The sequence below is a fragment of the Polypterus senegalus genome, unplaced genomic scaffold, assembly GCF_016835505.1.
Source record: "Polypterus senegalus isolate Bchr_013 unplaced genomic scaffold, ASM1683550v1 scaffold_2789, whole genome shotgun sequence".
Taxonomy (NCBI): Eukaryota; Metazoa; Chordata; class Cladistia; order Polypteriformes; family Polypteridae; genus Polypterus; species Polypterus senegalus.
In genome coordinates this window covers 3,272-75,360 of record NW_024384274.1, presented here as the reverse complement: position 1 = coordinate 75,360, position 72,089 = coordinate 3,272, and the positions used below count along the sequence as shown (strand labels likewise).

The 72,089-nt window shown below is 41.6% G+C and overlaps 2 protein-coding genes across 2 annotated transcripts; both read right to left on the bottom strand.

Annotated features, from left to right (window-relative positions):
• Nucleotides 1–22,034: 22,034 nt before the first annotated feature.
• On the bottom strand, nt 22,035–68,107 carry LOC120521919 (stonustoxin subunit beta-like). The gene is made up of 4 exons (XM_039743189.1): nt 67,807–68,107; nt 57,819–58,132; nt 38,024–38,049; nt 22,035–22,209 (listed from the first exon to the last, which is right to left on the bottom strand). The coding sequence occupies exons 1-4, from the start codon at nt 68,105–68,107 to the stop codon at nt 22,035–22,037; spliced, it is 816 nt and encodes a 271-aa protein (XP_039599123.1).
• Nucleotides 42,170–46,528, bottom strand: LOC120521922 (E3 ubiquitin/ISG15 ligase TRIM25-like). Its single transcript, XM_039743192.1, has 2 exons — nt 45,920–46,528; nt 42,170–42,191 (listed from the first exon to the last, which is right to left on the bottom strand). The coding sequence occupies exons 1-2, from the start codon at nt 46,498–46,500 to the stop codon at nt 42,170–42,172; spliced, it is 603 nt and encodes a 200-aa protein (XP_039599126.1). The 5' UTR covers nt 46,501–46,528.
• Nucleotides 68,108–72,089: the final 3,982 nt, after the last annotated feature.

Sequence of the window (72,089 nt, the reverse complement as noted above, 5' to 3'; positions counted from 1 at the left end):
GCCAGTCAGGTGTATTTTACAATCACGTGTTGCGAAACTCCCGTTGAATTTTATAATAAATAGGCCTCATCTCAGAAGAAGAAGAAGAAGAGGACAGAGTGACGTCAGCAGAGGACACCAGCCACGTGCCACCATTTTGATGTGATTGTCAGCCAAGCATCTCATGAACAACTTCGAGTGCTCGATCAACGCTGCCCTGGACATTCATCGTGACATCTTTAACTTTCGTAATCTTTTCCTTAAGACTTTATATATCCAGACTTTGCTCTCCATGTTGTGTTTGATGCTTTTTTCTACTGGTATTATTGCTCTTTAATAATCACCACGCTGCTTTTAACTTTCTATACTTTGTCTTCATATCCAGAGTGATTGAGGTAATAAAGTAATTTGTGAAGAGCGCCTGGCGCAGTGTGAAGTGCCATATGATCCAAACTGCCAGGTTTATCGAGCTGCGGATGAAGAGCTCAGTCCAGTAATGAAGAGTGCGTAAAGATCAAACTCGAGATTGTGTGGTTCAAGGGCTGTGTGTCAGAACTGGTGGTGTGTAATACTGGAGCACCTTTGGGAAATGTTCTGCCTCTTCTTGTTCACTCTCTACACAACAGACTTCAACTACAATCCCAGCACTTGGTACCTGCAAAATTGTCAGAAGACTCTCCATCATTGGCTGCCTTAATAATGGAGACGAGTTGAAGTACAGGAGTCTTGTGAAGGAATTTGGCTAGTGGTGCAGGAAGATTTGATTTTGAATAAAACTACAAATTAGTCAAAGATTATGGGGTTGGCTTTGTGGCTCCTTATGTTGAATGGATGGTGTTGTTGTGTCAGCCACTAATATCCAGAGATGATCTGCTGGATGGCAGAGTGAATAATGTCCACCTTCTTTTGAGTTTCAGCTACAACTGTCATCTGGCAAGAGGAAATGTGGCTAATCAGATGTTTGCACATCGAGAAACTGCAGCAGGTCTCAATAGTTAAAGAATCAGAACAGACATTGACAAAACCAAAGTGCTTAATGGAGTCATAATGAAAATCACCAGCAGTCACCGACTAGAAGATATGCCTTAAATCTTGATGTTAAAACTGCAAACAAACTAAAATGGTATTTCTCTGAACTCATCATCAATCCTATGAGTACCATAGTGAAGTTCGTGGAGGGTTGAATCCTTAGCCTCAGGCCATTGACTCAAAACCGCATACAACAATTAAAAGGAGCAACACCACAAAATCTACACTCAAAACGTTTAACGTAGACAATGCAAGATTTGTAACGAGCTGATAATCAGATGATGTACCATCTCCAAAATCTAGACGCTGAGCCATTAACACAGTCAAAGTGAGAATAACTGTGAATTTATACTCACACACTGAAGCTGATTAACAGTTAGATCAGCAATCTTGGATTCTGCCTCACATGTGATGAAGGGTGTGAGGCCGAGCGTCGTGACGTGACACTTAATTCTAGGGAGGCAACAGTGCAACACGTCCTAACAACACAGTCAGGAAGGATAAAGATACAAAATGACAACAGACCAAACTTACAATTTAGCAATAAAAACAGTTTATTGTCAATTTATTATTAACACCAAATGTATTAATAATCTCCAATGTACATGGCCTCCAAGAACTCAAATGAAAGAAGCAGAACAAATATTAAAATCAAAACCAAAATGTCAAGAATGTTCACATTGTAACAGGCCTGGCTCATCTTTGATTAACTGTGCTGGTTATCAGATGAAACGCAGAAAGTAAGCTGATGAAATGTTGCCTAACAGGAGCGCCACAGAACAATCCCACCACTCAGGTGAGTCCTTCTGAATAAAGACAGACCAGGAGGGCAACTGGCTTTGTTCACGCCTTACAAGTCTGTCCTTCTCAGAGTGCCATCCACTTTGTGCTCCAGTCCCAAACTCCAAATGTGCAGTGGGGTTGCCGATCTGGAAGTGGCACTCTATACAGGGCTGATGAATGGTGCCATAAAAATCAACAAAAGTGATTGATCACAAATGCCACCACTAATCTGTACTGCTGCACTAGGAGAGAACAAATAAACCCCGGGTTGTCAGACAATAAGAAAACTGCTGGAACAAAGCAGTTTGATATCGAAAATCTTTCGGGTCAACGTGACCAACTCTGGCCCTTTTATTTGACCCCTCACCACACGCCCCAGCTCATCATTCAACTATAAGCAATACCACAAATTAATGAAGATGGAAAAATATACACATATATATTTTACATATAGACAAAAACAAACAAACTAGTACATAACATAGCATCAAAACCACCTTTCCCAACTTAGGGGCAAGATGTTTTTGTTTAAGAGAAGCCGGTTTTCCAAATAGGTTTACTGTCTTTACTGTTCTTGGGCTAAGTGAAAGCCTCCAGGAATACGCTGGCCGCCGAGCCGATAACAAAAAGTTCAGTCCTACCGGTCCAAAGAATTGCCAGCGAAACCAAAAAGTCCGTCTTCAGAGACACATCTTCCTTGTGTTGCTGCGTGAGCATAAAAACATTTTTCCAGCAGGTGTATTTCTTGGCGCTATCTCATCACTTCCCTTTGCTCCACCACACGATGTTTCTCCCTCTCCTTCTTTTCCGGTTTTAAAGTCTTAAGAACCTCCCCTATTTACAGTATGCACTTTTCTTGCAATGCACCCTAAGGAGCTGCAAACTGCCAACGGGACAATAGCACATGTGCCACCCACTACAACATGTCTGTGTGATCTTTGTGATGACATTACAGTTTCTGAACATGCTAACTGATAAATAACACACTTATTCAGTGTATGGTCACAGATTTGAAATCTAAACACATGAACTCAGAAGTCTGCATGCCACGGCTGTCCTCAACAGTCCACTCAGGAGTGACTGATAGTTCTTTCCACCAATCAGCTTTCTTCTTTGTTTTCAGTCTGTACCTTCCTTTTCTGTGCTGTCCTTTCTGATTTTATCCTCGTCACCTCGTCACCTCTGCCACTGAGCGTATTTCATTGATGTCACCTCTTCATTTTGTGGTTTTCACTTTTGATATTTTTCTGCCTTCTTGCATTTCATAGCCAATGTACCCGTTTAGATAAGTCCTTGTAAGAGTCAAGCTATACTCACACATTTGAGAACATCAATGAAATGAAATGTATAAAGAGTATGGCCAAAAATGAAAGATAAACTTACAAAATACAGAAAGTCCAAGCAGAGTGAACCAGCAATGAGTAGTGAGGGGTGAAACGTGACCTTCAGTGGTGGGGGTACAGAAGGGGCCACTTCTGCTTTTGGAGTCTTCTGTCCAGTAAATGAAGCCAAAACTTTGTGTAGCTGACACTCTCTCAAAGCAGAGCTTTCTAATCGTCTATCCTGCTGTTGGAGTTTATTGAGCTCCTGTGGCCTCCAACTTGTAGTCTCGACGTCAAGAAACGTCTTGGGTATTGATATGAAGAAGGTGCTGAACTCAAACTGAAACGCCAACCAACACATTTGAGTATAGAGCGTCCTTCACACACCACCCAGGATATACTGACATGGAGCAAAGGAACATCTGTTATATTTTTAGGTTAATTTATCAAATTATCAGCTGGGCAGCAGAGATCACTGTGTGTTTGTATCCTTTTCTTCCCTTTTTCTCTATTATGTCAGATAATACAATTAGTTAATTTCATTTTCATTGTGTTCTGCATTCAATGTCCCATTTCTCATAAAATTATTATTTTAAATAATATTCCTTCTACACATTAATTGATATTCTTCACAACTGTGGTCCCCCGTGCTAACCCTAGCATGCTGTTGTGACTCCTCTTCAGGTCTTAAACATTTCTCGTTGAACTCTGAATGTTTCATTTTATTTGTATTTAGATCTTCTTAAAATCCCACTTTTGGACTCACCCTTGACAGACAGCTGATAAATGCGTTTGGTTTGTAAAGACTCATCATTTATAAATAATAACCTAAATTAGTGTAAAAGTCTTATAAAGCCCCTCTACATTGGTCTGTCATGTGACGGCTCTCTTTTAGTCTCCTGTCCTCCTCAACTGTCCCTCCCAGTATCTGATTGGACAGCATTGGCTGTCATCTGACGTCACTAAATGACTTCTTTATTATCAGGGTTAAGAACGGCTGTCTGCACTCAGCCCAGGCATCAGCCATCAGATGACATCCCATAGACGGTACAAGTTCATTGCTACTCAGGTAAGGCCCCATCTTCAAAGCTCTGAAACAAAAATATTCCCTTGATGTCAGTGGCACCTCCTGGTAGTTGGCACTGCACTGTGGATTTGATTTGACTTCTCCATTTTTATTATTACATTGAACTTTTTCAATTGTGTTTGGTGGTAGAAGTTGTTATCACCACACAGAACTGTTGCTACCTCATTCTGTTGTCTGGTGTTTGTATTGTTCACCATCTTATGTCACAGCACTGGTGCAGAGATGATCAGTCCCTGTATGGCTGATGTACTGGCAGTACAGTTTCTGAGCCCTTCATGAAATCTTATGTGTCACTGATGACGGCTGATACAGGAGGATCACTTTCCACATTCAGAACAGATAAGAGGCTTACCACCAGTAGGCCAGTCATTTATGATGATGAAGGCCACTGCTGGCTGAAAAGCGTTAACCACATTTAGGACAACAATGAGGTTTTTCTTCCACCTTTAAGTTGTTATAGAAGATTCTTGCTTTTTGTGAAATATGTGTTGTATTCAAATGTGTTAATTCCAGTGTGAGTTCATATGTGGCTCTGAGGTTACCTTACATCCAGAATCTGTTTGGCACTTTCATTGTTTTCTCCACTATTTTTATGTACCTATTGACTACCTTAAAATTGAGTCCTTTACCTCATTCAGAAGATTTTTCTACTTTTTTGCCTGAGGATCCAATGGAAAGATAATTTGTCATTTCTGGGACAGGCTTTACTCCAATATGACTTTGTGTGTGTCTCCGAAAACTTTTTCTGGAAGAGTAACCTTTACCACATTCAGAGCAGGTGTACTGTTTCTCCAATGTGGATTCTTCTGTGGCACCTAAGTGCGCTTTGACGTGAGAATCATTTGCCACACTCGGGACAGTAATAAGGTTTTACTCCAGAGTGAATTCTCATATGATCTTTAGGAGTTGTGCTGTCTGAGAAAAGCTTGCAACAGTCAGGACAGCCTGTTTCTTACCAGAATTAATTATTTTATGATTTTGAAGAGAACTGTTATATGAGAATCACATTCCACATTCAGTACAACTGTAAGGCTTCTCTCCAGTACGACTTCTCCTGTGATTGTAAAGTGAACTGAGGTGTGAGAATTGTTTGCCACCTTCCAAGCAATGGTGAGGTTTCTCTCGTGTGACATTTGATGTGATTCTGTAGGGTGCTTTGTTGTGAGAACTGCTTATCACATTCAGAACAGCAATGAGATTTTTTCAGTATGGATTTTGGCACGTGGATAAAGACCTTCCTGACTTGTATAACATTTGCCACATTCAGAACATACATAGTGCATTTTAGCTTTAGTGGGAGTTTGTGTGTTTACTTGAACACAGCTAATGTTTAAAACCTTTTCTACATAGAGAACAGCAATATGGCTTCTCTACAGTTTTAATTTCTGTGTGCCTTTGAAAACTTCATTTGTCAGAATATTTTTTGCCACATTCTGGACAACAATGATGGTTTTACTCCTGTGTGGCTTCTTCTGTGCTTTAGAAGATTATGGGCTTCGCCCCTGCTCGCTTCTCTCACCAACCCCTGTGTTTGGTTTTCCTTATATACAGTTTTATGATATATTTTTTTATTGGAATTGTTTCTGTTTAATTAGTTTCTGTTTTATTTTAGAACTTCGGTAAAAACAATATTTGGAATTATTTTTCTTCAAGATCACATTGAAATTTGATTCCGTTTTGGACTTACATTGTGACAATGCAACATATAACTGTCCATTAGTGACTATCGTTTCTTTTTTTCTTATAAATAAACCAACTTTTTTGAATGTTTGTCCCTGTTATTTGTTAATTCTCATAGCAAATGCTATTCTAACAGGTAAATTTTAAATGTTTTAATATGAATGGCATACCAAGGTCTCCTTTGGTGTGTAATGTTATTCTTGGAATACTACATGACCTTATTTGTCACTTGTTGTCAATTTTACATGAGAGAATCATTTGAGCAATTTTCATACAACTAATCTTATTCCATTGCATATAGTCCATCACTCATACATAAATTACGCAATAACATTACGATACATCCTTCTTTTAACAGTAATTCAGCCATGGTGGGAGACCGGATGGTGTTAATGCTTGTAGATATTCTACGGGATATTGTAGTTTGAAGTTTTCATCTTCTGTACCATCACCACCAACTGTTTCAGCAGAGTCTATTGATATGCATGTAATCAATTTTCCTTGTAACCGATCAACGATTTTTGCGTTGATTCATTTGGCTTCATTGTTTCTTGCTGCTAGGATTGCACGTGTACTCATTTCTTCTGTTGATAATCCTAAGGGATAAAATTCATCATTAAGATTTGTACATAATAAGTCTTGTGAGAAGCGCAGTCAAACTGAAGAGCTGAATTAAAGAGTAATATCTATGCTACGTAAAGAAACAATATGTAAAAACAGAAAACAACATTCACAGAAAATTCTAAGAAATGGGACCAATTTAGTGACACTACAGCAACATGGCTAAACGATACAAAGAGCCTTTTAGCACACTCATCTGACGAGCAGTTAGTTAATCAACTCAGAGAGATGCAATTTCAAAAACGAGATTGAACAGAAACTAGAGTCCTGCAAGCTTCTCAGTTAAAGTGCGCTCTCGATAAGAAATTGTGGCTTGTCTTCCCAGCTAAGGGCCTCGGCAACATCACTCCCTACAACAGTTGTAATTGAACGGTCGACACTCAATACCATCCTGCAAAGGCTGAATGAACTTGAGTGCGACAGACAAGAACGATCTGTGACTAATACTGGGGCCCGTTGGCAGACTTACAGACACAATCTCATTGTCATGCTCATACAAAATCAAGTTGAATTTCAGAAGGCAGTCACTGAAATGGCCCAAAAAAAGGAAGCTCCAGTTCCTGTTCCTCCTGCACCACATGGTAAAGTACCACATAAACAAGTCCTTTTATTCGCAGGGGACTCATTGGCTTACACAGACTTTATCAGAGCCTTTGATCATGCTGTAGGTGAAGTGCTAGAAGATTCTCAAGATAAATTAGATTACTTGATTCAATACACAAGAGGTCCTGCATGGGAAACGATTAAGTGTTGTGCACGATTGTCACCAAGTCAAGGCTATGAAAAGGCCAGAAAGCAACTTGAGAGTTACTATGGCAACTAAATATTTATAGTCAGGGCCGTTTGAAGGAATTTGGGGGCCCCAAGCAAAATGGACATGGAGGCCCCCGACGCACGCTGCATTACGCATACGCAAAGGAACCACAGCATAGTCATACAGTTTAAATTCACTCACACTTTATATAAATAAAAAAGGTTTAGAGTGCAAATACTGCTGTTGCATATAAAGTGCATAAAATTTGAACATTTTCAACAACTGAACATTTGCAAAAAACACCACTGTACAAATAAACAATCATTAATAGAAGGTAAATTGACAGTTAATTAATCTTTTAGTCTTTAGCTATGCATTTACTGAATGAGCACTGTGCAGCTGTTCGTCCGACTGTACTGTATTTTTATTTTATTTTTCTAAACTGTTTTAATTATTCTTATTTCTTTTCATTATTTTAATTTCTTCTATGTAAAGCACTTTGAATTGCCATTGTGTATGAAATGTGCTATATAAATACATTTTTACTGTTAACAAACAATGAACTTATAATTAAATGTTTACTAATTATTAGTAGTGCTGTGAGTCGACTACCAATGCTTAAAAACACCCCAAGCTAATGTTTGATGCACAGAATTTATTGTGTAGTTTTCCTAAATAGATTATCACAGTGGAATAGTTAGTATAGCATGCTATGCCACTTTCATCAAAACCTATTACAAAGCTATAGCAATGTCATGTCATTTATGTATGATACATAAACATATTTCTGCTAGCCTACCTGCTGCAAAATTGCACCATTTGTACAAGACAAGTAGAGCTATTTTATGTGTGTAATTTATCACTTACTACTGTGTTGTTTTTCGATCCTCCTCTTCCTTTCTCTTCTTTCTTTTTGGCTTCCTGAAGCATAATTCCGCCTAATGACTGCCTAGGAAGTTTTGTATTTTGCCGGCAGCAGAGATCGCGTGGTTGGCTGGCTGCTGTCAGCGAGGGGCCCCTTGAGGGGATCCGATAACAGTGTCATTGCACTTTACTGCATTCACTATCAATGGGGCTCACACAGTTTGTCGCTGCATTTTATTCTTAACCAGTCGTTGTCTTGGGGCTCCAGGCCAGCTCGGGGCCCAAGCAATTGCTGGTTTGCCTGCCTTGTCGCGACGGGCCTGTTTATAGTTGATGGATACACGGATAAAGCATTGAAGTGACCTCAAATAAAACAAAATGATGGAGAGACCTTGAGAGACTGCAACCTTTCTTGATAACTATATGGATGGAAGGGGTGGGATGTATTTAACAGCAATCAACATATCTGTACTATCGTCACAGAGCTCCCACACTCCTTACAAGATAAGTGGCGACAAACAGCCTTTCAAGTTGAAGGAAGAGAGACAAAGAGGCAGATATTTACGATCTAACTATCTTTATACATTCACAGGCTAGGATGTTAATACATTCTGTTTATGGAAAGGCCCACAAGGTAGCACAGAGAAAAAAAAGAAAGGACCAACAAGGCGAAGTTTCCTGTGAAGAGCGGCCAGAGAGCAGGAAGTGACTTCACTACAAGTATTACTGATGCTACTGGAAAGGGGACTCAAGAAACCTCGGTCAAAAGACTGTTACTGATGTCTGTGCATTTAAAAGCCTTGTCTATTTTGCAATGGCCAGCATACTCTTTCTGAATGTAATAAAATCAAAGATCTGCCACATAAAGAAAGAATTGACTTTTAAAATCTGAAGGTTTATGTTTTCACCGTCTCAAACAGGGGCATCTTGGTAAGAACTGCAAAGAAAGGATGAAATGTCAGACATGTTCTTTGCAGCACCCAGATATCCTGCACATCAAAAAGAGGTTGGAGTGACATCTTCAGCTACAGTCAGTGTGGCAACATCTACTGAAGGAGAAACTGAGACTGGAACTTGTGCCTTTACTGGGGCCGTGAAGAGTGCACACTATACAGTATGTGGTTCATATTAAGGTAAAAATCTAAGAAGAGCGAGAGGTATGTAAAAACATAGGCCTTTATAGACCCCAGTAGTACAGTAACAATTTGTACTCAAAAGCTCCAGAGACAGTTACACCTTCAGGGAGAAGAACACAAGTATTCCTCTAAACTCTGAGTAAGTATGATGATGATTCAAACGTGATAACCCAATGCTCTGTCTTATCAGATTTGTAAGTCTGTGGTCTCAATGATGATGAATATACTGATTGGCCAAAGGTCTATAAACAGGCCTTCATTCCAGTGAACAGAGAAAGCACTCCACTACAAGAGGATATCGAGAAGTGGGCAGATCTTATCTCGTATTGGCTCAGAAGTTGATATTTTAATAGAAATCAACAACCCAGAAATCTTCAAGCAGTCGCGAATCATACCTACCAAGGAGGTGGACCTCATGCTGTGATGACTGCACTTGGATGGGTGGTCTGTGGGCCATAAAGAGATAGGTGACCTCACAAAAAAGTGGTAAGCTCCCCAAACATTCAATCAATCAAATGTTAATAACAGAAAAATTCAGAGTGCAGCTCTGAAATGTCTGGGAGGACATCAAGTTCATGCACATAGCCTCAGAATCTGAGAGACTGGTAGGTGGCCACTATTGCTTGAATTTGACTTTGAAGGATGAAACACTTAAAATGCCAAACAATAGCTGAGCAACATGCTATTGGGCTCAAGAAAACTGAGCAAAAATTCAGACATCCATGAAGACTATAAAGCCTTCATGAAAGACATTATTGACAAGGGTTAAAGTACACAAAGAAAGCCTGTATTGAAATGAAGGCAGGGTGTGGTACATCGCACATCATGGTGTGTATCATCCAAAGAAAATAAGTTTCGAGTGGTCTTTGATTGCACAGCCGTCTACCAGGGGACTTTACTAGTGATGAGCGAGCACCAAAGTGTTGGGTGTTCAGGTGTTCAGTCCGAACACATTGCGATGTTCGTGTGCTCTACCGAGCACCCGACTATAATGTAAGTCAATGGGAGACAACCAGGCACCCCTGCTCTGAAGAAGGGAGGGTGCCTGATCCATGGAAAAGGTCAGACAGTGACAGAAACACTACCTAAATGGACCAGGAACAGCATGGGGATGATGTCTGGATGCATCTTGGACTCCCAAGTCGCTGCTGGAAACCAGTTTGTCCGAGTTATGCGCCACTTTCACAGAGTGACAAAAACATGCCCAAAACCCCCTTTAAAATCAATTTTACAGGAAAAATGATGCTCTAAAACATTATATGACAGTGCCTGCAGGTGAGCTGACACTCTAAAACATATATGAGTGCCTGCAGGTGAGCTGACGCTCTAAAATATTATATATGCCAGTGCCTGCAGGTGAGCTGCAGCTCTAAAACATTATGACAGTGCCTACAGGTGAGCTGACGCTCTATAACATTATATGACAGTGACTGCAGGTGAGCTGATGCTCTAAAACATTATATGACAGTGCCTGCAGGTGAGCTGGCGCTCTAAAACATTACCTACGAGTGCCTGCAGTTGAGCTGTCGCCTAAAATATTATATGCGAGTGCCTACAGGTGAGCTGCCGCTCTAAAACATGATATGACAGTGCCTGCAGTTGAGCTGATGCTTTAAAACATTATATGCGAGTGCATGCTGTTCAGCTGACGCTCTAAAACATTATATGACAGTGCCTGCAGGTGAACTGCCGCTCTAAAACATTACCTGTGAGTGCCTGCAGGTGAGCTGGCGCTCTAAAACATTACCTGCGAGTGCCTGCAGGTGAGCTGCCGCTCGAAAACATTATATCACGAGTGCCTACAGGTGGGCTGCGCTCTAAAACATTATATCGAGTGCCTACAGGTGTGCTGCCGCTCTAAAACATGATATGACAGTGCCTGCAGGTGAGCTGACGCTCTAAAACATTATATGACAGTGCCTGCAGGTGAGCTGACGCTCTAAAACATTACCTGCCAGTGCCTGCAGGTGAGCTGGCGCTCTAAAACATTACATGCGAGTGCCTGCAGTTGAGCTGATGCTTTAAAACATTATATGCGAGTGCATGCTGGGTGTGCTGACGCTCTAAAACATTATATATGCCAGTGCCTGCAGGTGAGCTGCCGCTCTAAAACATTATGACAGTGCCTGCAGGTGAGCTGCTCTAAAACATTATATGCCAGTGCCTGCAGGTGAGCTGACGCCCTAAAACATTATATGACAGTGCCTGCAGGTGAGCTGACGCTCTAAAACATTACCTGCGAGTGCCTGCAGTTGAACTGACGCTCTAAAACATGATATGCCATTGCCTGCAGGTGAGCTGCGCTCTAAAACATTATATGCGAGTGCATGCTGTTCAGCTGACGCTCTAAAACATTATATGACAGTGCCTGCAGGTGAGCTGACGCTCTACAACCTTACCTGCCAGGGCCTGCAGGTGAGCTGCCGCTCTAAAACATTATGCCAGTGCCTGCAGGTGAGCTGACGCTCTAAAACATTATATGCGAGTGCATGCTGTTCAGCTGACGCTCTAAAACATTATATGATAGTGCCTGCAGGTGAGCTGACGCTCTAAAACATTACCTGTGAGTGCCTGCAGGTGAGCTGACACTCTAAAACATTATATGACAGTGCCTGCAGGTGAGCTGACGCTCTAAAACATTATATGACAGTGCCTGCAGGTGAGCTGACGCTCTAAAACATTATATGACAGTGTGTGCAGTTGAGCTGCCGCTCTAAAACATTATATGACAGTGCCTGCAGGTGAGCTGGCGCTGTAAAATATTACATGCGAGTGCACGCTGTGCAGCGCACCTATAAAAAATTTGAGTTGAGGGCCTGCACTTGAGCTGACCCTATTAAAAAATGCAGGGAATATATATACTCTGATGATGAGGAGGAGGAGGAGAAGGAGGAGAAAACAAGAGTCAACCACATACCTTGTTTGGTGCATTTTAAAGTCCATTAAAAAAGATATTTTGAAATTGCCTTTATCAGCTCAGCTCTAATGTGGTGGAGTTGAGAAATCAGAACAATCCAGGCCTTGTTCATTTTATTTGAGTCAACCTGTCAGCTTTGCCAGTGGACAAGCGGATACACTTATCTGTTATAATGCCACCAGCAGCACTAAATAGGCGCTCAGATAAAGCGCTGGCGGCAGGGCAGGCCAGCACCTCCAAGGCGTGGCGCAGTTCGTCCACGTGTCCAGCTTGGACACCCAGTAGTTGTATGGCACTGAGGGATCATTTAAGACGCTGACACGGTCTGCTATGTATTCCTTCACCATCTTCCAAAACTTTTCCCCCCTTGTACCACTAGGCGCGCTTCAGGGTGAGGTTGATGGTGGGGTGTCATGAAAGTGTCCCATGCCTTGGATAGTGTTGCCCTGCCTTTGTTGGAACTGCTGTGTGTTCCCATTGTCTCCCTTCCTCGGTTGCCTAAGGAAGTACGGACTGTGCCGGCTGCATTGTCAGATGGAAAACTTTGGAGCAATCTCTCCACAAGTACCTTCTGGTATTGCACCATTTTACTCATCCTCTCCGCCACAGGAATGAGAGATGAGAAGTTCTCTTTGTAGCGGGGTCGAGAAGGGTGAACACCCAGTAATCCGTGTTATCTAAAATACGATAACCACGAGGGTCACGGGAAAGGCAGCCTAACATGAAGTCAGCCATGTGTGCCAGAGTACCAACAGGCAAGGCGTCGATGTCGACATCTGGATGACTTTCCATCTCCTCCTCCTCTTCCCATCCACGCTGAACAGATGTAATTAAAGTTACATGGGTATTACTACCCTCTGTAGCAGAGGCAACAGTCTTCCAGCAGCTCCTTCTCCTCCTCCTCTTCCTCCTCTTCATGGTCCAAGTCGTGTTGTGAAGCCAAACTGTGGGTGGTCTCGCTATCACCCTGTGTCATCATCTCCCCATTACCTTGTCTGCCACATTCAGAGCGTCCTCCTTAATTGTGAGCAGTGATCGTTTAAGTAGACACAGCAGTGGGATGGTTACACTGATGATAGCGTTATCACCACTAACCATCTTTGTGGATTCATCAAAGTTTTTTAAATTTCACATAGGTCTGACTTCAATGCCCACTTCTCGCTTGTGAATAGTGGCAGTTGACTGGAAAGGCGATGACCATGTTGCAGCTGGTATTCCACAATTGCCCTCTGCTGCTCACAAAGCCTGGCCAACATGTAGAACGTAGTGGTCCAGCGCATGCTCAGGTCGCACAACAGTCGGTGAGCTGGAAGCCGCAAGCACTGCTGCAGGGTTGACAGACCAGCTGAAGCTGTGGACGACTTTCTGAAATGGGCACACAAGCGGCGCATCTTCACTAGTAGCTCTTGCAAATTGGGGTAGGTTTTGATAAACCGCTGAACAACTAAGTTTAAAACATGTGCTAGGCATGGAATGTGTGTCAGGTTGCCGAGCTCCAAAGCCGCCACCAAGTTACGGCCATTGTCAGACACAACCATGCCTGGTTGTAGGTTGAGTGGCGAGAGCCACAGCTTGGTCTGGTACCTTATACCCTGCCACAGCTCTGCGGCGGTGTGCTGTTTGTCCCCCAAGCAGATCAGCTTCAGCACGGCCTGTTGGCGCTTCCCCACAGCAGTGCTACACTGCATCCAGCTGGTGACTGATGGCTGACTGCTGTTTGAGGTGGAAGTGGAGGAGGAGGTGGCGGAGGAGAAGTGGAGGTTGGAGCCAGTAGCATAGCTGCTGGCGGAGACCCTGATGGACGTAGGGCCCGCAATCCTGGGTGTGGGTAGCACCTGTGCCATCCCAGGGTACGACTCACTCCCGGCCTCCACAACATTCACCCAGTGTGCGGTCAGGGAAATGTAGCGTCCCTGGCCACCAGCACTTGTCCATGTGTCCATGGTGAGGTGGACCTTCACAGTTACTGCGTTGGTCAGGGCACGGGTGATGTTCTGGGACACATGCTGGTGTAAAGTGGGCATGGCACACCGTGAAAAATAGTGGCGACTGGGGACTGCGTACCGAGGGACGCCGCCGACATCAGGCTGCAGAAGGCCTCAGTGTCCACAAGCCTAAATGGCAACATTTCAAGGGCCAGTAATTTTGAAAGTTGCACATTTAGGGCTATGGCCTGTGGGTGGGTTGGTGGGTATTTGCACTTATGTTCAAATGCCTGTTTTATCGACATTTGGACGCTGCGCTGGGACAGGGAAGTGGATGTAGATCCTGCTGGTTGATGTGAAGGTCCAGGTGCAGGGAGCGGGGTATCCGGGCCAGCGCCTTTGACAGGGTATTGGCCAGCAGTGCATAACACAAAGGAGGAGGAGGCAGTGGTGTTACCCGCAGATACAGATTGTGGACCCAGGCGTTGGCCCACTTATTAGGGTGCTTGGATGCCATGTGGCGGATCATGCTGGTGGTGGTGAGGTTGCTAGTGTTCACACCCCGGCTCATTTTGGTACTGCACAGGTTGCAAACTACCACTCTTTTGTCGTCTGCACATTCCTTAAAAAAACGCCATACTACGGAACACCTACCCCTTGGCAAGGTAGATTTCCGCATGGGGGTGCTCGGTGTCACGGGTTGCAGGCCTATTTGGTGGCCCGACTTCTCCCTTTTGCAACACCACTGCCTCTTCTAGCCTGTTGTGGTGCTGCTGATCCCTCCCCCTCTGTACTGCTGTCCTCGCTCGGCTTTTCACCTTCCCATGTTGGGTCAGTGACCTCATCGTACACCACCTCCTCTTCCACTTCCTCACTCTGCTCATCCTCCTGACTTGACCTAAACATAACCTGAGTGTTTGGCAACTGTGTCTCATCATCATCCACTTCGTGAACGAATGATTGCCGATCACCACCGTCATCTTCTTGTGACTGTGAAGGCTCAAGACGTTGGGAATCAGGGCACAATATCTCAGGTCCCTCCTCCAGCGTGCTGTCGAGAGGGCCAAATCTAATTGTGGCGCTGTAAAGAGCTCCTCGGAATATCCGAGTGTGGGATCACTCATTTGGCAAGCCTCTACATGGTGGGAGGAAGGATGAGACTCTTGGCTACAGAGACTGGACCTGGTGGAAGAGAGATGGTGCTTAAATGACTGGAACCATTATCTTCAGCAATCCAACCGACCAACTGTTCGCACTGGCCCGACTTGGACAGTGTTGTCCTGCGCCGCCCAGCTAACTTGGACATGAAGCTGGGTACAGTGTTTTTTTTCTGGTGCACTGACAGCAGGCACAGTTTCTTTGCACCCAGAGCCACGGTCTCTGAGTGCACCATCAGCATTACGCCCACTTCCCTGTCCCTTATTGCTCACCTTTTTCATATTAATGCCGAACTGTATATGTCACAAAAAACACAGAATATGGACAGTATATTAGGCCCAGATGAATGTAATGTGAACTACAGCCACTGTTTTAGGACACTATATGTGACAAAAAAGACCAGAATATGGACAGTATATTTGCCCCAGATTAAATTGAATTTAAAGTACAGAAAAAATTTTTTCTGATGTCCGACTGTATATGTCACAAAAAAGGCCAGAACATGCACAGTATATTGTGCCCAGATGAATGTAGTCTAAAATACAGACTGTCAAACACACACTAGGGTCCTTAAAAGGACTTTTGGGTCTTTGCTGAATGTGAGAACTGTAAAGTCTGCGCACTAATCTGTCCCTGCCTATCCGCGTCTCTCCCTGTTTCTGTCTGGAGCGAACACGCGCATCAGTAGCACCTGATGACATGTTCCGGCTAGTTAATCACTGTAATGCCAGCACCTAACATGGCTACTGGCATTACAGTGAGGGCAGTACTTACCTGCCCTTGATTAGCTGTCTCCAACCCGCGAAGCGTGCGGGCGGAGAGACTCAAGCATGGCGCCGCGAGCACATGTGGTGCTCGTTCCGAGTATGCCATGCTCTGAGCATGGCGATGCTTGAGCCGAACACATGTTTGGCCGAGCATGCCCGCTCATCACTACTCAGGGTGTAAACCTTTATCAAAGCACTCTTGAAGAACAGTGAGCATGTCCGGTGTCATGGACCCCCAAAACAACCTGTGAAACTTTACAGTAAGCTCATCAGTACCGGCGCTTTACCAGTGTTTGGACTTCCATCACCAGTTAGAGTTCTTCAAGGGTCAGCCCACCCTGTAAAACTATTAACTCTTCCTCAGTCACCTGTGACAGCCTATTAATAAAACTCTGACCAGCGTCATCCTGCTCCATCAGCTCAGATGACAAAAGTTTAGAATCAAACTCACCAGCAAATGTGTTGATGTGAGAAGATCTTCGCACTTCACTTCCAGGGGATCACACACACAATGGATCTGCCTGCTGTGGTTCCTGTTTTCTTTCCAGCCTGTTAAAGTCATTGGCCAGAGCATTGCACTCAGTCTGTGCTTGACATCGAGCTCTGAGCAGAGCACCTTGAACTTTCTAATCAGTCAGCCTTTGTCATTTTCAACATGTCTAGCTCTGCTCAGGGCCCCTGGAGGAGTCAAAGTCCTGCTGGAGTGCTGCTGTCTCGTCCTCCAGGGCTGTCATTGAATCATTCAAGCTGTGTGGGACAGAACTGGCGAATCTGCATGTCACTGACATCCCACAGCTGACTCGGAGCAGAGGACTGATTCATCACTTCATGCGCTGAGTGCAGAAGTATTTAACACAATTAATACAATGGGAGTCTCCACTGCGCCTTGTCCAAGAAACCTCAGTACCTGATCGTTACTTCAATAACTGTTTAACTGAGGAAATAAATAATTTAACATGTGGAAACAAAATTCTGCACATCCACTCTTTACCTCTTTGTCAATTCTGTAGAATCCAAATCCTTCTGTGGTGTCCTGACTACTTTCTGACACCACAGAGGAGTCCGTTAAATCGCCGTCCTCCTCGGTAATCTGAAGCTGAGGACACTTCCGTGTCAGCCTCACCCTCAGCCTCTTCAACGCTCCTCTTTTTAAAAGCAACTTGTTCATCTGCCCCACCGTGTCTCTGAATGGCCTTTGTTATGTCGAGAGGACTGGCGGAGCAGATACACTTCATATCCGTATCGCCCCATATTAGGACCACCGATTCATTAACAGAGCCCTAGGACTCCAAGACCACTGACTCACTAGCAGTGTCTGCTGGCTCCGATACTGGGGGTCCTGATTGTTATTATCCTTAATCAGTTTGAGGTCGACATTAAGTGAATCGCTGATCAATTGACCAACGCAGTCTGATCACTAGTGGTGTCTTCATTCTGATCAACAGCAGCCCCTCTGCTACTCCCTGTGGTGTTTTTAACTGCAGACGCCTTCTCTGTCGTATCTGTCTGATCTTCAGTGGGGCCTGGGGTCTCATCAGGGGTTAGTTGTTTTCCTGTATCTGTAGCCTCATAAATGTCTGTGCAGTCTCTGACTACATGAGCAGCTTTGACACATTTAAAGCATTTCATCGTCCTGAGCTGACAGAGATAACATATTCGTGACCAGAACCTCAACGCCACTTTGAACTCCTCCGCTGTATTTTTAAAATCATTCAAACTTGCCTCCTTAAAGACATCACATGTTTCAACTGGGACACTTTACACCCTAAAGGTATTCGTTTAATCTGCAAGATTGACGGTCCATAGCGAGACAGCTCTCTTTAGGCGGTCTCATTAGAGAGAAAAGGAGGGACATTAGATAAGGAGATCTTTGTTGGTGGAATAATGAGACATTACAGGAGTTAAAATGTCCCTGATAACAACTCCATGTTCTACCAGGACCAGCATTTGAATTGAGGTCTTTGGAGATAAGAGGATGCAGATCCTTGTGAGGAAACTGAAACCTCCACGTGGGAGAAGTGTGGTGTGTTATGTGATAAGACCTGAGTTATGGACTCCCTGATTTGGTGGAGTTTTCCTGAATTGATTTAAAATAGAAAAACATAACAGAGACAGTCAGATGAACAGAAAGGAGAAATTGAGGGGACGAATGGCACAAATTTGTAAGAAGAGCAAAAGAAAATGAGAGATGCTACATGGAGATCTGGAGAGCAATGACATGAAAAGTGTGGCTCTGTAACTCTTAGTAACATCATGAGATGTTATTGGCTTTATTCAGGATTAAAAAATAATTTTTAATTATCCAGTTTGACTGTAAACTTACTGACAGGTCAGTGTCAGATGTAGAGACATTCTGTATGTAGAGAGTGATGAGAAGTGGAATTGAAATGCAAGAACAGAGTTTATGCACTTTAAAAAAGGACAAGTGTCTGTTTGTGTTTCTGTCCAGCTGCTCTGTCTCTGTCATTGCAACAGATGGCACAAATGGAGCATCACAATCATTTGTAATAGTAAAATGATGCACCATCTGTTGGAATGAAAAATGCAATGCATTTCATTACTAAAATGTTTGTAGATAGATCTGCAATGCCAGATGAAGCTGAACATCCTGCAATTCTACACAAATATTCACATATTGCCCCCGTTATATTCCAGCACATTCATAAAGAAATCAGCCATTGTGGGCACAACTATATACTGGCATAGCTACACCAGGAATACATGACACCTCAAGTAAAGTCAACTAACAGATAAATCATTTCAAAGTGTCCAACATGAGAAGATACAACGAGACAGCGGGGAACTAAAATGGTAGATTTGCTGAAGATCATTTGTTTCCTGAAGAGCTGCCTTTCTCCAATGTCAGAGTTGATTATTTTGGTCCTTCACAAGTTAAAAGATGATGAAGTCAGGTCAGAGGTGCGGAGTAATCTTCACAAGTCTGACCATCAGAGCTGCACACACAGACGGCACTCAGCTTAGACTCTGATTCTTATATCAATGCCACACGCGATTCACATGTAAAGGAGGAGAAGTTAGAATGACACACTTAGATAACGGACAAACATCATTGGAGCTGAAAGACAGCAACGTGAAGCAATTAAAGATCTCGAGCAATAAAACATCAGCAACGCTGTGATGAAGAAAGATCCATCCATCCATTTGCTAACCCGCTGAATCCGAATACAGGGTCACGGGATCTGCTGGAGCCAATCCCAGCCAACACAGGGCACAAGGCAGGAACCAATCCTGGGCAGGGTGCCAACCCACCGCAGGACACACACAAACACACCCACACACCTTAGGGCCAATTTAGAATCGCCAATCCACCTAACCGGCATGTCTTTGTAATGTGGGAGGAAACCCACGCGAGACACGGGAGAACAAGCAAACTCCACACAGGGAGGACCAGGGAAGCGAACCGGTCTCCTAACTGCGAGCAGCAGCGCTACCACTGCGCCACCGTGCCGCCCTGATGAAGAAAGAATTCAATTTTAATGTCTTTTGGATGAAAGTGTCTGCTTAGTGAGTAAATGTAAATGTTAAAAACTAAAATGTTACAAACAGAGGTTACTGAACATTTAAATTATAAAAATTAAAGAAGGATTAAAATACACTTACAAAAAAATAAAATAAAAGGCAGGCATAATAAAACAAAATCCTCAAGACACCAAAATCACACAAACCTAAGACCAAAAGGACCACCAAACATCAAAGCGTAAAGCAGAGCCCACCAGACAGGACAGAGCCCAGTGTTGGAGCGGCTCTTTCATCTGCAGCTTCTTCTTAAATACCCCTGGGGGCGGAGCTCAACTGCAGTGTCAAGTGGCCTCGCCCCTGGGCTCCATATGAAACACACACAAAACAAACGAGGGACAACAAAACTAGCCAAATAGATAAACATCAGACTAATAAAACAAAAATACACATCAACACACCTTACATGCAGCAATAAAATCAATACCATTTACAAAAAATTCATAAAAATAGCAAAAAGATAAAAGAAAAAGCAGAAAGGCAGAAACGAAAGCCAAAACGAAACATCACAGTTGACTTCCGTCCTCAATGCTCTTCACCTTCTTGTGGTGTCCATGAGTGTCAAATTCACCATTTAATGTCCATCTTTATTAGTAACTGAACATCTCAGTAGTGTGGGGGGGGAGTCAGGCTGGAGTGGGCATACGAGGGCACAGCGGACACACAGGGGCACACAGGACACATGACAGAGCGCAGACACTCAGATGTTGAATGGAGAGCACTGCTCAGGTCTAAATGATCGATTTCACTGCTAGACTTACAAATCAAATATTCAATCCAAATCAACATCTTATTTGTTACTCACCCCATTGTCTTGAGAATTAAAAGCATATTCTGACTTTTCCAGCTGTTAAGAAATGGATCATCAATACGGAGTGTTATATCTTCAGATCAGACAACACAGGAGATGTGACCAGAGGTGGTGACAAGTCAGAAGGTCACAGAGGAGCAGATTTGACAAATGTCAGTCATCCTTAATGTTTACTCACCAAACACCATTAGGAGTTTATTATACAAAATATAAGCAATTATTAGATTTGTATTTTGTAAATATATTATTAAAAAGCTTAATTCAAATAAAATAAGAATCTTCCATATCCTAACAAAGCTGCTCTGTCCTTAAAGGTAATGACAATATTAAGAAATCTCCACTAAATCTCCATTTGATCAAACCCAAATCTCTCCTCCCTCAGCCTTGCCATTCATTTAATACTGAGAGTGGCCACTAGAGGGGGCAGTTTGGCTACAGAAGAGTCAGCTCACCTGTCCGTTCTGAAGGTCATGTGACTGTGTGATCGTGTCATTCTTATTTTTCTCTTAATTCATTTAAATCTTAATTAGTTTTAGATATAATATTTAAAGTTCTTTATTTCAGGTGTTTTACTCTTGTGTTTTTACTTTATTCTTATTTCTTTTCCACTGCACTGTATTCTGTTCTCCCCTTCACTGCTGACCTATCCCATGTGTGTAATATGGCGGGTGTCCACTAGAGGCGCCACTGCACTTCAGTCCCACCCTCAGTCCTCCTGTTAAAGTCTCCATTCGTCTGACTCTCTGATTGTTTCTCATTTTCTCCTTTCATTTTTCACTGCTCAGGATTTCACTGAATGCTTTCTGCTTTTATCTTTTAGATTTCCTTTTTGTATAAATTGTTGTGTAATATTCAGAGTGGCCACAAGAGGCAGTAGTTTGGCGACTGACCAATCAGTGACCCCTTCTCTCCATTCGTTGTCTTTCTTATCCGCTTTTCAATTTCAGTTTGTGGACAAGGTGGGCCAACTCTGTACAAGGTGCCAGTCCACTTCAAAGCCACACATGTGCACCCATGTCAAGTGTGTGCCAACTGACCAGGAATTCATTTTTGAAGAATGTGGAGCTTTCAGGATACCAAAATGACAAATATGGGGACAAGGAGGAGGTGCAGTTTAAAGTTTAATGTGACATCAACTAAAACACCAAACTCTGTCAGTATGGCTGACATCTGACTGACCGCTGAGTCCTCGTCTTCAGACATTCACAGTGAAGGACCCTTTGAGGGACCAATGGAGTGTCACAGTATGCCTGGTGAGTGGACAACACTCCAGTCCCATCTGTCACTCTCTGCTCCTACATATAGTCACTATTCAAGAGCTCTCCATACTGAGTCTGACACTTGGGAGCCTCAGTAGTTGTTGGGTTGTCAGCCTGAAGGACATGTGGCTGTGAATCAACAGAGACCCCTGCTGGTCAGAGTGGTATTTGTAGGTCTGAGGTGTCTCTGCCCCTCATTATGACATACACCTGATTGGCTACTCGAATCCCAATAATAAATGGAGACCCCGACAGTTGTACTCGCCCGCATTCTCATCCACAAATTCAATACAGAGGTGCTGCCCCCCAACCCACCCATCCTATAAATTTAGTTTCACCCCAAACTACAAACACAAAGAGGACCTGCGCTTTTGGGGACATCACGTGACTGGTGGAGGGTACTGGTCAGTGGTCAGATGGTGTCAAATGGCTGATTGCTACACTGGAGTTATACTGAAGCCCAAACCCTGGATAGATGGGCTCAGTGAAGGAGGTGTTGATCCTGTGCAGGAGGGTAATTTTGTGTGAGACCCTATAAAATGACAGAGAGCCAGCAGGCCAATCCAGATACACACCTATTCTGGGGCTGGAGGGGCGCCGATTACAGTCCCCTTGTTTTTCTGACACACTAAGTATTGGGAATGACAACATAGCAAACTCCAGGACTTGTTGTTGTTTCCAAGGCACTCCTTGCCCTTTCCTTTCCTGCTCAGTCCTTTATATGCGACTCCAATCACCACACCACCTCCACTGCACTCCACCTCCCAGTAACAGCGAGTCCCAGTCAGAGCCTCAATACACAAAACTTGGAACCAGTAGTAAAATCTGTCAGGATGATCAGGATATTTGCGTCTGTCTCCTCATGTCTCACCTTCTTGTTCCCTTCAGACAGATGGAGTTGTCTGTGTGCGTGTTGATGTCCAGTGTAAGGGGACAAAAGTCTGAAAGGAGAAAAAAGAAAATGAGTGAGGAAATCTGTGAGTGTGTAATGGGAGTGGGGGCGGAGCACAACACACACAATTAACAAGAACCAATCAGGAGCTGCTGACGAGACTCCAATGGTGTCTTTCAGATGTGGGGTCTTCTAACATGAAGCCCCTTTCATTCAGTAAGTGATTGGCGGTGCTACTTGACGGTGTTGTACTTTGATGGTGGTGGTCACCCTAAGTCTGTCCTGATGTCTCCTTGGTTTGTTCTTCACCTCTTAAACTGTCCTTCTGTTCAATAAGGGGTCCATTTTTATTTGTTGTGACATCCAGTGAGTTTGGCTGGAGTTCCATGGATCTTAAACTTCTTGATGTTTACTGCTGTGGCCACAGGAACATGAAACTCTTTGGTGGTGGTCTTGTAGTCTTCACCTTGACCTGCTCAGCTGTGAACTTTGTCCTTTCTTCTTTTCATCTCTTGTCCTCGTTCAGTGTGAGGCACACAATGACATATCACAGCTAAGTGAGGACTTTACTGAGTGACTGAAGACCCTGAGATTCTCATTAGAAGGCTGATTCTCATCCATTGATGTCTTTTAACATCTAAGGTCTCCCAGTATTCTCTGCTGTTATTTTCATTTAGTTTTATATATATATATAAGTTCTGAATCAAAATCAAAGTGTCAGCTCTATGGAGAACAGAATGGCCAAATACTTTAGTCATCTTTAACGTATTTCACAGTAAAGCTGGGATTCTTTTATAAAACAGTCCTTTTGTCTTCATCTTACACACACAGACTGTATATGTAGATATTAATGGAGTGGACATTGTCTTTTTATGTGAAGCCCACTGAGTTGCTTTCATTGTGTGCCTTGTGCTGTGTAAATAAATAATTCTTATCAATATTATAAAGGAATGAATGAAATAAAAAGAAATAGAAAGAAGAAAAGAGAAAAGGACAGCAGAAGAAAGGAAATGAAAAAATGAAATAAAGGAAAAGAACAATGGAGGTAGGACTGGGTGACAGAAGGACCTGGCGTAGTCGGCAGGATTTCATTTTTATTTCCCATGAGTTCACTTGACACTTAAGATACTCAAGTCTAACAGACTGCTTTGGTGCTTCCCTGTCCTCAACCTCAATATCCCATAATGCCCCAGTCACAGGACCCCGTCACTTTCAGCTCATCAGTCCCACCACACTCACATAATGCTTTCATATCATAAGCCAGGCCTGAGATATTAAAAGTGAAATGATGATAAACTCCATGAATTGACAGACTCACATTGTAAAAACTCCTCTCTGCTCCGAGGTTCAGGATGGCCGTAGGGTGAAAATTGGGGCTTCATGTCCTGAAAATACAAAGAAAAGAGAAGAATGAAAAATGTTAAGATGGAATTTTATAATGTTAAATTCTTAGACACTTATTACAAACACAGTGCAGTTAAAATAAAACAACAATACATGCGGATCAAGTCTGTGTACTGAGCCCACCGGTGTGTGGATGATGCCGTGAGTTTTATTTACCAACATTTTGATGAGGCACAGACACATGTGAGGGTCTTCTCTGTGGACTTGACGTCTGCTTTAGATATCAACATCTCAGAGCTCCATGATAAGAAACTGACCAAGTTCAGCCTGCCCAGTCCAGTCCACCATTGGATCTCAGACTTTCTTCCAGGTAGTAAACAATGCCGTGCAGTTGGCGCTTACACACGTCTGACCTGTTAACCCTCGTCACCTCACTTTCTGTTTTCCTCTCCTGTGTTGTCAGTTGGCCACAGCTCAGCAGTTCTGTTCATGGACAGACATTGTTAGGTTCCATTTATGTTCATGAGTGCAGAGCTGCTTTATCTTACTGTGTGTTTAAATAAATCTGTACAGCACTTTATAACCCTCCACAGATTTTGTAGTATGTCAGGTCTGGTCAGGTCTGGACAGGTTAGGTCAGGTTGGGGGCAAGCACTAGTACAGAACATTGCTACTTCACCACACGATGAAACTGTTGGAGATTCTGGATGGCAACCCCCGCATGGTGGACGCAGCCCAGTCCCACCCTAGGGAATGACCCTCTATCTACCACAGCCAGGTGTTACGTGGCTGTCACCTAGGCCTGGTCCAGCCACTTGGGTCCTCAACAATGAGGGTCACCCTCAGGTAATTGTGTCACATGGCTGCAGTGTCGTGAACTGCGCTCCCTCATAATGCAGGTCATGTGCCTCATTCACAGTCAGACCAGCGGTACCCAAGGCTTCTCTGAAGACACACAGCATAATTTGTACTAACAAACTCTGAATTTGGCCTGTCGTTAAAGACGTCTACTCTTTGCAGGGCAAAGTCATTTTCCTCAAGATTGTGGGTTCACTTCCCGGTTCCTCCATGTGTGGATAGTGCTTTGAGTACTGAGAAAAGCACTATATAAATGTAATGAATTATTATTATTATTAATGTCCACACACCTCTAAGTATTCCACTTTTTATTGACCGTATCACAGTTCCAGTGGGTCACAAGTTTACAGACACAGAGTTAAATAAAAAGACATTTTGCTCTTAAAACCTTGGGTTTTGGTTGCCGCTAAGGAGCCATGTGGGAATTTTAAAGCTTTTTCCCTTTATAAGGGTTTTGCTTTTTTCAGCCGCACAAGAGCAAAAGTAGCTGGGTGTTTGGAAGTGCGCTTGGAAAAGTTACTTGTACTTGTACGTGTTCTTATTCTTGTTATCTGTATGTGAACTTGCATTGAGGAGGCAGAAAGCAGCAGTAACTGATATCAGCGTCTGTAAGTAAATAACCATGTAGTCATAACAGTGAGTCCTTAGTTTAAAAGAAAAGAAAAAAGGCCGTGGCTGACTTCAAAATAGTAAAGGTGAAGGCTCAGCGGTGAGCAGGTTAGCGGCCTGCGTTAGGACACCAATCAGGCACAAGGGGTTGTAGGAGCAGATAAGGTAGTAAAGTTTTATTTATTTCTTTATTTTAGATTGAAGGTAGAACAGTTAAGTGAGCGACAGCATATCGGTTCATTAATATGGGGAATACAAACAGTGCGAGTGGAGATAAATAAGGAATAAGAGGAGCAAAGTTAGAAGAACAGACAGAGAAAAGTAAAGTTCACCTCACAGAAGATCAAACAGCAGGCAGATGAGAGGAAGAGCAGTAGAGGAGCTTAAGGGACAGAAGGTGTTAAATAGCTCTAGCAGTTCTTAGTGTTACCATTTAAGTTAAATCATTTACTTTTAAGAAAAAATAAAAGTTAAAGCAGTTGTACTAATCCCAAATAAACTTTTTATAATGAGGCCAGTGCAATGCAAGTGCTGTTGGATGTTGGAGTTTATATATGATGTTTTGAAAGAGCCAGTTGTCTATGAAGGCCACATCTGCTGGAGATGCCAGCTGATCCAGCACCTCGATCTCAGGGTCACTGAACTGCCAAGCATTGTAATAGAGAATTGGCAGACTTGGCCCAGGTGTCCTTTAGAGAGATAGTGTGCACCCCCAAGGTGGCGCAGGAGGAGATTCCAGACCAGACAGGTAGAAATAGGTGGGTCACGGTCACAAGGCGTAAGGTAAAGGGTGCACACTGTCCGGGGCATCAACCCCAGAATTAGAAGATTTAAATCATCATCATGTTCTTAGTCATAGAGAGTCCATCAGATAGCAATGTTCAATGAACAGAGGAAACTAAAGCACAAAAACTGATGACTGTAAGGCCTCACATGTCTGATGAGCAAAAGGAGCACAAAGTATGAGAGATGTAAGAGCGAGCATGTCAGGTGAACAGAGCTCAATAAATGTGCGACATGATCAGAACAGATGGACTTACTATTGTACCAGTAGCCTGTTTTAATGAGCGGCTGTTTCACTCTGCTATGAAGAGAAATATTGTGAACAGCATGGCTACACTCCAGCTCCCCAAACACCCAACACCTAACAGGGACAGACACAGGATAAAGGCAAACAGTCTTTTACTGTGGGAAAACTCTTCTTTTATAAGGGTTTCCCACCACCACAGCCACAAGTACACTAAGATCAATACACACTCTCTCTCTCTCTCACTGCCTCCTCTATTCATCTTGCAAGATTTGTCCTCCTTCCTCCCGACTCTGGCCCCTGATGCAAGTTAGGCAGTGCCTTTATTTCAGTTGCCCCAAAAGTGGTCTGTCAGCACTTCAAAGTTAGGCAGAAACCCCATGATATAGGAATTCCCCAGTTGTACACCTCCCCATTGTGTCCCCATGGGACCCAACAGGTGCTGTTCCTGGGACTACAATTCCCAGCATGCCCTGCAGGCACTCATGTGGGAATTTGAGCCTAGGCTCACTGCCATCTAGCCCTGGGGAGATAAAGCCCTGTGCAATCTGTCTCCCCGAGTCCTTCCATCCTAAGGGTGTCCTGGCTGGGTAAAGATGCTGACCGTCTTTCACAATATCAAGAACTCTGAATAAAAGCAGCTGCTTACTATAAGAGTGTGATATCACTCAGCTTGTCACTCAGCACTACAAAAATTACTAATAGAGAAAATTGATAAATCTTAATGAACAGGCCTTCTTCATGCATCTCACTGTTATTGTTATTGTCCCTCTGGTCCTCCTAATGAACTTTAACAATGAACACAACATGACCAGATGCTGTACCTGATAGAGTCCTTAGGATGTCCCATTGGCTGATCTTCTCCAGACGCTTTTTCAGACCTGACAGCTCCTTTAGCAGGTCCTCAGAAGAGAAGTCAGCAGTGACAGTGAAGCTGAGCGAGTCTTTATCAGCAGGTAGGACACAGCGAGATGAAAAAGTCTGCATTAGGACTAAGAGAAATAAAACGTAACATTAATAAGAAGGACCTCCTCTCAAGTAACGATTTGCATGGTGAATAGAGAGTTTGGGTTTAGACTGATTGCTTTTCATTCATTTATTGCTTATTTATAGGAGAATATTTCATTATAGTTGACTATAAGATGTCAGGTGCCTTAACTTTCAAAAAAGATTTTCACGGGAGTCCATAAGAGGTCAGTCATCAGACTGTAGATAAGTGGACTAAGAGGGGCAACAGACAGGGAGGGGGAGAACTGACTTATCAGACAAAATGAGGCATTGGGCTCTTTAATGTACTGAGATGAAGTTAATTAGATAGATAGATAGATAGATAGATGGATGAAAGGCACTATATGATAGATAGATAGATAGATAGATAGATAGATAGATAGATAGATAGATAGATAGATAGATAGATAGATAGATAGATAGATAGATAGATAGATAGGCACAAATGGCTCTCATAGAATCTTTACATAATTAAAGATTTATTCTTCACAACATATGGTATTCCAAATATGGAGACACTCTTTTGAGCCAAACAAGGCAATCCAAAGCAAACAAAGTTTCAAAACAGAATCCAAAGAGAAACGCTTGAAAAACAAAGCACAAGCTGAAAAATCCAGAAATTCACAAAAGCATAAGACACAGCTGAAAGAACACAAGAACTCAAAAACTCGTGAGAGCACATTAGCAATGAAACTGTGGTAGACCCTCGGGTTTATAGGGTGGAAGGAAGTTCTTGGCAGTGATTGGCAGCTGATCCACATCTTGGTGAGCCACACACAGAACACATGGAATGTAACACAGGCAGCTTATAAGCAGGATCAAATACAAAGAATAATGCAGAATCTCAACAAAATCAACATTAACAGAAATAAATGATCAAAAAGACATGAAACAGGACTTTGAACACCATTTCATGCTGAAAATGTCACGGTTAGCATGGGTGTAGACAGGGATTTCATGCATTTCTACTAAGAAGGTATTCTAGGATGAAACAACAAAAGCAAATGAGTGTAGAACCATAAACCTAAGTGAAGGTCGGTCTGTGATGTTGGCTCTCCTTCACTTCTACTTCTTCAACTCTCACCTCTGTGTCTGGATTGGACTACACAGTGTTGAGTGACACATTGTGTCTGCCTACTTTCTTTGAAATAAATACACAACCCAATGGTCTGCACTGGCTGTGTTTAGTATTTTAGTGCAGTAGATGGCGCTGGTCTGTTTAATGTGAGTCTCCGCCAAATAAATTAAGTTGATAAGTTTGGTCTGTCTGGGAACAGAAATGTGTATGAAGAGTTCTGACTCTGCTGGATGAGAACTTTCTTATAAATTAATCCTGACAGAACTGGACATCAGAGAGTGTGCTACCTTGGACAGGCTGCCAGCTCATTACAGGGTCAGACTCGCACTAGCAATCACAATGAGACAATTTGGTGTTTCTGCCATTTAAACAAGCTGAAATGTGAGGCTGTGGGGAAGATCTGGAATAACTGGAGGAAAGTGTGTGACTTGTCATAAAACTTGGGAGACGTTTGTGTCCTCATCACAGTTCTGTAATCTGTGGGACGACTTCAGGAATATTGTGTGTTAGAGAAATGACAAAACAGCACAAAAGAAAGATGAGAAGAAGAAGAGAGACCAGACTGGACTGTGGGGTTTGAGCTGTGAGGAAATGCTGAAGGATGTGAATGTCATCAGTTAAAGGACAAAGACATGAGGAGGTGACATGACAGGAGTGTTTAAAGATGTGAAGGAGTTGGTGTGTTCTTTTGTCAGGTGGCTTAAAATTTAAATTATTAAGAATACATTTCATGCAAATTAGCTTCTTCAAACAAACAACTGCAGATTTACCAGCCCTATCAGGTAATAATAATAATAATAACAATAATAATAATAATAATTTATGTATTTATAGACACCTTTCAAGGCACACAAGAACACCTTACAAAATACATTCATAACAACACTCACAATATAAAATGAATAAAATATTACAGTACAGTAAAACTAGAATAAATACAATAATAAAATTCAATTTAACTTTTTCAACTAAAATTCATATCAAACAGAATAATCCATCTTAAAAGATGTGTTTAAGGTGAGATTTAAAGATAGGAAGATAGTCGATATCACAAATATCTTGTGCAGTGAGTTCCATAGGCAAGGGGCCACTCGGCTGAAATCTCTAAAGCTCATGGTAGTCAGATGAGCAGGAGGTATAATAAGGTAAACAGAGGAAGAAGATCTAAGGATATGGGAAGGAATGGAGATGTGAAGAAGATCAGGATGATAAGGAACAGCCAGATTTTGGAGGGTCTTGTAAGTAATTAGCAGAATCTTATAATCAATGTGATATTTAATATGGAGCCAGTGAAGCTGCTGAAGGACTGGAGTGATGTGTTCAATGGAAGGTGTTCTGGTAATAATACAAGCTGCAGCATTCTGAACCAACTGAAGTTGTAAAGACGTTTGTGAGGAAGACCAGAGAGGACAGACTTAGAATAATCAGTACGAGATGTGACCAGAGCATGAATGAGAATAGCAGTGTTGGTAGCTGAAGGAGATGGATGTAAGCAGTTGATATTATGTAGATGGAAATATGCTGAACGAGTTATAATATTAATATGAGCCTGAAATTTTAAGGTGCTATCAAGAACGACACCTTAGCTATTAACCTGGGAGGAAGAAGAGATTAGAGAATTATCAATATTCAATGAAATATTACCACATTTGTCCAAACAGATTTAGTTCCTACCAGAAGAACGTGTGTTTTATTACTACTGTATTTAATTTAATAAAATTAGTTGTCAGCCACTGATTTAACTTCCTGCAGACAGTCAGAGAGGGAAGAAGGTGGAAGTCTGGAATCAGGCTTTGTAGACAGTTAGAGCTGAGGGTCATCAGGATAATAGTGAAAGTAAATATCTTGCCCTGGGGAACACCACTAACAACTGGGCAAACTTGGGATCTGAAATTTTTAGTTGTACAAACTGTGTATGATCTGAAAGATAAGATTTGAACCAGGTATGTGGAGTGCCAATAACGCCAATCATTTTCATCTTTCAGGAAGAATAGCATGAGATATTGGATCGAAGGCAGGGCTCAGATCAAGGAGCACAAGTGCGGTCAGCAGCCCTGAGTCAGCTGCCATCAGCAGGTCATTGGTGATTTTAACCAGCGCTGTCTCTGTACTGTGAAATGGACGAAACCCACACTGAAATTGTCCAAACAATTGATTGTCAGTAAGGTGAGAGTGAACCTGCACGGCAACAGTTTTTCAAGTGCTTTTTAAAGGAAATGTAAATTTGAGATTGTATGATAATTATTTAGGTTGCAGGGATCCACACCAGATTGATTGAGAACTGGAGTTATCACAGCCATTTTAAGAGATAAAGGAACAAGAACAGAGATAAGGGAAGAATGAATAATGTTAGTTATTAGAGAGGAAAGAGAAATACATAGTAACTGGAGCCAGCTGACAGGTATATCACTTGGAATTTCTAATAATATCAGATATTTCCAACTAATTGGGAGTTTAAAAATAGTAAGAAAAGAAGAAGGGGGATCATAAAATGTTTCTATGTAGAGAGTTTACAAGAGAAGTCAACTACTGGTGGATATTTCCATTTTTCATATTAAAAGGCAATAAAAGAGTTACATTGAGGAGGCCATAGGACGTTGTTTTTGAAGGCTGCAGATAAAGGCGGGAACTTTGAGAGTTTTGCATAAATTTGTGGAAATATTAGGCAAATGTGAAACTGGGCTGAATGGCCTGTTCTTGCCATTTGTACAAACTCCTCAGATCCTTTGAATTTGACTCTAAAGTTTCTCAGGTCTTACACACCCTAGTCTGATCCAGTCTGATCACCCTGTGAAGTGTCACTCTCACCTGCAGGAAGTAGAGATGGTCCTTCGTCTCTGAAAGCTCCTTCAGCTCAGCTTCTCTCCTCTTCAGCTCCTCAATGTCCTTCTCCAGTTGCTCCATGACTCCTTCAGCCTTCTCCATTTCACTCTTTTCTTGTTCTCTGATCCTCTCAGTCAGTTTCTTGTGGCCTTCCTCAATGCACTGCATTAGATCTCTGAAGCTCTTATCATTTTCCTCCACTACTCTTTCCACAGAGATCTGGTTGGATAGGAGAAAAATATAAAACTGAGTCACCAAATTAAAAAAATAAAATAAACAGTCCTAAGACACTTTTGTTGTGTATTCTGATGTAGTGATGGATAATTTGAATTAGGATCAGGGCTGTAGCAGACCCTTGGTACTCTGGGTAGCAGCATCTTCTATAGTCACCTTAAAGGCCGTATGGAATGTGCAGTCTTTATAAGGGGTTCTGTATGATCTGTGAGAGTCATTGTTAGACAGCTCTATTGTTCTGTGAGGATCTCTGGTAGTGTTACAGAGGTGTGTCTTTAAAAGAGCCTCTCCTGGTCATCCTGGGATTGAGAGTTGAGAAGTAAGAAGAAGAAGAAGAAGTTGGTATTGTGGAGAAAAGCTGATCTGTTGTAATTTAATTACATTAATTGCGTTTTTGCTTATTAACCTTCACCTAACTGTATTCAATTGTAATCCTCAGAGTTGTGAGTCTTTATATTCCAGGTTGCTGCATTTCTGTTTCCTTCATTTAACTTTTCATTATCTATACTAATAAAAGGCAAAGCCCTCACTCACTCACTGACTCACTCACTCACTCACTGACTCATCACTAATTCTCCAACTTCCCGTGTGGGTGGAAGGCTGAAATTTGGCAGGTTCATTCCTTACAGCTTCCTTACAAAAGTTGGGCAGGTTTTATATCGAAATTCTACGCGTAATGGTCATAACTGGAAGCAGTTTTTCCATTTACTGTAATGGAGATGAGCTTGAACGCCGTGGGGCGGAGTTTCGTGTGACATCATCACGCCTCCCACGTAATCACGCAGTACATAGAAAACCAGGAAGACCTCAAAAAGCGCTGAAGAAAACATGCATTATATAATTGAGAAGGCAGCAAACAATAAGAAGCGGCGAAAGTGACATATACAACCATATTCATGAGTTCTGCTACTTGAAACAAAGCACGATGTAAACCTACACTTTAAATTAAGTTCATAGACAGGCTGCGCTGGCGTTTGTAATTTAGTGCCTGCCCATATAAGGCCGTCCGTCAGCGGCAATCCAATAGCAAACTCCCACAAAATATTCACGGGTGAAGGACTGTGTTTATGGAGAGGAAGATGAGATGGTCAGGGTGGTGTTTGACACAAACTCAGCGAAACTGCGAGAGAAAGTTTTAAGTGCCAGGACTAAGGTAACATTAAATACAGCCATGGACATAGCACGAGATGGCACCAGCACAGCTGGGAACCTTCGATGCATGTACACCGAGTGGCTCACGTGAACTGACGCAGTGCACAGATAAAAGCAACAGTTCCAAAGAGCTGAACAAAACCGAATTACACAATTGAAAAGGCAGCAAAAATATGAAGCGTCTGATAAGCATATTCATAAATCCAGCTACTGTGGAAACAAAGCACACGGTGGAAAAAGTCAATGTCCGCTAAAGGAAGACAGTGTAAAAAACCCGTGCATGCAGTGTGTCAGGTCTCAGATAAAGAAGAAGACGAGCTGTTTATTGATGCAGTAAGAAACGAATCGATGAATGAAACCTGTCATCTTTACAACGATTGACAAACACGGAATGTAACTTGAACACAACACATCCTACAAATACGAACCTGATTGAAAGAAATAATGATAATCAAATCCTTGATGACAGCAACACTCAGTAACACTCACAAAACAAATACTGTATATTGACAGTCATGTTACGTTATTTTTAAAATGTTCCCTTTTCTTTTCTAGCTTTTTAACACACTACTTCTCGCTGCGATCGCGGGTATATATATATGTATATATATATATCCCGATCTACATACTCGAATAATGGATACTTTATTCACCATCAATGATTGTTTTGGTAAAGCCATACTCAGTGTATTCATTAGATGAACGGTAAAAAAGTAAGAGCGAGGGAGGATGCAGGCTGTAGTGCGTCAACTCTATCTGAATTGCGCGATCACATTTCAAAAATATATCTTTTCAAGTTCTATTTAGTCCATATTTGTCAAACTCAAGGGCGGGGCCACATCCGCCCGGCGTAATTATATCCGCCCGAGATCATTTTATATACTGTATTATTGTTATTAATGGCCCAGGTATATGAAGCACTGGTAACACAATAAACTACAGATCCCATAATGCAGCGCTTCAGCTGCCTTGCCTACACTTACCGCGTTAATCAAGTCTAGCTTATGATGCTGCAAGTTATTGCGAAGCTAGCTCACACGATGCTGGAGAGAAAAGTTCATTCTGAAAATAGAGCCTTTAAAAACCGATGGGAGGCTGAGTATATGTTTACTGAACCTGTGTGTCTCATTTGTGGAGCTAATGTGGCTGTAATTACAGAATTTAATCTAAGACGGCACTATGAGACAAAACATCAGGGTAACCTGAATGCAATGCAGAAGATACAGAAAGCAGAATAATTAAATAAGAATCTGACACTTCAGCGGACGTTTTAACCCGTGCACAATCACAAAGTGATTTCAAGTGAAGCTGCTTTTATGGGAGACACAAATGCACCAGTTCACCTTGCCCCACTTTCCCTGTTGCCAAGTAATGTTAAACCAAGTCGTCACTACGGTGTTCCCAAATCGCACTTTGCTGATAAACTGAGCACTGAGTTTGCACGGCGCTTTGGTGACTTTGAAGAACAAAAAAATCCGTCTACATGCGGCTCGAACCTTGTGCATGTTTGGTAGCACATATCTGTGTGAGAAGCTCTTCTCAGTGATAAAGACTAACAAAACAGCACACAGGAGTTGCCTCACTGAAGGTTTGAGTTGATTTATTCAGGAATAATATTCCTGTCTGTTTTACCATTCCTACCAAAGATATTTCTGTCGACTAAATAAAAATTCCTTCTATTTAAAATTTAAATAGAACTTGAACAAATACGATAGTTCATAATATCCACGCAGACTTGCACGTAAGAGCGGAGTTATCCGTTTTAACAAGCAGCGTATTGCACTGATACGAAATAGCTGTGTGTGTATATATGTAGATATGTATGTATATGTATATATATGTTTATATATGTGTGTGTGTATGTATATATATATATGTATTTGTGTGTATATATGTGTGTGTGTATGTATGTATGTGTGTATGTATATGTATGTGTATATATGTAGATATATATATGTATGTATATATGTGTATATGTATAGATATGTATATATATATGTTTATGTGTGTGTGTGTATATATATATATATATATATATATATATATATATACTGTATATATATATATGACAACAACACTCATCACTCACAACAGTGACAAAACAATTACATTGACAATCATGTTACGTTATTTTCAAAATGTTTCCTTTTCTTTTTCATTGCTTCTTTAACACACTACTTCTCAGCTGCGAAGCGCGGGTATTTTGCTAGTTACTAATAACTGCCACTATGACTTATATTTGTACAGCTCACCCGAGTGTCTTTGGGGGTGAAGGTTAGTGTGCAGGTGTGTCACAGTCAAGTGTAGCTATAGGGTATGAGGTGCACACTGTCCAGGATCATCAGCCCCAAAGCTGGAGGTGTTCAGCTGTTTTCAGGACCTTGCAGAGCTGCTCAGTGACTCTGTTATCTCTGAATCAGTAGGCAGGGATGAGGAGTCCTAAAAGTAGTCATAGTTTGGGATTCAGTTATTATGGAAATTGAGATGAAGTTTTGCTCCAGATACAGAGAGTCTCACATGCTGTGTTGCCTTCTCGGTACACAGGTAGAAAACCTTTGTGGATAGCTGGATAGGCTCCTGGCCAGAGCAGTGAAGGATCCAAAAGTCATCATCGAGCTTGTCTAGTTGTCATTGTACAATTGAAATATGGAGATCAGACTGCAGGTTCTGCAGGGCAAAATGTTGGGTGCAAAGCTAAGAAGCAAAACTGACAAAGTTGTCACCTCAGGATTTCCATCTGTGCCACACACCAGAACACATGGGGTTAAATAGATTAGAAGGCCTAATCCACATCTGAAATCTTACTGTCAGAAGAAGTCGGGATGGGTTATATTTCAACTGCATGGGCACTACTGTAAGATTAAGGTGGTCATAGGCCCCTAGGCTACTCCTTGTGTGGGCCCCCTGTTGCTGAGGATATAGACAGCCCCACTTACTCATAATGCTTTACCAGAAAAAAAATTATTTAATGCCACGTGTAATAGCATGCTGGAAATATTACAGAGCCAAAAAGCACCCACTCAGGGTGCACTAGCATAAACAAACATATGTAGAAATACCTTGACAGCCTTTACTGTAAATAGCAACTCCACAGATAAAAGGCATTAACAGTGGATCTGCAAGTTAATAACCGCTTTTAGCTTTCTAAACCAACAGGTGCACTAACAGCAGTAGTTTACAGGCCAAACTATATTACTGAGGCAATATCACAAATATCAAATAAAACAAGATCCAAATACACATTTTCCTACCTTTAGAAGATTTTCTTCCTTGTTTTCCTGAAAGTGAAGACCCTGATGAGGTCCGTAAAATCCAGTTTGCACAAAATATCACTTTCAGTGGACATCAGAGACAGGTAATTCAGTCTGTTTTGGCCCATTGTGGATCTCAGTCTGTTTTAACTAGTCTCAATTTTGAAAATGAATGCTCCCTGCTAGCATTCATTACAGGCAAGGTCATACTATATCAACATTTGGAAAAACTGACTGTAACTTTCTTCCTCGTATAAGTTGCAGCAGTGACTTTGTTGAGATATCCTTGTTTTCTTTAATAAATTCTCTGAATTGTCCAATTTCATTCACAAAATCTTCCACCAGATCACCCGATATTTCTTCTGAAGATTAGCCGCTGCATTTGAAGATCTTCTACAGAGATGGAGGAAATTTTGTTCAAAAATGCAAATGTCTGCTCAGTGTCTTTGTAGGAGTGATACCTCTGGTCTAGTTCGGCAACGATTCGGTCTGTGTGACAATAAAACCTGTTGTTTTCAACTTGTCTCGGCCTGATTGCTCACAGTCAGATTCAGTGGATTCATCTGCTGGTTTTTTCCTTTTTCTGTGCCTCTGTGTGTCTACTTTGTAGTATTGGGATACAGTTGGTGACATGTTCTTTGCACCACTCTCAAAGTTGTCAAAATCATCTCACAGGCGGCTACATAATTCCTCGATGAGCTAATATGATCAACAGCGTTACATAAATCCAAATCAACTTCTTGCAGAGCAGTGCTAGTCTTGTCAGAGCGTTGCAGTATGCAGTGCCACATGTTACACAAAAAGGAAATCTCTAGTTTGTCTATCTTCATGTAGAGTGTCCTGGCTTCATCCTGAGCAGTAGGGTTTGGTTCAGCTCATCAGCTAACTTTTGCAGTGACTCTTGAATTCTGCATAGTCCCTTCAGTGCTTTTATTGCCAGTGCGTTTGCCGACCATTTAGTGTCTGAAAAGCATTTCAAAGCCTCTACCCTGTGGATCAGAATTTTGTTGCTGACTGGATGAAGAATCGACAGCCTTGAAATATCCAGTCAATTTAGGGATTTTCTTTAGCAGTTCTTTGTTACATTGTTTTTTTCATTCGTTGTGCTCCACTATCATATTTTCTATCAGACATCTTGCAGAAATGCTTTCCAGTTACCCAGAATAACACAGTGGTGTGGTATGAATCAAAACAAAATTAACTTTAACCGGGTCACATCTACCCAATCAGCTGTTTACATTTAAAATGTTTCTTATTGGCCAATGGGCGTCAGGGAGGAGGTTTTCTTTTATTAAATTAAAAATAATTAAAAATAGTTAGGCCAATCCCAGGCCCCTGCAGACATGGGGCTAGGCTTCAGCCTAGGCCAGCCTGTGCATTAATCCGCCTGGTGCTCTGCCCACTTTCTTTGACAAGAAGGACACACCCTAGTTTCCTGGTCCTGCTGTGTCCTTTAAGACACCATGTGGAGCTGTTGTTTAATGTAAGTCTGCCAGATAAATCAGATTGGAAGAATTTTGTTTGTCCAGGCTCAGAAATGTGTAACTAAATAAATACATGGATCCTGGAAGAACTGGACATAAAACAGGAAGCAACTCTAGACAGTCAGATATGTGGCAGTCAAATTTGTGTCCAGGTAACAAAGAAAATCCCCACCAGAAATCATAATGGATTAATTTACATCTCTGCCAATAAACTAGAATGACATGGAGGATGTGGGAGAAGAACTGGAGTGGTGAACTCCACATGGAAGATCAATGGTGATCTGGAATGTAACATAAGTGGCCACTGCACCACCTTACTGTATTTGTCATAAAATATGAATGGTTAAAAAAAGGTGGAGGTGCTAGCGTTATCGCACTCAGTCCAGCAGCCTAACACCTTCACTCATGGAGTCCAGTAAAGCTGGGACATATCAGAATGAACAGAGAAAGTCCATTAGGGAATGTTGTGTCGACTGATCCAACTCCAACTTGGGTAAGCAGGTGAGGGGACGCTGGCCCATGCAAGTTGCTGCCGCTCCTTCCTGTTAACAACACTTTTCGTAAAATTCACCTTAATTCTACACTTTCTCACGCTTGTTTTATTTCTTTTATTGTACGTATAGTTCGTGGATACAGCCGACTTGAATTGCATGGATTTGGCTTAATATTTACAGATTTTATGGACTCTACTTTGACTGGGAACAGCTGAGTCTGTGGATCACGGGACGAGAACCTATGAACATTTCTTTGTACCTGGCAATCTAGGACCTCGGGATGATCTGTCTCCGTGATTATATTCGCTATGCTGATCTGCTCCCGATTCATTTTATAGTACTCTATGACTGGGATCTGATCTGATGCTCAACCTGGCTTATGGCTCCAGGGCGTCACGCATGAAATTACCAAGCGTTACTGTTTGTGGCTGTGTATTGGAACCTCCAAATCCTGCTACCTCCTCCTGCTATGCTTTCTGCTGCTTTGCTATCGCCGTTCATCTCATCTACACTACCACACCCTCCTGTCCTACCGGTTCCGCTGTGCTGTGCTGCTTCTCCACTGCTTTTCAGATAAGTATTGCCAGTATCATGCTAAAATACTCTCATGACAAACTCCTTCTTATTAAACAGTTTGTCCAGAGCAAATGGTCTGACTGGAACATCCTAAAAGACGCGGTATTTTGCAGCCCGAAATATATACATCGCGGTCAGGTCACGCCACCGCCGGCTGCGAATGAAAAGACAACCGGCAGCATTTGCTCAGGAATAAGCCTTCCTTCTCATGGCCCTGGAAATACAAGTGTCAGTGTGCCAAATTTACATTGTGTGGAAATAAACCCTGATCACGGCTCTGTGCAAAAGATGCCTCATTAACTAATATTGCTCTGTTTAACTCAAGATCTCTTAATGGCAAAGCATTGGTGCTGTCAGAACTCATCACTGACACCAAACTTGATATACTGTGTTTAACGGAGACTTGGCAAAAACCAAACGAATTGACGTCTCTCACGGAGGCGACTCCACCTGGTTTTACTTTCCATACAGAACCTCGCAGCTCTAGACAAGGAGGTGGGCTAGCAGTAATTATCAGAGCAGACTTAAATATCAAACGAATCCCAATTGACTGTCCACTGTCTTTTGAGTGCCTGGCTCTTAAACTAATAACGGAAACAGGTCCTGTCTCACTCATTGTTCTTTATCGTCCCCCAAAATACAATGCATCCTTCTTATCTGATCTGATTGAACTTTTAACCCACCTAAGCTCTTACTCTCAGAGAATTATCCTTCTTGGTGATTTCAACATCCATATTGACATTACTACATCTAAACTGAGAAATGAATTCCTATCCTTACTGGACTGTTTTGACTTGACACAACATGTTGATTTTCCCACCCACTCTGGTGGTCATATATTGGATCTGATCTGCACTTCTGGACTATCTGTTGCCAATTTTACAGCACTGATTTGGGACTCTCTGACCATAAAGCAGTATTTTCACTGTCTCACTGCCTTTACCTCCTCTTACCTGTAAACGACAAATTTCTTACAGAAACCTTAAAAATATCTGTCCCTCTATCCTTTCTGGATCCATTTCTGATCTTTTACTGTCTGCACCTATTCCGTCAACACTAGATAGTCTTGTTGACCACTATAACTCAGCCCTTCATTCAGCATTAGATAAAACAGCTCCTTTAAAACATAAGGAGGTTTCCTTTAAACGTTCAGCTCCTTGGTATAACTCAGAATTGCGATCTATGAAAGCAGCTGGCGACACCTTGAGAGAATGTCACGTAAGACTGGCCTCACTGTGCACATCCAGGCTTTCTCTGACCACCAAAGAGCTTACAGAGAAGCACTAACTGAACACCCACTATGGCAGAATAATAGAAAGTGGCCACGATAACCCAAGGGTTTTGTTTTCTGTAGTTAATAAACTACTCGAACCTGCATCTGGCCCAACTACCTCTTCTACTGAAGTCTGTGAGGATTTCCTCCACTTTTTCCGTAACAAATTAAAGATCTAAATAATTCAACTAACGTAAATACATCATCTGTTTATATCTCTCCCTGTTTTCCCACTCCATCCAGCTCCTTCTCTAAGTTCTCACCAGTCACATCTGCGTTTGTTAATAACCTGCTTTGTAAGATGAGGCCAACTACTTGTGTACTGGACCCCATCCCCAGCACACTACTTAAATCCTGCCTTCATGCCATAATCCCGACTGTTACAACAATAATAAACTCATCCCTTGACACTGGCTCTGTGCCTCACTTTTAAAATCGCTTCTGTAACCCCAATGTTAAAAAGTCTGGTCTTGATGCTGACAATCTTAACAATTTCCAGCCTATTTCCCACTTACCTTTCCTGTCAAAAGCTCTTGAGCGTGTTGTAGCTTCCCAGCTCACCAATTACTTAATCTAATAATTTGATGGAACCCTTTCAGTCTGGTTTCAGGGTGCAGCACAGCTGTGAAACTGCTCTGCTACGGGTAACCAATGATTTGCTTATGGCAGCAGACTCTGGACAAACCAGCATATTAATTCTATTAGACCTCAGTGCAGCATTTGACACTGTCAGACATGACATTCTACTGTCCAGAATGGAGAACATGCTGGGTATCTCTGGCACTGCCCTCCAGTGGTTCAAGTCCTATCTGACTGATAGGCAAGAGTTTGTTAGTCTTGGCAACAGCAGATCCAGCTCGCCAGTCACACAAGGAGTTCCTCAGGGCTCTGTCCTCGGCCCTCTTCTCTTCTGTATTTATATGCTTCCCTTGGCCATATTATTCGTAGCTATGGACTGGGCTATCATTTTATGCAGATGATACTCAACTCTACTTCAATGTTAAAAGTGGAACTTCATCAGAGCTTTCTCAGCTCACAACCTGCCTTAGTGAAATTAAAACCTGGATGGAGCAGAACTCTTTAAAATTAAACTGCAACAAAACTGAACTCCTGCAAATTGGGACTAAAATGCAACTTAATAAAATGAGCTCCTTCCCAGTCCATCTTGGTGGTGATCTCATCAGACCTGCCTCTACTGCAAAGAATCTTGGTGTCATTTTGATTCCTCCCTTTCTTATTCCACCACATAAATCACATTAAGAAACTTTCTTACTTTCACCTCCATAACATATCCGTGTTCGCTCCTTCCTCTCCTTTTCTAATGCTGAGAAACTTGTCCATGCTTTTATCACATCCCACATAGATTATTGTAACTCCTGCTGGCAGGTGCCCCTTCTAATCTTATATCACAGCTCCAGCTTATTCAAAACTCGGCTGCAAGAGTCCTTACTCGAACCAGCAGCAGAGCACATCACACCCATCCTGCTCCTCTTCACTGGCTCCCTGTGTCTTACAGAATCGAATATAAAATCCTACTAATAACCTACAAAGCCTTAAATAACCTTGCCAAACTACATCAGTGACCTTCTCCATCACTATGTGCCTGCCTGCCCACTAAGGTCCTCTGATTCTGGCAATCTTGTTGTGCCCCACACTAATCTACACTCCATGGGTGACAGGGCCTTCAGCTGTATAGCCCCAGACTCTGGAATGACCTACGAAATTAATCAGGTCAGCTGACTCCATGAATTCTTTTAAAAACAACTCAAAACTCATCTGTTCAGGAAGGCTTTTAGCTCTACTTGACTTTATTCCCTTCTCTCAGTTTACCTCTGTCAAGATGCTCATGTAACCTGTATGTGTGTGTGCTAGACCATCAATTCTGTTGTCTGTTAGGCTTTCTCTGAATTTACTGTCTTACTCTTCTTTATTTATTTATTTGGTTTGTACAATGCTATATGCTGTATCCCCTGCCGTTCTTTCTTATATTCTGTAAGTGCCTTGAGCATGGGAAAGGGCTATATAAATAAAATGTATTATTATTATTATTATTATTATTATTATTATTATTATTATTATTATTATTATTAACTCCGAACATCAGTGTCAACCTTCATTATGAGTTATTGTTAAGGGAGTGAAGTCATCTTTAAGTGAAGGAGTGAGAAACCTGGAGGGTCTTGTGGTCTGAATTTCTAATGACTAAAACATGAAATGCTGTCAGCAGTGAAACACCATGAAGGACACAATGAACCATCTTCTTTCCTTCTCCATTTCCTTGTCCTCACACGTCATCACCACAAACTCACAACCCTTTTAGTTTTTATCCTCTCTTTGATATGAAGTGTCATCTTAATTCTACTCACCTTCATCTCTTCTGCTGTCTTCCTCGTCTCCCTCAGTTTCTTCTCTTTCTCTTCAAGTCTCCTAATTTCACTCAGTGTCGCCCCCAGCTGTTTCTATTTGGACACACAAGAGGACACATGGGGTCTCATCAGAATTCACTTCCACTTTCTCAGCTTGTGGTGTCATTTTGAGTGATTAAATTTGTACAACACATTTTTTCACATTCCATGGCACAACTTACTGTTTCTGTCACACTTGTCTTCATATTGACATAGTAGGTGACACTCAGAGATTTAATTAAACAAATATGAATATCACACAACATTCAAATAAAGGTTTAATTTAACACTTCAATTCAAGATGGAGTTTGGGCTTAAAGAGAGCTACAAATAAAGGAGACAGTCTGAAGGCTCACTGGTGTACAGTCAGTCCTTGAGACTGAGAGGACATCACATCAACAACCAGGATATCAGAGCTTCACACATAAAACAGAAGAAATCTGCAAACCCAGGAGACCTCAGATGGCTAAGAACTGCAATTGGACCAACAAGGCCATTGTGGAGTTGAGACTTGTGAGAACTTTGTCAAGTGTTTGGTCATTTTATGGAGTCAAGTGAGATAACTGAGGCCGAGAGACACGAGTGAGTCTGAGGAGTTCAGTAAAAAGTGAAATCTGAAGAGGAGTTTAATGAGCTCAGAGAAATTCGACAATAACTAAAGAACAGAGAAATAAATAATAACACAAGTGAAAGTTAACTAACTCAGAGTTCAAACATGAAGAAGAGCAAATGAGTCGCACACAGTGGGCTGCTTTATGACTTGGAGGGCATCTGGTTTTGGCTATTTTACAGAGAGGCGCAGATCCAGTTGTCATTGTCAACAACACGTAACGTGGAAAATGGAAAAGTGAAACAAGAACTAAAGAAAAAGTGACAAAAGTAAATAAAAGAGAAAACTTAATGAATGATGAAAATTGAACGGTGACAGGAGGACTCACCTTGTAATTTTAACTGACACTAAAGCAGCACGGAGGAAAACCTGAGAATAGAATCAAACTATCCATCCATTATACAACCCACTATATCCTAACTACAGGGTCACGGGGTCTGCTGGAGCCAATCCCAGCCAACACAAGCAAGGCAGGAACAAACCCTGGGCAGACTGAGAAATGGAGTTTAACAAGAATCTTGACAACCTTTAAGAAGAATCTGGAGGAGATTTTGGGACAGCATAATTGATAGCAAAACAAACATGACTGATGATCTCCACTCATTTGCCAAATATCTCATGTTCTACTACTTACTAATTTAAGACCCCAATGGCCATATTTCCTAATCACAACTGAAATTGCCGGCTTTTTATCTGACCTCATTATACATGATCATGTAGTGTAGATGGTGAGTTTTAATCTTCATATAAATGTAGAAATACAGTCAGTCAGTCATTATTCAACCCTATACATCCTAACACAGGGTCACGGGAGTCTGTTGGAGCCAATCCCAGCCAACACAGGGTGCAAGGCAGGAACAAAAGCCGGGCAGGGCAACACACACACATCACACACACCCACACACCAAGCCACACACTAGTGACAATTTAGGATCGCCAATGCACCTAATCTGCATGTCTTTGGGCTGTGGGAGGAAACTGGAACACCCAGAGGAAACTCATGCAGACACGAGGAAAACATGCAAACTCCACAGGGGAGGACCTGGGAACCCAGGTCTCCTTACTGCATGGCAGCTGCACCACCACTGCGCCACCGTGCCACCCTGTAGAAATACACACATTTAACAAATATTTGCAGAACTGATATACTTTGTGGAGTTCTTTCCAAACTGTTAAAGGTCAGAGCTCATCTCATAATCATACAATGTAATTATCAAGGAGCTGACTAAATGAAATTATGTCTGATAACTAATTTGGTGCAGAATTACTTAATAACTTAATAAAGTGAGAACATCTTTAGTACAAAGCCACTTAAAATTCTACATATTATGAGAATTTTAGATCTTATTCTAAACATCCTTATATTATTTCGCTTGTGTCCATCCGTGCTTTCAAACCAGCGTTTCTCAACCTGTAAGTATTTGCGACCGAGTTTTCATAACAGTTTTAATCACGCCCTCTAACGCTTTTTTGAAAGGAGCCCACTAATACCAATTTGTTCTTTTTAATTAATGATATATCATAGATGCATATTTTATTATACCTACTTAACTTTATCAACATTTATCTAACTCTATATTTATTTTTCTAGTATCAGAATGTAGTTTAAGTTAATTCGCTTTGGTTTCAATAGATGTGTTTTCATATTTTCGATTCTTGTCTTCTTTTTTTCAAATCTTCGCCACCGCTGAGAGCCACTGATATAAACTATCCCTCCACAACAATAGAGAGGAATTAGTGTTCCTGGCAGAGTTTTAATCTTAGGCTTCTCTTCAAGTCTTCAGTTCTTCATTGTGACCAATCATCGACTGTGGTATTTGATTGTTTGTTCAGTGCATACTTTGTTACTGACTGAAACTGCATTATGACATTACCATTTTACACCTCCTCTTACTTTCACTTCAACATAACCCTCCCGATAAAATGAAAAGGCAAATACATAGTAGCTGTGACCAACAGAAACGGTCTTGCTGGCCTACATACTCACGGCAACACACAGAAGCAGAAACATCTACATAACGCCACACCAACCAGCACAGGCAACATACCTCAGAACAACGTTAATGTATGACAAACCACAGAGTGATATTATCCGAAGATCAGTGGCAACATGTCTTGCACCTGGACAATGAACAAAAACTAATCACACACACAACCTTTCTGAAGAGCAGCAGGCAAACTGCCAGGCAACAAGAAACTACGACAGAAAAACTACAGGGATTCCATAACACTGATAACTCAAAACAAGATATTCTCTTTATATTACGGTTTAAGCATTTCCTCTTTGTTTAATTTGTTGTGTGACTGTCACCAAGTCACAACGACAAATGTTTAATAACATCAGAGTTTATTTGCCAAGCCCTGCTTTTACCATGGCCAGTTGTACACTACATTTTCCAGAGTTACATCAAAACCCGGGTTAAACGAACAGCTACTTGCTGGTTACACACAGGGAATATTTTCGCTGACAATAACTTTTATGCAACAAATTACGTTTCCGACAATTCTTATAGACTTTGGTATACTACATGAACTGACGCCCACACTTCACACATACTGACTTACAAGTGCCCTGCATTTCCCTTCTTATCCAATATTCTCTATTCACCTCTTCATGTTACACTTTGTATTGTAAATATTCATGCTGTTGTAAGTGACTATAAGAACATTCCATACTAATCATGGGACTATTCTAATATTGAGTCCTCTCACAAGTCACTACTTATGAAAATAATTTCCCTTCTTACTGTAATGTGTGATGTTCTTCTCCTTCATCATCATTTCATTAATTTAATTTTTACTTTAATTCTTGCAAAATTTTCTCAATCACAATATGCTAGTCAATATTAATTGACATGTGAGTGTAACGTGTGTCTTAGAGAGGCCTGAGGTACTCGAGACACAAGTGATCAGAACACAAAGAACCTCCGCTCAGTTTAATGAGAGCACTCAGCTCACTCGACTGTCCATGGATCACACTGTGTATCTCATCCTGGACTGTTTCATGTCTTCCACCCAGTCTCACCAGGATAGGCTCCAGCTCCCTGCTGTCCTATACAAGCAAACTGAGACTCCTCAACATGAAGGAATAGATTTCTCTGACAAACTACATTTACGTATCACTTAACTCCCTTTTTTATTGAGCTTCCATTAAACACTAAACTCCACTCACCTTTTTCCTTCTCTTTCAGTCTCCAGTTCAACCTTTTCATGACCATCATGTTCAGTCATTCCACAAATTATGCAGATACAGGAATCATCAGTTTTACAAAATATCTCCAGACTTTTCTGATGTTTCTCACAGAGTTTCTCCTTCAGATTTCTATCAGGATCAACCAGCTTGTGTCCCTTCCAGGCGTCTCCTTCATAGTGAGGCTGCAGGTGAGTCTGACAGTAGGAGGCCATGCAGGTTAGACAGGACTTCACCGCTCTGAACTTCTTCCCAGTACAGAAGTCACACTCCACATCTCCAGGACCGGTATAATTCTGAGGAGGAGGAGAACTGAGTGCCGTCTTCTTTAATTTCTTGATGACTTCATTCAGCAGAGTGTTTCTGTTCAGCTCAGGCCTTGTGGTGAAGGTGTGTCTGCACTGAGGACAGCTGCACACTTGGCTCTGATCCCAGTAGTTAGTTAAACACTTCTGACAGAAACTGTGACCACAATGCAGTGACACGGGGTCAGTCAGGGTGTCCAGACAAATTGAGCAGGTGAACTCATCCTGTGATACAAACAGCTGGGCTTCAGCCATCATCAGTCTGTGGAGAGGCAGGCAGAGAGAATCAGTCAGGAAAACAAGGAAGTGACTTGTGAAGAAACCAAAGTGAACGTTTGTGGTCAGTGAGGAGGAGGAGGAGGAGATTTAAAGAGAAAGCTGAGAGATGACAGAGAGAACATCTGAGGAGACACTGAGGGTGAACAGTTAATGTGAGACAGGAGCTCGGAGAGTGAAGACATACAGTGAGAGAAGAGATGACCTGTCACAGGGGTCTGCTAAAGTGTAATTCACATCAGTATTTCTTTTTATTTATTACACACTGCAGTGTACATTAAACAGACTCAGAAGTCAGTGCACATTTACAAATGAAATAAAATGAAAACTTTAACACAACACCTAAATCACCATAAACAGATTTGTAATGTGACAGCCTTGCAGAATTCATCAGACAGAGACAGCGAGCTGTTAAACTTAGGATTCATTCTACTCATGCTGGTGCTCTTTTTAATCAAATTGTTCATCCCATAGTAAGTTCTCTCTCTAACCTATCAGAGTTGTAGGAATGCTGGGAGGAGAAGAAGCAAATTTCAATCTACCAAATAATTCATAATCATTTGTGTCTTTTGTCAATGCCGGTAAATAATTTTATTATTCAGTAAAGCTCCCTCTTTATATCTCTTACCTTTCTGTGTAGTTGAAGTTCCCATGGCTGTTAGACTTTCATAAGGGTAAGTGAAGCCCCTTATTTTAAGAAACAGAATAATCCATCCATCTATTGATCAATGTTCAAACATGGTTATACTGAGCAGGGCCATGGGGAAACTGGAGTAATCAGTGGGGGCTAAAATGAAACAACCCCTGGACAGGGTGCCAATCCATGACAAGGTGAACACACACACACACACACACACACGCACACACAATGACCTATTTGCAGTTTATTATAAACATGAGGATTACAGAAGTATGACCCTTCTTAAATATTGACATTCTGTAATTGGCCGGATAGCATCCATATGTGCGTGGGTGTGTAAGTGAGCTGTTACAGAGTTGGTTGCTGTCTTTCACGGGCATGCCAGGTTGGGCTATTCATGACTCAGCACTCCAATAATGGCTAATTATCATCCAGTTCACAACCATGCCAATCAGTCCTTATTATATATTACCATCCTTTCATTGACCAAGCATAAGCCACTTTGCTAAGCACACACATTAATGTGTTAATGTGCTGATCAGCTCCATCATGGTGTGGTATGTGGACTGTAGTGCTGCGGATCACAAGTTACTACAGAGGACTGCTAAGACAGCTGTGGATGGACTTCTGCTCTCTAATGGACAGTACCGCATCCAGACTGTGTGACAGTTTCTCCCCCCAATACTGTCTGACTTTTTAAAGCTTTAATCCACCCCGACGCCCCCACCCCCACTACTTGTAGTTGAACTGTGAACTTTGCACTATTTACACATTTGAAAACCGCTTAGGTCAAATGCACATATTGCACTTTATTAATGGTAAACACACTACACTCCAGATGTATGTTTGTTATCTGCTTATATTTCACTTTTTAATATAATAATATTACTGCTGCTGTTAAGCTGTTCCTGATCCAGTTAAAACTGATCTGCTTGACGTTGTCCTACCATTGTTGTGTCACTTTACTGCACGCTGTCTTGTTTGTTTGCACTGCATGTTGTATTAACACTAAGTGGTGTACATTGTCTTGATGTACTACATGTTGTATATCTGCATAGTAATTTCATCTCTACCTGTACTATTTATTGGGATGGGATGACAACAAAAAAATTTCAACTTGAAGTTACTATGTGAGATGATGCAGACTTTCAAAATTACACATTTTAATATTAAGGGGAAATGTGTTACTGCAGACATCAGGATGGGACAGGAGTGTCATTGAAATCAGGACAAGGACAACAAGCAGAGCTGATCATGATGTTGAGAGAAACACACCCAAAGTGACTAAGAAAGTTTTAATAAGCTTCTCAGCTTCAAAACGAGATTCTGACCTGAATCACTGCGAACGTGCAAATGTGACATGCATGTGAGTGACCACAGAGACCAATGGCTTTAAGAAGTCAGATAGCAGAAAATGACAAAACAGCCGAAGTGAAGAGTCACAGAAGAGGATAAAAGGGTTTAGGTCAGCAGTGAAGAGGTCATCATGTGATGGCCTGTCTGATGACCGAGTAATTAAAGATTTAGACGCCAGTCAGACATCAGGAAACGGTTTTGATCAACAAGGAATACAATGTGTGATCCCATCAATGTCAATTTTTAGCCCATGAAGGATAGAGAGGACAGATTTGGTACCAACTAATAAGATTTCTGTTTAATCATTATTGAGTTGTAAAAATTATCTGTCATCCAATGATTGATTTCCCAAATGCAGTCATTCAGTGCAACAGGTGAAGATGTTGCAGTTGCATCAACACTTACATAAAGTTATGTGTCATCGGTATAGCAGTGGAAGCTTAGACCATACCGATGAATAATCTCACCTAATGTGAGCACAGAGATGTTGAAGAGGATTGGACCGAGATCTGACCCTTATGGGATACCTTGTGTGAATGAAGTAATGACAGATTTGTATTCCCTAATGAAGACGTAATAATGGCGATCACTGAGGTATGATGTGAACCAAGAAAGAGCAGCACCAGAGATACTAATACTTGAAAGTCGGGACAGTAAAATGTCATGGTTAACTGTATCAAAGGTTAAGAAGAACTAGAAGAGCGGCCATCCGAGAATATGCGGTTATAAGTAAGTCATTGGCTACCTTAAGTACAGCAGTTTCAGTGCTATGTAGGGCTCTGAGTCCCGATTGAAAAGGCTCAAGCAGGTTATGTAAATTTAAATAATCATTGAGTTGAGCAGCAACAACCTTTTCTAAGATCTTAGTCATAAATGGAAGATTAGAAATTGGGCAATAACATTTTAGCTGTAAGGGGATCTGAGCCAGGTTTTATTAAAACAGGGGTTACAGCAGCAGTTTTAAATCACTTGGAACAACATGGGTGTGGAAACTGCAGTTGATAAAGTGAGAAATGGGGGCAGAAAGTTTATCAGTACAAGCCTTAATCAGTAAAGTAGGGGCAGGATCTTGATGGCAGGTAGATTGATGTAATTTAGATATTACTTCAGCACTATAAGTTGGTGGAATGGGGTTAAATTTAAATAAGCTGAAGATTTAGAAGTATAATAAGTCAACAGAGATGAGGAATGGTTGGCAGAGAAACCTTGATATATGGTCATAATTTTCTGACTGAAAATACTCTAGAAATAGATTACAGTGCTCAACAGAGGAATAAGGATTTTTAACAGCAGGTTGACAAAGTCTATTAACTGTATTAAAAAGAGATGTGGGGCAACAAGTACCAAAGTCAATAAGAGTGGAATAGTACTTTAAACGTGCAGTGGATAAGGCACATCTGTATTTCTTCAGGTGTTCGTGTAAGGCAGACCAGTCTTCTTCCAGAGCCTTTCCAAGCAGTGACCAGTTTGTTTCATGGTACGCAATTCTGCTCTAAACCATGCAGAGGACCGGTAGTAGAAACAGCCAAGGATTTAATAGGTGCATAATGATCCAAAATTTGTGACAATGTGGAATTATATAGAGATAAAATCTGCATAGAGCAAGACAACCCAGAAACATCATGGAGACCAGAAGCACCAACAGACATAGAGATGGATAACTGATCAATGTTCTTGATATTACGATAGGTTATTTTAGATGTTAGACTTATTTTAGGTAGGCGATAAGTGACACTAAATTCAATCAGTTTGTGATCGGAGATACCAATAACAGTACTAGATGTACAGACATTCTGCATACCAGAGGAACATACAAGATCCAGAATATGACCCTTAGCATGGGCTGAAAATCTAATATGCTGCACAAAACTGAAACAATCCAGTACTGAACATAGCTGACAAGCAGATGGACTGTCAGAATCCACATGAATATTAAGGTTACCAAGCAAAATAACAGCAGTTGATAAGCCACAGACAAGAGTGAGTATTTCATAAAGTTGAGAGAAAAATCCAGCTGAAGTTTAGGAAGTCTGTAGATTAATATAATGTGCAGCAAAGCCTTTCTAGTGATTTTAACAACCAGGTATTCAAAAGACATAATGTTGTGAAAATCAGCAGTGGTTGCTTTAAGACAATCGCGTTGAACCGCCACCAATCCACTACCTCGGCCTGTCAGGCGGGGTTTAGACAGGTAACTGTAACCAGAGGGGTAAGCAGATTTAATTGTAAGTAATCACCTGGATGTTGCCACGTTTCTACAAGAAACAACATGTCCAGTGTTTTAGAAGTTGATAAGTCGTTAAGGAAAGTAGTTTTATTAGTTACTGATCTGTAGTTAAGGAGCGCACAGTGGAGAGTTACGTCCAGATTGTAATCCTTGGTTACTCTAGTCCAGTATTTGCGGCAGGTGTCTCAGCCAATTGTCTGCCTACTCCATCGTCTTGCGGATTGTCTTTTGAAAAACAGGTCTGACAGACCAAATCGTGGAAATAGTGTCGTTGGAGGCAGAGGTGATATTAAAATGACAGCCGAGAGGAGCGGTGTATATACCGCGGACGAGCAATGCCTGAGCTCCGTGCATAAACCGTAAGTCACCGTATCCAGTCTGCAGTGCATACGGTAAGCGCATAATTGTGTTGTATAGTAGGAAATCATCTTTAGAAAAAGCAGTAACAGCTACCACCACGTTAGCCAGAAGCCATAAACTAACTCCAACTGAGCAGAAAACAAAGTCAGTTAAGAAATTCTTAATCCTAGTCAACTAAGAAAGAAAAGACTTACTCACCAACCATGCTGGCTCAGAGAGAGTACAGGAAGAGGGCTTATGGAATATAGGAAGCGAACGGAATAAAACTTTACAAATGGACTAGTATGAATCCAGTGAGAATCTGTCAATAAAACATAAAAAGCACCAGCAAGGCAGAGGACATAGTAACAGCAACAACGCAAAACAGAGCAAAAAGACACCAGTGAGAGACGGCAGCCAGATCGCGCATAGCCTACTCTCATCCGAACCGGAAATGATTCACAATTCATCTGAGCTTTGATTCTGTCTAATTCAGTGGTTCTCAACCATGGGGTGGGCCCCTAGAAGGCGAAGATGTGAAAAAAGAAAACAAGAATAAAAAATATTAAAAACATCTGTTGAAACCAAAGCAAATTAACTTAAACTAAATTCTGATACTAGAAAAATAAATATAGATTTAGATAAATGTTGATAAAAGTTAAGTAGGTATAATAAAATATGCATCTACATTTCAAAAAGGTTAGGGGTGCACGATTATTACTGTTACGAAAACTAGGGTCAAAATACTTAAAAGTTGAGAAACGCTGGTCTAGTTGCTAGCTGATAACATTCATCATTTAGAAAATCAATTCCCCATCTCTTTCATTTTCATTATGAGGGATTTTAACCTCAGTAATATGAAAGATGATCTGCCCAGATACAACCAACTGATCAACTGGCCCACATGTGAGGGCAGAACATTGGATCACTTTCACACTAACATTAAAGGGGCATTTTACCATTTCTCCTGTGCACCTCTTGGCCACTCTGACCATGCCATGATTTGTTCCCAGTGTAGCGGACGGTCGGGCCCTTATCCTTATGAAAGGCCCAGGAGAGAGTGTACTTCCAGGACAGTTTCTACCACGGAGCAACTGAGGGGCAGCTCTGTGGTTTCAGAAGGGCCTTGAGCCACTAGCAAAAGCTCATTGGGCACCTGGAGTCCTTCCGGGGTGGCATATAATATGGAGCCAGTCACCAACACCGGGAGGAAGAGGACAAAGCCTGTGTGGAGGGCTGAAGGGGTGACAATGGGACTGTGGTGGTGCTTTGCTGTACTGTTTTGTGCTGTGGGGAGCAGAGCCAAGTGCTACCCGCTGTAAATAAAAGTGAGTGTTGTGTGCTGAACCCGTGTCCTGCCTGTTTGTGTTGGGGTACTCACCCGGGCATCACATCAGCTGTAAACAGAAAGTGGAACCATCAAAGCTCACCAGGACTGTTAGCCACAGTTGGACTCCTAAGGGTGTTGGAAGGCTGATGGACTGTTTAGGATTCACTGATTGGAAAGCCATGGAAAGGCTGGTTTAGCAGCAGAGGTGAATATGCTGATATTGTAACATCTTACATCTCCTTTTGTGAAGATGTGTGTCTCCCTAAGAAGTCCATTGTGAGATACAACAATGACAAGCTGCTGTTCACCAAGGAGCTGAGGGTTATCAGAGCTGCTAAGGCCCAGACACACAGGTCTGGAAAGAGGAAGGAATATAAATCTGCAAAGTGGCAGTTTAATAAAGTTCTGAGAGCTACAAAAACAGATCAGATCAGCTGGGGAAAGACTTTAACAGAAATAGGCAGGCAGTGTGGGTTCTCTAGAAAAAACTTACAAATCCAAAGCAAAAGAGCTCCCAGGCCTCATTCTCCTCCATTTTAGATAATCAGCTGAATGAGTTTTATTGCTGGGCTGACAAGGAAATGAGGCCCTGCTTGGACTCTGACCCTTCTCCTTCTATATCAACAGTACCCCCTCTCCCTCTCACAACTATTTCAGTGTCACCCCCTCAGACCCCCTTCACTAAAGTCCAATTCACCTTCTTTAATTTCCCTCCCCAGTCATTCCTCTCCACCCCACCCTGGAGGTACAAAAACCTTTTTAGGAAATGGAGTATCAGGAAAGCAGCAGACCCTGAGGAGTCCCACCTGGTACTCTTAGACCAGTAAGCCCCTGTCTTTACTGACATATTTAATATTCCCTGATGCTGGGCAAAGTTCCGGGCTGCTTTAAGGTAGCCTTTATCATTCCAGTTCACAAGAAGGATAAAACCTCTGAACTTAGAGAGGCCTGAGGTACTCAAGACACAAGTGATCAGAACACAAAGAACCTCCGCTCAGTTTAATGAGAGCACTTAGTACTTGTGGATCTCAAGTTACTACAGAGGACTGCTAAGAACAGCTGAGGACAGACTTCATCGGTGTGTCTCTGCACTCCATACAAGACACCTACAGCACACACAACCTTCACAAGACATCCAGCATTGTGACTGACCCCTCACACCCAGCACATGGGCTCTTTGAGCTCCTGACGTCTAGCAAATGGGCATTGCAGTATCCGAGTCAGATCATCCAGACTGTGTGACAGTTTCTTACTCCCCATGCTGTCCGACTCCTTTTATGTCTGAGCTCCTCCCACTACTCGATGTTGAACTCCGAACTGTTACCTTTACACTATTTGCACATTTAAAAACTTTGTAAATCAAATGTACACATGGCTCTTTTTGAGTGATAAACAGTTACTAAATTTTTGATGTACATTTGTTTTCTTCTTATATTTCACCTTTATAACACAGTAATGTCTCCTCCACTGTTAAGCTGTTACTGATCCAGTTAGAACAGATCTGCCTAGAACTTGTCCTACCATTGTCATATCAGTTTACTGCACACTGTCTTGTCTGTTTGCACTGCATGTTGTATTTGCCCAAAGATTTAGATGTCAGTCACACATCAGGACACGGATTTGATCAACAAGGTATACAATCTATGATCACAGGTTGGCAATCGGAATGTACCAAGTCAAAGAAGAAAAGGTCAGACAAGATGAATAAATCTCAATTCTTTATTTATTCAGGTTATATTACAATGGCACAGATGCACAAGCAGCACACTCATGTGATTCACTCAGCTCCTTGAGGTTGTTCATCTTGCCCTTTGACCCTGTGACAGTCTCCTGTCTCACTATCACCCCTCACTCCTTCTCTACTTCTTTCACTTCCTTTTATGGAAGATAAAATTTGATGTATTAGCAGTATTAGCATAAATAGACATAAAAGTAATTAACAGCTTCTAAAACATTAGATTAAGCATAAATTAGAATGTTAAGCAAATAAGATAGGTCAAGCAAATGGTTAACTAAAAATCAGTCATATTGCATTTTCTAGTAAAAAGGAAAATTACCAGTATTAAGAAGGGAAGGACAGAATAGAAAGAGAATGATGCACAGAAACTATCGAGGACAGAAGAAGGGGGAGCATGCGTCTGTGTTCGAAAGTCAGAAAGCTGAGAAAGCGATATCAGTAAAAATAGTCCCTAGTAGGCACGTAAGAAGCCAGCTGGAATAGTGAATCAGCAGAGATGGCAAAGCGGCATTGCTGCCATGGTCAGAAATGATGTAATGTATGGAAAATAACCAAATATATTCTAGCATAAATAAGTTTAGAAAATTATACTAGCATTTAACCTTAATGCAAAATTAAATGTAAATCGAGCACGCTAAGCAAATGATTAAATAAAGGCACATGCCATATTTAATTTTAAATTAAAGCTTAGCTTTGACCACCAAATAGACTAGGAAGGGAAAATGATGAGAGGAAGCCCATAAAAGGACGAAAGGCCTTGGTCAGTGAAAAGAAATAACCAAAAACAAGAAACTAAAATGGACAATAGACAGTGAAATACCAGGGGAAGTCATGAGATAAAAAGTTTTCTCATGAGAACTCAAGGTATCGGCTGGACAGAGCAGGGGAGTCAGAGAGAAAGAGCAAATGAGCTAATTTGGCGAGTTGAGTGTCTGAAATGACTATATAAGTTTGGAGTCCTGAACTGTTTGGGGCTCAGCTCAATTTGGCCGTATTGGGTTGAGTCTGTGTTATTATTATGGTTATTTTATTGCAATAAAACAATAGACTCTGTTTGCTTACCTTGAGTCTCCTAATAGTCTTCATTTCAGGTAAAAAGCCTTCTGGTGTCAATTTTTCGCCACAACACTTTTAACTCCCATCAGGCTCCAAGATGACCAATTTAGAACTCACAGTCTCCACCTGCTGCTTAGGCCTGTAATACAGGCGGTCAAACTGGACCTTAATCTGCCTGTTTATACAGACTGACATCAGGTAACATGCAGAATATTCAGGGTCCTGAGGAAATTGGGAATTAGGGTTAGATAAAAGTGTTCACAGGTGTCACTTGTGATTGGTATAATCTTTGATGTGACATCAAGTGCCTCGGTAAAATACCAAACTCCATCAGTGTGCCCAATACCTGAGAGACCAGTGAGTCCTCATCTTCAGATATTCACAGACAATTTATTCAGAGGAGACAAACCCCTTGAGTGACCAAATGAAAAGAATGGGCAAAAGATATCTGATGAGGGGACAGCAGTCTAGATACCTTTGTCACTCGTACACATGTCTGTCAATCGCTCTTTATACTGAGGCCTTTATAAAGCCTTTCATTTGTGCTGCTCCAGCGAGTCCATGTGTTTTTCTTTCCTAACAGGTGACATTTAGACGACACAACAGATATTGATGTCCCAGCCTTTAATATATGGACTTTAGCAAGAAAAAGTAAGTGACCCCTTTGGATTTCCATGGATTTGATTTCCACTAAAATGTGCTCTGATCTTCATCTATGTCACAATTCATAGTGAAACAGATTTTGACTAAATTAATAACACATAAACTGTTCTACTTTCCATGTTCTTATTGAGCACATTGAGCCGTCATTAGACAGTGCAGACTGGACAAGGTAAGAGATCCTCAGTGTTAGTGACTTCTCCTAAAGCTAAATGGAGGAAGGTGTTTCAATAAAGAGGATGAAATTATAAGCCTGGCAACAGACAATTCTGCTCTCTTCAAGTTAAAGTGGTTAGTATGAACCTCACCTCAATCCAAACAAATGTCACAGGATCTTAAAAGACTCGTTATGGAAATGCACGAAGCTGTAAAGGCTACACAAGCATTGCTAAAGACCTGGTTGCTCATCAATCCACGGTAAGATAAAATGTCTACAAATGGAGGGAATTCAGGAATGTAGTTACTTTCTAGGAGAGTCCATGATGTAACAATCACTCCAACAGCCCAAATGGCAAACCTGAAAGAGGTGCAAAAGAACCCAAGGATAACAGAGACAGGTCTACAGAATGTGAAAGTCTAGTTTAAGTGCCGACCATCAGAAAGCCACTAACAAGAATGGTGTTCATGGATGAACTCCAGGAAAAGGAAACACTGCTGTCAAAAAAGAATTGCAGCAAATCTTAAGATTGCTCAGGACCACTTGAATGTTTCACAATGATCCTTGGACAATGTTAAATGGACAGCTTAGACAAAAGTTGATCTTTCTGGAACAAATGCACAATGCTAGGTTTGGTGAAAGAGGGCTCTGCACACCAACACCAAAGCCTTATCCCAACTGCAATACAAAGTAGAAGGAGAATCGAAGAATTGGGCCTGCTTTGCAAATTCATAGCCTGGACACAATGCAAATAATAAGGGAACAAAGAATTCAAAAGTATATCAAGAAATGTAAGGGCAGCAGTCTATGACCTCAAGCCTAAGTGAGGTTGGGTGATGCAGCAAGACAATGACTCAAAGCAAACAAGTACATCAACTAAAAAATGGCTGATAAAGAAGTTAGACCAAGTCAGAATCCTGACCATAACCCCTCTGAGATGATCAGCATGAGCTGAAGAGAGCAGAAAACCAAGAAATACTGAGGAAGTGAAACAGGTTTGTAGGGAGGGATGGTACATAAGTCATCCCAAACATTACACAGGTCTTATAAGTAAGAAAATGAAATGTTTGGTGGAGGTTGTGGTAGGTAAAGGTTTGGTGGAGGTTGTGGTAGGTAAAGATCAAAATAAATAAATAAAATTTTGTTGGTTAGTTTTGCCAGTCTGTACTGTGAATGATCACTCAGTGTGCCTAACAAAGACATGGAAAGTGCAACAGTTTGTGTGATTTTAGTTTAGCCATATTATGATTGTCTAGAATTGGGACTTTGAAGGTTAGATGACATTTTAGTAGGAATTAATGCAGAAATCCAAGGAATTCCAAAGGTTTTACATACCTCTTCTTGTAAATGTAGTTGTAATCAACAGAGAACCCTGCTGGTCAGACTGCTATTTGTAGATCTGAGGGGTCACTGCACCTCACAATGACACACACACACCTCATTGGCTACTCAAAGATTAAATCAAACCCAATTTTAATGGAAACCCTGACATCGGCACTCACCCTGCATTCTCCTCCCTAAATTCAGTCACATAAGGGCTTCTCCGCACCCATCCTGTGAAATTAATTTTGACACTAAACTGGAGAAATCATACGACGATAGGAGGGAAGTACTGGTCAGTGGTCACCTGCTGTCGGCTGGCAGATTGTTACACTGGAGTCACAACCAAGCAAAAACCCTGGATAGAGGGGCTCAGTGAAGGAGGTGTTGAACCTGTGCAGGAGGGTCATTGTGTGTGTGACAGAGAGCCAGCAGGCCAGTGCAGATACACACACCTATTCTGGGGCTGTAGGGGGCGCTGATTACAGTGTCTTTGTTATTGTGACACACAGAGTACTCAGAATTCGAACAGAACAAACTCCAGGACTTGTCGTTGTGTCCAAGGCAGTCCAAACCATATCCTTTCCTTCTCATTCCTTTATATGCGACTCCAATCCTCAGACTTTCACCAGTACACTCCACCTCCCAGTAACAGCGAGTCCCAGTCAGAGCCTCTCTGCACAGAACTTGAGGCCAGCAGTCAAACCTCTCAGGATGATTGGGGTATTTGGTCTTTGTCCTGTCATGTGTCACCTCCTTGTTCCCATCAGACAGACAGAGCCATCTGTGGACTGTGTTGATGTCCAGTGTGAGGGGACAGAAGTCTGAAAGGGAGAAAAGAAAACGAGTGAGGAAATCTGGGGTGTGTAGCGGTTGGGGGAGCATAACAGACAATTAACAAGAACCAATCAGGAACTGCTGACGAGACTCCAATGTGCTGTCGATAGTAAAGAGCTCATCTGATTGGACAGAATCCTGTGAGAAATTTAAAAAGAAATAACAAAAAGATGATAACAGGCAACAAAGGCGAAGACAGGCAAGCCATACATTTGGAAAGAAGTCTCAATCGTCAGGAATTACGATAAACTCCATAAGATCACCGTTGAGGCCGGAGTTTTAATAGACAAGTCAGTGAGGAAAATGTCTGACATTTTTAAATTGTCAACTCAATGTGCTCTGTACATGACCACAACACTTACTGGAATTTCTATTATTTTCAAAAATAGTCACAATTCACTTTGATCTTTATTTTACCATTGATTTTCTTTATGAATATGAATACTGTATGTTAATGGTAATGGATTTTGAAAATTGTGTTTCTAGCAGTTTGGGCTTCATTCATTAGATGAAATCCACAATAATTATTACAGTATTATCTATACTAATAAAAGGCAAAGCCCTCACTCACTCACTGACTCACTCACTCACTCACTTACTCACTCACTCACTCACTCATCACTAATTCTCCAACTTCCCGTGGGTGGAAGGCTGAAATTTGGCAGGTTCATTCCTTACAGCTTCCTTACAAAAGTTGGGCAGGTTTTATATCGAAATTCTACACGTAATGGTCATAACTGGAAGCTGTTTTCTCCATTTACTGTAATGGAGATGAGCTTGAACGCCGTGGGGGAGTTTCGTGTGACATCATCACGCCTCCCACGTAATCCGCAGTACATAGAAAACCAGGAAGACCTCAAAAAGCGCTGAAGAAAACATGCATTATATAATTGAGAAGGCAGCTAAACAATAAGAAGCGGCGAGTGACATATACAACCATATTCATGAGTTCTGCTACTTGGAAACAAAGCACGATGTAAACCTACACTTTAAATTAAGTTCATAGACAGGCTGCCGCTGGCGTTTGTAATTTAGTGCCTGCCCATATAAGGCCGTCCGTCAGCGGCAATCCAATAGCAAACTGCCACTAAATATTCACGGGTGAAGGACTGTGCTTATGGAGAGGAAGATGAGATGGTCAGGGTGGTGTTTGACACAAACTCAGCGAAACTGCGAGAGAAAGTTTTAAGTGCCAGGACTAAGGTAACATTAAATACAGCCATGGACATAGCACGAGATGGCACCAGCACAGCTGGGAACCTTCGATGCATGTACACCGAGCGGCTCACGTGAACTGGCGAGTGCACAGATAAAAGCAACAGTTCCAAAGAGGGCTGAACAAAACCGAATTACACAATTGAAAAGGCAGCAAAAAATATGAAGCGTCTGATACATACAAGCATATTCATAAATCCAGCTACTGCGGAAACAAAGCACACGTTGGAAAAAGTCAATGTCCCGCTAAAGGAAGACAGTGTAAAAAACCCGTGCATGCAGTGTGTCAGGTCTCAGATAAAGAAGAAGACGAGCTGTTTATTGATGCAGTAAGAAACGAATCGATGAATGAAACCTGTCATCTTTACAGCGATTGACAAACACGGAATGTAACTTGAACACAACACATCCTACAAATACGAACCTGATTGAAAGAAATAATGATAATCAAATCCTTGATGACAGCAACACTCAGTAACACTCACAAAACAAATACTGTATATTGACAGTCATGTTACGTTATTTTTAAAATGTTCCCTTTTCTTTTCTAGCTTTTTAACACACTACTTCTCCACTGCGATCGCGCGGGTATATATATATGTATATATATATATCCGATCTACATACTCGAATAATGGATACTTTATTCGCCATCAATGATTGTTTTGGTAAAGCCATACTCAGTGTATTCATTAGATGAGCGGTAAAAAGTAAGAGCGAGGGAGGATGCAGGCTGTAGTGCGGCGTCAACTCTATCTGAATTGCGATCACATTTGAAAAAATATATCTTTTCAAGTTCTATTTAGTCCATATGTGTCAAACTCAAGGGATGGGCCACATCCGGCGTGTAATTATATCCGCCCCGAGATCATTTTATATACTGTATTATTGTTATTAATGGCCGGGTATATGAAGCGCTGGTAACACAATAAACTACAGATCCCATAATGCAGCGCTTCAGCTGCCTTGCCAACACTTACCGCGTTAATCAAGTCTAGCTTATGATGCTGCAAGTTATTGCGAAGCTAGCTCACACGATGCTGAAGAGAAAAGTTGATTCTGAAAATAGAGCCTTTAAAAACCGATGGGGGGCTGAGTATATGTTTACTGAACCCGTGTGTCTCATTTGTGGAGCTAATGTGGCTGTAATTACAGAATTTAATCTAAGACGGCACTATGAGACAAAACATCAGGGTAACCTGAATGCAATGCAGAAGATACAGAAAGCAGAAGAATTAAATAAGAATCTGACACTTCAGCGGACGTTTTACCCGTGCACAATCACAAAGTGATTTCAAGTGAAGCTGCTTTTATGGGAGACACAAATGCACCAGTGCACCTTGCCCCACTTTCCCTGTTGCCAAGTAATGTTAAACCAAGTCGTCACTACGGTGTTCCCAAATACGCACTTTGCTGATAAACTGAGCGCACTGAGTTTGCACGGCGCTTTGGTGACTTTGAAGAACAAAAAAAGTCCGTCTACATGCGGCTCGAACCTTGTGCATGTTTGGTAGCACATATCTGTGTGAGAAGCTCTTCTCAGTGATAAAGACTAACAAAACAGCACACAGGAGTCGCCTCACTGATGAGCACCTGCAATCCATCCTGAGAATCTCCACAACACAGAACCTCACACCAAACAGAAACGAACCTGTGCCAAAAAAGATGCCAGGCGTCCAGCTCTAAAATGACATATGAGCAAAGACAACTGCATGATTTGATTTGTTATTGCTGAAAGGAACACATTTTATTTATATTTCCAGGTTTTGTTATGCAGCATGTTCATATTTGAATTTGTATAATTTTGACAGGATATATTTTTATGGAGAGCAAAATATTATAAGTTGTTTAAGGTTTGAGTTGATTTATTCAGGAATAATATTCCTGTCTGTTTTTACCATTCCTACCAAAGATATTTCTGTCGACTAAATAAAAATTCCTTCTATTTAAAATTTAAATAGAACTTGAACAAATACGATAGTTCATAATATCCACGCAGACTTGCACGTAAGAGCGGAGTCATCCGTTTTAACAAGCAGCGTATTGCACTGATACGAAATAGCTGTGTGTGTATATATGTAGATATGTATGTATATGTATATATATGTTTATATATGTGTGTGTATGTATGTATGTGTGTATGTATATGTATGTGTATATATGTAGATATATATATGTATGTATATATGTGTATATGTATAGATATGTATATATATATGTTTATGTGTGTGTGTGTAAATATATATATATATATGACAACAACACTCATCACTCACAACAGTGACAAAACAATTACATTGACAATCATGTTACGTTATTTTCAAAATGTTTCCTTTTCTTTTCATTGCTTCTTTAACACACTACTTCTCCGCTGGCTGGTATTTTACTAGTCATTGATATTTTTAAAGGTGAACAAGCAAAATAGAAAAACATGCAGTATGGAGAAACTAGAAAATAAAAAGTGCAGTAAAGTATACATTAAAAGAGGCCAAAATAAAGAACATAAACAAGAATGCATTTCTAGTAGAGCTGAAAATCACACAAGTAATGTCTCAGTTGGCTTGAACTGGCCTTGTTCATTCACTAATGAGATGAGAAAAAAATGGATGTAGGACTTGGCGTAGTCGGCAGGATTTCATTTGATGTTTTTGTGTTTTTAACTTCCTGTGAATTCAATTGACTCTTCAGATTGATTGATTCAGGTCCAACAGACTGCTTTGGTACATCACAGTCCTGAATCTCTTTTCCCATTATGCACCTGTCACAGGACCCCATCACTTTCATTTAATCAGTCACACAACACTCACACGGCACTTTCTGCTGGTCACAGTTTCATATCATACGTTTTGACTGAGATATTAAAGAGAAATGATTTCTATTGTGATGACCCATTTAATCAAAGTACAGACTCACTTTGTAAAAACTCCTCTCTGCTCTGAGGTTCAGGAGGCTGTAGGTTGAAAACTTAAGCTTCACGACCTGAAAATAAAAAAGAAAAGAGAAGAATGGAAACTGTGAAGATGACATTTTGTAATGGTAGTAAAATTCTGAAACACATTTTAAAATGAACTGCAGAAAAAAACACAAAATGACCAGCAGATAAAGCAGACAACATAATCACACAATGACAATGGATAAAGACCTGCCTTTTTGTGAAATTAAAAACATTTTTAATTAATTTATTATTTTAACTCATTAAATCTGTGAATGTAATTAAAAGAAGGTTTTAAAAACATTTATAAATTCATCTGAGTGTCATCAGTCTACACAGTAAAGATGATATTACATTTCAGAGTGATATCTTAAAATGGCAAACAGAACCAAAACACCGATGGCCACAACATCAGACCCTGAGGACGGGAGGAATTGGGAGTTCTGTAAATAATAAAAATGAGTTGATAAATAAGAAGTAAATCACATAAGGACAGTGTCTGACAAGCCAGCTAAATCTCAAAGGCTAAAATGCTAAAATATTAGAAATGGTGGAGTTTACTGCATTGTGTTAAATCAGAATGTCATTTATAACGTGAGTTACAGCAGTATCTGAATTGGCTCCAGGTAGTAAGGCACAGTTAGGTTTATCTTGATTTAATTTGTTGTAGATAACATTTGAGTGGCTTTATTACCTGATTATAAATCTGATTTCATTAGCATTTTTAACAACAGCTGTTTAGAAGGCATCAGAGAGAAAGACTTTATATAAAGATTTGGTAGTAAACACCCTGTGACCCTGTAGTTAGGATATAGCGGGTTGGATAATGGATGGATGGATGGTAATGACACTATATATGAGTAAAAAACATAACAGCAGGCTCCTTTTAATATATCTCACCTCTCTGTGTCCTCTTATTGGCACTCTGGTGACTCTGAAAAGATGCTCCACCTGATGGCGTCCATGTGATGATGTCTTCCTGGCTGATCTTCCACACTCTTCATCAGACATGACACCTCCTCTCAGGTCCTCAGAAGAGAAATCAGCAGTGAGAGTGAAGCTGAGTGAGTCTCCCTCATCAGGAGATTATTAGGAGAGACAAGGAAATGAGATTATATTCAAGAGAAACAAAGAGAGATTGATCTAAGAAGAAGCTCTTCACATTTATGTACTTGTGTAGTGGACATTCAAATTGATTTTTGAAAGGGTGATCACCTTTATTTAATTCATTGGTTATTTATGACATTATTTCAGTACAGTGGAGCATAGGAGCTTATCGACTTTGGCTTTCAGTAAGCATTTCACACAGGACTCCATGATGGGTGACTCATTAGACTGTAGGGGACTGAATGGGCAGCAGGCAGGATGGTGTAGAACTGATCCAGAAACCAAGACATCATGTTGTGAAGAACTTTGGAAGATTTAAAGTCAAAATTGGAGATTGCTTTTTACAGTTTTTCGGTATTATCTTTATAATATAGATGAAATAATTAAATTAAATATAGAAACTTACACTCATTGAAGGAAAGCTGTTAATTATAATTATACAATTAAAGGTCTGCAGGTCAAAAGTGTCACTAGTGGGGAAGACCTGGAAAAAGTTATATCCTCATCACTGTTTTCAACTGACAGGATAGAGAGGGCTAGTGGGAAGTTGAATTATATGAAGTTTATCTAATCTAATCTAATCTAATCTAATCTAATCTAATCTAATCTGTTGTCACTGATGGGAGCCTGAGGAGCATCAAAGCTAACCATATCTTCTCTTTCCATTCCCTAGTTTACTGAAACACCCCTTGAGGGCAACTTGGCCACGCCACCCACTGAAGTAAGCCACACCCCTTAAGGTTGGATGGTATAAAGATGAGTGATCATGGAAGGTGGCTTTTCATTTGAAGCAGACCCGCTAGAGAGAGCTGATTGTTTCCATAAGCCATTGAGGCTAACAAGGCCGTTATTACACCTGTTTTCAGTTATGCCATTGTGTGCTCATTTTGTTCTTTGTTTTGGACGATTGCACTACATGGGGTTGCCCAATTAGCACCCTAAATTTTCTTTGGCTCTCCGGCCCCTACTTACCACCTCCACCTTCCACACTATATAGTGCCCACAATTTGTGGTGAATAAACCAAAAAGGGAATCTCCTAAGCTCTACAACACATGTGTGATTCCACATCAGTAACACTGGATGCAGTTTTGGTCTCCATATTAGAGAAATGATGTAACAGCACGAGAACGCTTTAGAGACAAGACTGGACTGTGGGTTTGACCTATGAAGAAATACTGAAGGATTTGAATTTTGCTTTAGAATTTTGCATTTTCATCATGAAAGTGATATCAAGTATAAATCGTAGGATTCTAAATATGCAGAGAGTTGGAATATCATAAATGTAATGTGCTCTGTTGGTGATCTGTTGCTGTTTGCCGCTGCTGTCAGGTCAGGAGGAAGCCCTAGAAAAAAAGATGGCACAGAAGACGGTATGCAAGACTTTTTAAAATGTATCGTGTCATTACGATGGGAATATGTGTCACCTGAATATAAAAGCACCACGAATGTATTTGTATGTCAAATTTTGCTTCACCACATCAACCATTCATCAAACATCGAAGCGCGCACATCGATCTCGTAGGATCTGCTTTCTGTCACATGTAGATAGTAACCAGAGACTCTGACGTCACATTCCAACTTTTAGCACATTGCACCCTGACTTTTTGCTAGAACTGCAACTCGTTTCCAGCATTCCCAGCGTTCATTTGATGTATTCTCTGAGCAGATCCTCAGAAATTAATGTGACGCGATGCACAAGTTGCAGTACCAGCAAAAGTTGGGTGGCGCGCAGTGTGCTAAAAGTTGGAATGTGACGCCAGAGTCTCTGCTGACTATCTACATGTGACAGAAAGTTGCTGGATCCTATGGGATCGATGTGCACGCCTTCAATGTTTGCTGAATGGTTCGGCTGTGGTGAAGCAAAATGTTGACATACAGATGCATTCGGGTGCTTTACATTTAAGTGTCACATATTCCTGATCGAATGACACAATACATTTTAAAAGTCTCACATACCATCTTTTGTGCTGCCTTTTTTTGCCACTTCACAACAGCAACATAATGCACAGCCACAGAGAAAAAATTAAGGACACGGTGAAAACGTGTATTTTGTGATTAAAGTGGAAATTTCGGCTTTAATCTCGAAATGTCCACTTCAACCTCAGTAGTTTACTTCATCATTAAAGCAGACCGTCAGAAATGTCATCCCAGTTTTAATCGGTATGAGCTTCTGGGACTTCCTGCTGTGCATGTAAAAGATTTTGTGCTGTTGGGTGGATCTCAATATAATCAAAAATCAGAAAATGTGCATAAAACTTTAGTGGGGAGGCACAAAACTAATATGAAAAATGGGGCACATATGGAAAAAGCTGAGAAACACTGGTGTATAGGGTATAATCAGACAGGCCTGTAGGTATTAAACTCTAGTGCTAGTGGTTGGTCAGCGGTTTCTGGCTTAATTTCATTTCATGAACACTTTGTGTATATCCTGTATCCACATCCTTCAACGTTTCATTGCAATACTCAGCATTGTAAGTCTTTTTCCAGGGTTGATGTATTTGTATTTAATTTACTGTATTAACTCCTTATTATGCCACTAGCATTACAACTATGGCTCTTATGAGTATAACTCAGATATCATTTAGAGAATTAATGGGAACTCCAAAATATTAAGGGAGGAGACTCTAAACCAGAGGGATAGGTAAAGGTATTAACGGTTGGATGTAAGTGAAAGGCAAGAGGTGCACACTGTCTAGTGAGCTCAACCCCAAAGCTAGAGGTGTCCATCCATTTTCAGAAACTTGCAGACCTGGATGGCTAAACTCTGATAAAGTATGTAGGGATGAGGAGCCCCATATGGCCACCTCCAAACCAATCCACAGAAAGAGGGAAGTGTCATAGTCAGGGGAATCAAATGTTAGTAGAAGTGTGATGCAACTTTTCTACAAGGGCAGAAAGTCTAATATGGTGTACTGCTGTCCTCTCATGTAGGTGAATGATAGCCCTTTACAAGGGGATGGAATCCTGGTCAGGGAAGTTAGAGGAAAAGATGTCATTGTCAGTGTGCCCAGTTGTCCCTGAACAAGTGACATAAGTAAGGTCAGGCTGCCAGACTGCAGGACAAATTTAAATAGTTTGGTGCAAGGAGCAAGACTGACAAAGTTGACATCTCTGTAGTTCTTATCAGTGCAGTTAGAGTAAGGAGATTAGAGGTCTTAACACAAACTTTAAAACCTAGGGTAGGATGATGGGGTCAGGGTGGGTTTATTTGAAGTGGATGGCCAATAATATAAGATTAACTTGTATGAAACTGAAATTAATGAAACCAACAATTAAGGAAAGTTTGAGCAGCACATATCAAGAACAGGAGCATTAGTGGGCTGTAGTGATGAGTGAATATATTCTCATTGGTAGCCTTTCTCTCCATGTCCTAAAACATTGTGAAAATGTATTCTAGTGCAGAGTATTGACAGTGGGATGGTGCAGACAGACAGCACTTATAGGCACACATTGTGTTGGCTCTTCTTCTCAGGTAACACCTGGTAGTGTGGGTCCTGTGGAGCTTTGGAAAGGATACTGGTTTTAATGGAGTTGTGAAGAGTGAGCACTGATGGTGTTACCTCTGATCCCAAATGAATGGTGTGAATAAAACTGTTGTCATGGGTGTGTGTGCATGCAGTGTGTGAGGAACATGAAAGTGTGTGGAGACACATAGAAGGAGACATGAAGAATTGGGGCAACAACATTAATGTTAGTGAGTGATCAAGGTAGCTGATATTAAAATCACCTTTAGAGTCCATTACTCATTGCTTTCAGCCTCATACAACATTGACCACCCCTAACAAAGAAAATAAAAAGCATATTAAACAGATTTTGTATTTTAAAATTGTGAAATTGCAATTTCAGAATGAAAATCAGTTTACTGAAACAAAACTCTACCTTTTCACTCATTCCTAGTAAGCAGTCAGCAGGAGTTTAAAATAATATGCAACAATTCAATGAGGAAGCAAAGAAAGCAGACACATAAAATCAATAATCCAGTGGGAGGACATTAGGTCAGGACAGCTCTCCCTTAGTTACTTGTCCTTATTCGACTGTCACGCCTGTCACGCACCAGTGTCTTGATTGGACCACTCAGTGTTGAGTGACATGTTGTGCTCCCCAATTTCTCTGAACTGAAGATGCACCCCAGTGGTCTGGACTTGACGTGTTTAGTACTTTAGTACATTAGGTGGCACAATACTGGTTAATGATAGCCTGTATACAAAAAACACAAAAATAGGACATCAAGAATAAAGAATGAGCTAAATAAATTAGACTGGGAAAGTTTAGTTTGTCTAGAAATATTGTCAAGATGGCGCCACTGTTGAGGCACGCCCGTCAGCCGCTCTGGCTTTTTGTTTCTTATTAGTCCTGCTTTTTCCTCGGCTTACCTGTTCCTGTGATGCTCTTCTTGACTCGATCATTTCTTATGATCGCCTCACCCTTCTGGCTCTTCGAACGAGTGTGGGGATTTCTCAACATCTGACCCCTGAGTTCAGTCAAGCCTTTGGCCGACTGTTTGAGGAAGTCCCAGCTTTCCTCATCACTGCCTACGGCTTGGCCGGTCGCCGATGGAAACGCCGCCGCCAGGGTAAGCGCGGTGGCACCAGGGCTCGGCTCCGAGCTTCCCGGATCCTCTCTAGGAACAACTCTCCAGGCTCCCAACATGAGGTAATGTTGCCGGAATGCCATTTGCCCTCGGACGCCCGATGTACCTCCCTGCCTCGCTCCGTCACCGCCGCGGGGTGAACTTTAACAACCTACGCCGATCATGACAATATCAGCCGCCACGGCTGGTACGTCTCTGTTGACGTCCTCCCAGCCGGTTCGTTTCGCTGATAAATGCCAGATCGGTCGTGAACAAAACTTTCATCCTGAAAGACTTTTTTCTTTCTAATGGCCTGGATTTTTTATGTACCGCTGAAACCTGGTTTTACCGGGCGAGACGCCCCACTCACTGAAGTTTTGCCTCCGGATGTTCCTTTATCAACACGCCGAGAGCGCGCCGCGCGTGGCTTATTGACCTTATTTAAATCTGATTTTATTTGCAACCGCCCTTCCTTTCCCCTTTCATTTTCCCCTTCAACTTTTGAGCTCAGTATGTTTGAACTAGTCTGCTCACCGCTGCTGTGCACACTCATTTATCGCCTCCAAAATACAATAAGAACTTTTTAGATGAATTTGCAGCTTTCCTGGCTGATATTACCTACAGATATGATCGCTTCCTTTGTTTGGGTGATTTTAATGTCCATGTCTGCTGTCCCGTTAATCCTCTAGCAAAAGACTTTCTGGACATTATTGACTCCTTTGGTCTCTCTCAACTAGTGAACAGACCAACACATGGACAGGTTCACACACTGGACCTGGTTCTTTCTCGCGGTCTCAGAATCAGTGACTTGGACATTCTGCCTCCCAGCTTTTCTGATCACTCGCCTGTTCTGTTTAATCTGGATTTGGTCTCTGTTGAGCATGGTAAATCCACCACCACCGTCCCTCCCGTGTCATTCCCCCCTCTGCTGCTGAAGATTTTGCAGCTGCTTTTTCACCAATCTCCACATCATGTGAATCCACGGATGCTGATGTTTTATTGCAAACTTTCCACACTTCCTGCTGTTCTGTGATGGATGTCGTAGCCCCACTCAAACGGAGACAATCCAAAGTCAAGCATGACCCATGGCTAAATGAACAAACTCGCTCCATCAGGCAAAACTGTAGGCGGCTAGAACGTAAATGGAGGAAAGATGGTCTCACTGTTACCTTCGACTGCATGAGAGACGCGTGGTCCCAATACCAGAGAGCGGTCAGAGGTGCAAGGAACCGTTTTTTCGCTGACATCATCTCAAAAAACTCTGGCAATCAACGTGTCTTATACAAAACACTAAATGCTGTCCTCTCTCCAGCCGTAACTGTTTTCTTCTGCCTCCACTGCTCTTTGTAATCAGATCCTCACGTTTTTTCTGGATAAGGTCACGAACATTAGATCCCAGATCTCCATTTCTTCTTCTGGCTCTGTTGATTTAGCCGCTCCTGCGCACGGTTCCCTCACCAGCTTTGAACCTATTTCGCTCCCCATCTGGAAAAATCGTTGCCTCAATGAAGCCTTCGGGCTCTCCGGACGATGTGGTGCCGTCCAGACTGCTGAAAGATGTGTTTCCTGTGATTCGATATGATGTCCTAAAGATCATAACTAGTAGTCTATCCTCGGCTATAGTTCCTCATGCTTTCAAACACGCAGTTGTACATCCAATTGTGAAAAAACCTGATCTTGACCCTGCCGCTCTTTCCAATCTTCGTCCAATCTCCAAACTACCTTTCTTGTCAAAAATACTAGAAAAAGTAGTTTATGAGCAATTAACTCATCACCTACAGGACCATCAGGTAATGGATCTTTTCAGTCAGGCTTTAGGCCCCAACACAGCACAGAAACCGCGCATTTACGTGTCCTAAATGACGTCCTTTTGGCATTGGACTCAGGACTCCACGTGGTTATGGTTCTTCTCGACTTATCTGCTGCTTTCGACACAATCGACCACACATCATGATCTCCCGACTCAAATCCTGGGCTGGTGTATCTGGCTTAGCCCTCGACTGGTTCAGGTCATATTTCTGCAACAGGACTCTCAGAGTCATGCTAGACGATTTTCATCTGAATCAGTCCCACTCCCATGTGGGTCCCCAGGGTTCCATTTTAGGGCCACTACTTTTTCAATCTACATCCTGCCTTTAGGTGCAATTTTTAGAAAACATGCAATTTCATATCACCTATATGCTGACGACTGCCAAATTTATTTCTCCCTCAAGCCAACTGACTCCACCAAACCTCTCCTCGACTGCCTATCTGACATTAAGGACTGGCTGGCTGTAAACTTCCTTCACCTGAACGATTCAAAAACCGAGGTCATTGTTTTTAGTCCCGACTGCAAACAGGCTCCACCCCTTGGCCTCGTTTCTCTTCCCATTCCAGTAACTTCGTCTGTCTCCAATCTTGGAATCAAAATGGATACGTTCCTGAAAATGGATGCTCAAGTCAACAGCACAGTAAAATCCTGCTTTTTCCATCTAAGGCGAATCGCCAAACTCAAGCCTATTCTTTCTAACCACCTCCTGGAATCAGTAATTCATGCATTCATTACGTCCCGGCTTGACTACTCTAATTCCTGCCTTTTGGTATCAGTAAAGCCACGCTTTCTAGACTCCAACTGGCTCAAAATGCGGCTGCAAGGCTTCTAACTGGAAGTAGCAGAATCCAACACATTTCACCAATTTTGAAAACCCTACACTGGCTGCCGGTTAGATTCAGAATCGATTTTAAGATTCTCCTCCTAACCTATAAGGCATTAAACGGTCTAGCCCCCGCCTATTTGAGTGTCTTGCTCCATTGTCACAATCCCCCTCGTGTTCTTAGATCCACAGATCAGCTGCTCCTAACCGTTCCCAAGGCACGTTTTAAAGCTCGTGGTGAAAGGGCTTTCTCCGTCTGTGCACCCAGGCTCTGGAACTCCCTGCCCTTAGTGGTTAGGCAAGCCGCTTCAGTCGCCACATTCAAATCTCGCCTAAAACGCACTTCTTCACATTGGCTTTTAATTCTTAACCTGTATCATTTCCACTTGCTTTTTGCTATTTTCTATTTTATTTGGTCCCTTGACCTTTTTTAGTATCTCTGTTTTAATTCTCTCTTAATGTTTATTTTTAATATTTTGCTTTTAGTCCTGCTTGTTGTAACTGTACAGCGCTTTGGTCAGTTGTAATGCTGTGTTTTAAGCGCTCAACAAATAAATATGGTATGGTATGGTATGGTAGAAATAGAAATATACATGACAAGCTCATTTTTCTCTGGGGAAAATTTTTCTGATAAATGGATTTTGGGAGCATGAGACAGAGATCAACAGTGGACAGTGTGAAAGTCCATTGAAGGTCAGGACGTAAAGAAACTCACACTGCCAATCATAGTGGCCAAATTAGAGTCGCTGCCAATGAACCAAATCGATGTGTAGGGATGCTGGAGAAAAACTGGAGTAGCTGGAGGAAACCACAAAATATATTGGCAGAAGGGATAAAAGTCCACATGGACAATAAATGAAGGACAGTGGATCTATGAGGCAGCAGGAGATGACCAATAAATTAAGAGACTATTAAGGAATGTTACCCTAACTGGTCTAATTCAGTGCCAACCTGCAGTTAAGGTAATGTGGAGGGGGGTACATGTTTAGGCTCTGGGGTGACAATCAAGTGGACATTAAGGTCATGCTGTCTGAATCCGTAAAGAATAACACAATAAACACAGTTGATGGTGAAATAGCATGAAGGACACAATGAAATGTCCTCTCCTTATCCCCCTCTTCCCTGTCATTACATGTCACTGGTAGAGAAGCTGTGCCAAGTCTTCCAGTTTAATTTCTCATGTGTCTAATATGAAGTGTCATCTTAACTTATCTCACCTTCATCTGCCCCATCGCTGTCCTCGTCTCCTTCATTTTCTTCTTTCTCTTCTCAAGTCTCCTCCTGATTTCACTCAGTGTCATCACCAGCTCTTTCTGCTTAGGAACACAAGAGGACATTGGTGTTCTTATCAGAATTTACTTTCACTTTATACTTTCTTGTTCTCTTTCTGTACCCTGAAATTAGGTTATGGTTAGGGTTAGACACATACAATACATTTGTCTTACATTACATG

What these genes read in the sequence shown, in the direction of transcription:
- LOC120521922 (XM_039743192.1), bottom strand. Translation starts at nt 46,500, where the DNA reads ATGATGGCTGAAGCCCAGCTGTTTGTATCACAGGATGAGTTCACCTGC. An exon ending in ACTGAAAGAGAAGGAAAAAG is followed by an intron (nt 42,192 to 45,919) that starts GTGAGTGGAGTT and finishes GTGTCCAAATAG; the next exon opens with AAACAGCTGGGGGCGACACT.
- LOC120521919 (XM_039743189.1), bottom strand. Translation starts at nt 68,107, where the DNA reads ATGGCATTCCGGCAACATTACCTCATGTTGGGAGCCTGGAGAGTTGTT. An exon ending in GAAGAGCATCACAGGAACAG is followed by an intron (nt 58,133 to 67,806) that starts GTAAGCCGAGGA and finishes ACATCAACACAG; the next exon opens with TCCACAGATGGCTCTGTCTG. An exon ending in ACAAAGACACTGTAATCAGC is followed by an intron (nt 38,050 to 57,818) that starts GCCCCCTACAGC and finishes GTAAATATTAAG; the next exon opens with CCAAATCCATGCAATTCAAG.